The sequence below is a fragment of the Nomascus leucogenys genome, chromosome 20 (genome assembly GCF_006542625.1).
Source record: "Nomascus leucogenys isolate Asia chromosome 20, Asia_NLE_v1, whole genome shotgun sequence".
In the NCBI taxonomy this organism is placed as follows: domain Eukaryota; kingdom Metazoa; phylum Chordata; class Mammalia; order Primates; family Hylobatidae; genus Nomascus; species Nomascus leucogenys.
Genome location: NC_044400.1, coordinates 82,950,066 through 83,017,759, shown reverse-complemented (window position 1 = coordinate 83,017,759; position 67,694 = coordinate 82,950,066). Strand labels below are relative to the sequence as shown.

Genomic DNA, 67,694 nt, shown 5'->3' with positions numbered 1-67,694 from the left:
GCCCCGCCTGGCTCCCCTGTGCTTCTATTGCTTCCGTGCCGCCCTGTCCTCAGCAGCGTCACTTACAGCCCCACCAAGCTCTTCAGCTGGTTTGTGAATTACCTCATGGACTGGTTTTCGTGTGTGTCCAGGACTATAAATTTTATTTCTAAGATTGCCACCTGGTTGACTGAAACAGGCATTCACTGATGCGTTCACTCAACAAACTCCCATGAGGCCTCCTCTGCAGGGCACCTGCGGGCACTTCCGGCTCCCAGAGGGGCCTGGCGTCTGGAGGGAGAAACGGAAGGAGACTGAAGGGCGCCTGAGGTGGGCGGGCGGCACAGGCAGCAAGCGAGGGCGGCAATCTTTTTTTTTTTTTTTTTTTTTTTTTTTTTAGACAGAGTCTTGCTCTGTCCTCCAGGCTGGAGTGCAATGGCATGATCTTGGCTCACTGCAACCTCTGCCTCCCGGGTTCAAGCGATTCTCCTGCCTCAGCCTCCCGGGTAGCTGGGATTCCAGGTGCCCACCACCACGCCCGGCTAATTTTTTTTGTGTATTTAGTACAGACGGGGTTTCACCATGTTGGCCAGGCTGGTCTCAAACTCCTGACCTCAGGTGATCCGCCCGCTTTGGCCTCCCAAAGGGTTGGGATTATAGGCGTGAACCACTGGGCCCAGCCGGTTTTCAGCATCACCAAATATCTAATCAGTGTCCGTCACCACAATTGTTGCGTAATGTGCTTCGTTTTGTTTACAGTTTGCGTGACTCAGGATCCAAATCAAGCCATAGGTCTACAATTGCTTCCTCTCGATTGCTTCTCTCATTGTATCTTCTTCAATCCCCTGCACAGTTGGTTGTGGAAGAAACAGTTCCTAGTCCTGAGAGTTTCTGCTTACATTCCAAGGTGTCTCCCGCCTGTCCCCGAATCCTATAAATCAATGTGAGACCCGGAGGCCTAATCAGTGTCTTAGTGTGGGTCCCCAAGAAGCAGAGCCTGAGCTAAGGGGCTTGGGGTGGGTTGGGCTGGGACCTTTCCTCGGGTGACCACCTTAGGGGTCAGAAAAGGGGCAGAGGGTGCAAAATGGGAAGAAACAGCAATGCTAAGAAAAGGTGCATCCCAGGGCTGCCTGAGTCCCCGGGAGAGCTCCCCCTGCACTGTGGGCCCCAGCCAGAGAAGGCCTGGGACGGAGACCCACTGGGGGGCCTCCCAGGGAGCAGCCAGAGTGGGGAGCCTGGGTGGTGGGATGGAGTGCCTGCCGCGCCTGTATTCAGGGTGGATTTTAAAGCAAGATCTTCTTGTAGCCGTGTCGCTTTCCTACCAGGAGGTACATGACATCCAGCGTCTCTCTGGTAATGTTCACATCAATGACAGTTGTTACCTGTGTCATTATCTCACTGGGGCTGTGAAAGGGGGAGAGTTTATTCTATAATTTCTTCATTTACCGGCTGCAATGTTCCTAGAGAGAAGCGAGCACTCGCCAGGTCTTTGGCCGCCCCGAGGTGCCGTGTGCATAAGGGAAGATGAGAGGCTGGTTGACCCCCACCCTTCACCAGTTTTGTAAATAACAAGCTGGTGCCCCAGAGCCCATCCACAGCAGCTTTTTCAGTGGCATTATGCATTCGTGGTGTAAGCATCCTTGGTGTGCGTCAATCAGTGGCTTCAGTCGTGGCCGGCGCAGGTCTCTTTGGGTGGCCTCAGGTTCTGCGGTCCTCACAGCTCTCTTTCCTTGTCCATCTCCTGATCCACATCCAGGCACATTCAGCCCTCCTCTCGCTCCTGGAGCCTCTGAAACAGTGACAGCTGCTTCTATGCACAGGCCTCATTCTGCACCCGCGTGGTTTGCAGGCCGGCTTCCACTGATGGAGATTCTTCCTCGTCACGGGTTGAATTTTCCTCTTTGCATGTCTGATAACTTTCGATTAGATGCAGGCGTTGTTCACTTTCCCTGTTGAGTTCTGAGTATATTTGCATTCCCATTAAATATCCCTGTGCTTTGCTCTGGACAAAGTCAAGTTACTTGGAGACACATTGGTCCTCTCCAGCCTTCTGAGCTTTCGAGTCTGGACCAGTGCAGACTTCACTCCTGTCCCACAGCTGACCACCCTGCCTGGTGCCCCTGGGGCCATGAGGACATCCTGGGGCCGGTGGGGGTGCAAAGACTCCCAGCCCTGTTCCTCCAGCTTCTTTCCAGAGTCCTTCCTAGCTCCTGGCAGCTCCTGCATGCCTGCCCCATCCTGAAGCTCTGGCTGTGGGCAGTCCCTCCTCTCCGTCCTTGCCCTGTGGACTCTGGTATGTGGGCCTCCCTGATTCCCAGCTTTGCCTCCTCTGCCCAGCTCCTCTCCCTGAGTTGCAGCCAGGAGGCTTCCTTTAGGCTCGCCCCATTTGCTCCTCTCTCAGGCACCATGTCCCATGCTCCCTGATGCCCAGTGTCTGAAGATTGTTGGATGTATTTTGTCCACTGTTTCAGCTGCTTCGGGAAAGAGGGTAAACTCACGCCCTGCACACACATGCTGATGGCACGGAGATTGAGGCAGGCTTTGCCTCCACCTGGTGTGAAAATACATCATCTTCTGGCTTTGCAGTCAGCGCTATGCATCTCAGTTTTGATCTGCTTTGTAGTTTTATGTGTCTCATGAGGGAATTCAGGGAGATACAAAATTCTTGCTACTGCCACCATCTTCCCAGAATCCACAAGGACTTATTTATTTATTTAGAGACAGGGTCTTCCTCTGTCATCTGGGCTGGAGTGCAGCGGTGCAATCGCGGCTCACTGCAACTTCCACCTGCCAGGCTCAAGCAATCCTCCCACCTCACCCTCCCAAGGAGCTGGGGCCACAGATGCACACCACCACGCACCACCATGCCCAGATGCTTGTTGTTGTTGACTTTTAGTAGAAACAGGGTTTCACCATGTTGCTTAGGCTGGTCTTGAACTCCTGGGTTCAAGTGATCCACCAGTCTCAGCCTCTCAAAGTTCTGGGGTTATAGGCGTGAGCCACTGCACCCTGCCTATTTTTTTTTTTTTTTTTTTTTTTGAGACGGAGTCTTGCTCTGTCCCCCAGGCTGGAGTGCAGTGGCGCGATCTCGGCTCACTGCAAGCTCCGCCTCCCGGGGTTCACGCCATTCTCCTGCCTCAGCCTCCCGAGTAGCTGGGACTACAGGCGCCCGCAAACACGCCCGGCTAATTTTTTGTATTTTTAGTAGAGATGGGGTTTCACCTTGTTAGCCAGGATGGTCTCGATCTCCTGACCTGGTGATCTGCCCGCCTCGCATCCCAAAGTGCTGGGATTACAGGCGTGAGCCACCGTGCCTGGCCATTAATTTCTTATTTTTTTAAGAGACAGGGGCCAGGCATGGTGGCTCATGCCTGTAATCCCAGCACTTTGGGAGGCCGAGACAGGTGAATCACCTGAGGTCAGGAGTTTGAGACCAACCTGGCCAACATGCCAAGACTCCATCTCTACTAAAAATTCAAAAATTAGCCAGGCGTGGTGGCTTATGCCTGTAATCCCAGCTACTTGAGAGGCTGAGGCACGAGAACTGCTTGAACCCGGGAGGTGGAGGCTGCAGTGAGCCGAGATCGTGCCACTGCACTCCAGCCTAGGTGACAGTGTGAGACTCCGTATCAAAAAAAAAAGAAAGAAAGAAAAAAAGAGATGAGGTCTCACTATGTTATTCCAGGCTGGTCTCAAACTCCTGCACCCAAGCAATCCTCCCGCCTCAGCCTCCCAAATTGCTGGGACTGCAGGCGTGAGCTGCACTGGCCTCCACAAAGCATTTTTAGGGCAGGCAAATGGGTAGAATGTCCAATGGTAAACGGGTAGAACTTCAATGGTCCCTGCTCCGGGTAAATGGCAGCAACTGTGAGCTCTTTTCTCACCTCGCAGGACAGCATATCCTGGATACCGGAGGTCACTCTGTAAGTAAGAGCGTGTGGTGCCATCTGTCTCTTCTTTATCTGTCTTCTTTATCTCTTCTTTATTCACTATCCAAGGTGTGGAGGTTCAAGAGTGTATCCGATTAAGCGTGTGGATGGCCATGTTTTCAATTTTTCTGTTATACATTATGCTGCAATTAATAGCCTTGGTCATCCATCTTTTTTATTCCTGCCATTTATCTCTGGAATAAAGTCCTACTTGGGGGCCGCTGGGCTGAAGGGTAAGTGCCCATGTACTTTGCTGGATACTGTCAAACGCTCCTCTGCTCCCACCACTCATGTCCGAGAGCCCTGTTTCCTGACAGTCTTGCCAACAAGGTGAGTGAGTGTTAGGGAGGGCTCTGGGTAGAGTGAGCCTGGGGAAACAGGCAGAGGTGGGAGCAGGGTCCTCAGGACGTCCTTATCATCATGCGCTGGGCGGAGCGCTCCCACCTGGGTGTGACGGGACCCTCGGGTTGGCTGCTCTGTTCAGGATTGACTGGGGGTGGGGGGCCAGGGGCTGTGGCACCAGCTCCAGTAGGACAGGGCGGGTTTGGCCCACAGCAGCCTTGGAAAGCCATGGCTGGATGATGGGAAGTTTCCAAGACAGAGCTGGCAGGACTTTCTGACGAAAACAGAAGGGCGCAATTGGGAAGCAGTCCACATGTCTGTACCCCAGCAACAGAAAGGGTGGTGACAAAGGCAGTTGGATTTACCCCACAAAGTCCTGGAGCATTTGGTTGAGATATGGGGGTGGGCGCAGACGCCTGATGTGAACTCGGGGAGGGAAATTAGAGAAAGAGTTCCTGAAGAGTGGTGCTGTGAAGACAGCAGAGAAGCACAGGGTCCAGAGACCTCTTTCTGTTCTGCTCCATCCTCAAGGATGGGCAGACCCTCTGCCAGTTTGTGAGTGACCAGAATGATCCGCCAGAGAGGCACCCGATGGCGCTAGGAGGCCCTAGTAACTGGGTGGGCGGGGAGGGCGGACCAGCACCCTAGGGAAGGTTGGGGCACCCTCTAGAGGGGACAGGGGCCTCCCCTCTGCTCCAGTCTGCTTGTGCCATGATTTCTGCTTCCTTTCTTTACAGCTCTGCTAAGGAATACGTGACTGTATGTAACGTGTGCACACCCCTGAACTCACACCAGGACAACACACACTGCCGACACCCTAGGCTTCTTTGGCCCCGATGCCCCCACCCTCAGGCCTTGGCTGAGTGAGGTCTCGGGAGGGTGCAGGTGGGAGACCTGGCTGGCTGCCGATGGACCATGGATGGCCGGTTTGGGCACAAGAGGAAGAGGGTGCAGAGGACTCTGGGGTCTTGCCTCAGGATTGGCAGTGGGGGGTGGGGGGTGCTGGGGTACACAGCAGACTCAGGAGGGCCTGGGGAAGCCATCCTGCCATGTGGCGTTTAAGCTTCCTAATGACATTCAGCCGAAACAGAGCTGGACACAGGAGCCCAGGGCTCAGGGTCGAGGTCTGGGCACCACTGGCACCCACCCAGGTGGGTGGTGAGAGTAGTGGGCAGCCTAGAGGTAGGGTCTGCACCTCCTTGAGGAGGGGCCTGGGGCCTGGAGTGGGTTCTGAACTGCAGCTTACCCCTCTGCCTATTCATGGGGCCACCACACTCAGCCCAGGACTGTTCCTGGCCTGCTGGCCACCCCCCGCCCCTTGTACCCCAGCACCAATACCTTGCCCCTGCCCTCCTTCCGGGATGATCCTCCAGCCCTCCCCTCCACATCTGGGGCCTGCCTCCGCCAACTGAAAACGGCAGTCAGGGCTCTTGTGGAGGGCCAGCACCCCAGTACCCCAATCCCAGGCAGCACTCTCCAGTGGGCCCCTCCCCTGCACTGGGCCACCCCATGGCTCCACAGAGCCCTCCCTGCCTCTCCTCCCGCGGGGGCAGCAGTGGCCACATTTAGTCCCTCCCCTTCACAGCAGCACGCCTGGGAATGCTGTACTCATTCACATCTCTGCTCTCTGTCCTCCTCCCACCCCGATAACGTGTCCACCCGGTGCTGGAGGTCTCAGCAGGCCCCGAGCCCTTCTCAGGCCCCTCTCAGCAGCGGACTCAAGCCGCTTCCCCACGTGCTGCACCATACCTGGGCTCTGGACCCCCTGCCTGGTGGCTGCTCCCGGGGTCCAACTCTAGACTTCACGGGGACAGTCACAGGGTCACTCCCTCAGCCACCCCCTCTCCAAACGGGACAAGCTAACGACTCCCCACTCCTGCTCCACGCCTGCACCCCACAGCCTCGCAGCGGGTCACCCTGGGCCTACAGGGCCTCCCCTCTCCCCACGCACACTCCACACTGCCCGGTGCCTTTGCCGCCTGGAACCATTGTAGTCTCCCTTCCCACCCAAGACCCAACCTGCCCTCTCGTCCAGAGCCACCCGCCCAGAACCCGCAAACCCAACCTAACCCTAAACCCAACTCTAACCCTAAACCTAACCCCTGACCCTGACCCCATCCCTAATCCTGACCCTAATCGTAAAACCAACCCTACCCCTAACCCCTAATGCTGACCCTGGCCCTAAACCCAGTCCTAACCCTGACTCTAACCCCTAATCCTGACCCTAGCCATAAAACCCAACCCTAACCCCTAACCCTGACCCTAAACCTAAACCCAACCCTAACCCTGACTCTGACCCCTAACCCGACCCCTGACTCTAACCCCGACCCTTAACCCTGCCGGGAGGGCGCTCAGTCCCGGCTCCCAGAAAGAACAGCAGCACCCGTACTGGACGGCACCCCCGGAGGGACCCGGGCCTGAGGACTCTGCTGCTCCAGCGCCCCAGCTCGCGATCGTCCAGGACCCGGCGGGTCCCTCAGCGAAGCGCGGCCCGGTAGCTCTCCTGACCACGCCCCTCGTGGCCCCGCCCTATGCCCCGCCCCTGGCCCTCGCGCCCAGCGGGTCCCTCAGCCGAGTCCAGACCCGACGCGCCTGCGCCCTCTGACCACGCCCCTCCCCGCCCCTATCCCCGCCCCTTACGGCCCGGCCCCGCCCACGCCCCTGGCCGCGGGGTGGGAGCCCAGCCTCACACCGCGCATGCTCCGAGCGCGGCGCCCCCGACGCGGAGCTCGGCTCGGCTCGGGCATTTCCGCCTCTTTGTTTTAAACTCCGGACGGGCTTTTTTCTCCTCCTCTTGGGGGGGACCCAGAGGGAGCGGCGCCCCCTCCCCCCTCCGGCGCGGACCCCGCGTGCGCCTTGCTCGCCCGCAGCCCCGAGACCGCAGGTCAGTGAGTCCGTCCCGCCTGGCCTGGGCCCTTAGCGCCCGCTCCTCAGGCTGCGGCCTCGGCCGGTGTCCGGCCCGGGAGGCTCCGAACCCCGGGCCCGCGCTCCGTCGTCCCCGTCGGCCTGGCCGGGGAAGCCCTTGGCAGGCCCGGGGGAGGGCAGGAGCCCGGGAGGGCCGGCACCCCAGCCCAGGCAGGACCCCGGGAGGGCCGAGACCCCAGCCCGGGCAGGACCCCGGGAGGGCCAAGACCCCAACCCGGGCAGGACCCCGGGAGGGCTGGGTCCTCAGACCAGGCAGGACCTGAAGAGAGTTGGGCTCTGGGAATGCACAGGACCCCCAGAGTGCCAGGACACCATGACACGTCATCCAGGAGGGTCTGACCCTGGGACAGGTCACCGAGAAAGGCTGGGACCCCAAGATGGGTCACCAAGGATGGTCGGACCTGGCCACCTGGCAGGGCCCAGGGAGGGCTAGGACCCTGGGAAGAATCACGGAGGAGGGCCAGACCTAGGGACCAGGCAGAACCCAAAGAATGCCAGGACCCCAGAATAGGTCCACCAGGAAGGTCCTGCCTTAAAGTGGGTCACAGACGAGGGCCAGGACCCCATGACCGTAACTCAGGAGGACCTGACCCTGGAGCAGTGCTGTGAGTCCTGTGAGCACTGCTGGGACCCTGAGACCACCCCATCTCCCCCGGGACCCTGAGACCGCCCCGTCTCCCCCGGGACCCTGAGACAGCCCTGTTTTCACCCGGGGGCTGGGACCCTGAGACAGCCCTGTCCTCCCTGGGGGCTGGGACCCTGAGACAGCCCTGTCTTCCCCTGGGGGCTGGGACCCTGAGACAGCCCTGTCCTGCCCTGGGGGCTGGGACCCTGAGACAGCCCTGTCTTCCCCTGGGGGCTGGGACCCTGAGACAGCCCTGTTTTCCCCTGGGGGCTGGGACCCTGAGACAGCCCTGTTTTCACCCGGGGGCTGGGACCCTGAGACAGCCCTGTCTTCCCCCTGGGGCTGGGACCCTGAGACAGCCCTGTTTTCACCCGGGGGCTGGGACCCTGAGACAGCCCTGTTTTCACCTGGGGGCTGGGACCCTGAGACAGCCCTGTCCTGCCCTGGGGGCTGGGGGCTGGGACGCTGAGACAGCCCTGTTTCAGGGGCTGGGACGCTGAGACAGCCCTGTTTTCACCCGGGGGCTGGGACCCTGAGACAGCCCTGTCTTCCCCTGGGGGCTGGGACCCTGAGACTGGACAGTGAGAAGGGCTTGTGACATGGACAGGCTCCTAGATGACCAGGACCTCAGATGGGGTCACTTAGGGTCGGGACACTGGTGTGGACATGGAAGAAGGCTAGGCTCTCAAAGAGGACCTGATGAGAGCTGGAACTTCCAGACAGGTCCTCAGAGGGCTGGGACTCCTGAACAAGTCACTAGGGGCATGTAGGCCCCAAGACTAGACTGTAAGGTGTACTGGGACCCTCAGGGGGGAATCCAGCAGTGTCCTGAATCTGCCCAGCCCACTCAGCTGGTCACACCTGCTGTGAAGGCCAGGCATCTGGCATCCTGGTACCCAAGGCCCTTTCCGTGAGACCCTGGGCCAGCCCCACAGCCCCTGCACACGAACCGCTTAGGTGGTACCTGGGGTAGGTATGAGGCAGGAGCCTCAGGGTTCCAGGAACTCCCAGCCCACAGACTCCACACCTCAGGCTGGCACTGTGCCCTCCCCTCTCAGCCCCTCATCCAGGGCTGCTGTCCTGTCCTTGCCTTGGCCATGGTCTGTGTCCAGCATCTTCAACCCCTCCTACCCCCTCCCCATCTTCAAGGTCACGTGAGTGCCCCGCTTCCTCAGTGTAGAGGCGTTTACTGTGTCCGGGAGACTTGGAGGAGGGGTGGGGTCTGAGCTGGGATGTGGACTCCTGGGCATATTTTGGGGACAGTTGGTCCAAGTCAGGAAAGTTGCAGCAGGCAAGGCTGTTTCGCACTCCCTCTCCAGTAAGGGAAGGAATTAAAGGATCCTGGTGGTGGTTGGGGTGGGGGCGGGGGTTGGTTTATTTCTCTGAAACCTTTGAATCAGCCTTTCATCGAAAACTTGTGGGTGTTTTCCTTTAATTTGGAAGTGGTAATGAAAAAGTGGGGTACATGAGGTATTCAGAAGCGAGCGGTCTATGCTGTCCTTTGACTAGGGAAGGGTTGTCTAGTGAGATCTTTTCAGCGGGTGGTCATCCCAGGAACCCCGCTCCCAGAGGGTGCCGTGTGGCCACTCGGTGTGCTGCACATTTCCCAAAAGAGTGAATGATGCGGCCGGGCACAGTGGCTCACGCCTGTAATCCCAGCACTTTGGGAGGCAGAGGCGGGCGGATCACGAGGTCAGGAGATCAAGACCATCCTGGCTAACACAGTGAAACCCCATCTCTACTAAAAATACAAAAAATTAGCCGGGAGTGGTGGCAGGCGCCTGTAGTCCCAGCTACTCGGGAGGCTGAGGCAGGAGAATTATGTGAATCCGGGAGGCGGAGCTTGCAGTGAGCCGAGATCGTGCCACTGCACTCCAGCCTGGGCGACAGAGCCAGACTCCATCTCAAAAAAAAAAGGGTGAATGATGCATGAACAAATGAATGAAAGGCAAGAGTGAATGATGCATGAACAAATGAATGAAAGGCAAGAGTGAATGATCCATGAACAAATGAATGAAAGGCAAGAGTGAATGATCCATGAACAAATGAATGAAAGGCAAGAGTGAATGATGCATGAACAAATGAATGAAAGGCAAGAGTGAATGATCCATGAACAGATGGATGAAAGGCAAGAGTGAATGATCCATGAACAGATGAATGAAAGGCAAGAGTGAATGATCCATGAACAGATGGATGAAAGGCAAGAGTGAATGATCCATGAACAAATGAATGAAAGGCAGGGTCGCTCTTCAGAGACATCCCCTCGGATTAGGCGTGCGGGCTTGCCTGGAAGTTGGGCAGTACAATGAGGTGTAACCCTGAAACTGAGCTATCTAGACTCCCAAGAGAGACACTGAATTCGATGGTTCGGGATTTCATCTTTGCCACAGCTTCACTTCTTGGTTACTTAGGAGAAAACCGTGTTAGGTTTTCAGCTTAACTCAGTGTCAGCCACATTGTGTCCCCACATGGTCAGCCTGGACCTAGAAGCTTTTACTCGCCCAGTGTAACCGCCAGGGACCTTTTTACTCAACACTTCCTTCTGATTTGCTCTTTTGACATATCCTTTACTGTTTTTTAAACTTCATTTACTTTGTGAAGTTGTGGAAGAGGCTTGGGAAGCTGAGTGTTCAGGTTTGTTTGGCTCTGTGCTGTCTGGTTCCCAGGTTTTTAGAGGTGTGGCCGTGCTGAGTGGTTGTATTATTTATATATTGCTGTGTGGCAGAGTACCCCAGAACCCCTGCCTTAAACCAGCAGTCCGATAGTATCTTACTATTTCTGTGGGTCGGGAGTCCAGGTGGGCTCTGGCTCAGGGACCTCCCATCTGGGGTTGTGTCTCCTCTGAAGGCTGAACTGGGGAGGGTCTGCATCCAGGCTGCGTCACGTGACTGTGGGCTGGAGACCTCAGTTCCTTTCTCTATAGGGCAGCTCCGAGGGAGCCCAAGCCAAGCCAGAGAGGGACAGGAAGGACGTCCCAGTCTTTGTGGAGTGACATTCTACCACTTTTGCCAAGAGTCGTTCGGCCCCTACACACTTGAGGGGAGGGGACTCCAAAAATGGTGAGCATACGATGGGCAGGTGGGGTCACTGGAACACCTTAAAGCCTGCCCAGTGCAGTAGTGCTGTGAGCCTGGCACCTGTCAGGGCACTGGAGAGAATCCTGTAAGTAAATCAGCGATTGCATGTGGAGTGACGTGTTAAGATGAGGATGTGACCATTCAGCTGTCTCTAATTGGTGTGGGTTTCTCCGATGTCACCATCATGATTGAGATATTTGTGATATGTAAAAGAAGATAAATTACAGATAGAACAGATTCTTAGGAATTAACTTGCAATTTGGCATACCAGTAGGAAGCCATAAGACCCCCACAAATTAAATTACAAGGTGTGTGTCACTGATGTCAAATCCTTTCTGACAGCTTCAAGTGCAAGGATTTTTGCTGTTCTCAGAATCCCCTCATTTTTTTCCTGCCAGTGATTTTGCTCCAGAAATTATCAACCGACTTCTGTTAAGTTTTCCTAAACCATTTTAAATATATGGGGGAAATGTTTTTACCGGTTACGGTAGACCTTGCGCACGCAGTTATTTGTGACTTCATAAAAATGCTGTAGGAGACGTGAGACCCTGACCATGTTGGACATTTGACCTGTGTGAGGACTTAGCTCCAGGGTCCAGGCACTTCTGCGAGCCAGAGTCTCTGCTCCCAGCCCACACCCTCCGCTCCACAGGGAGCTGGACCCCATGCCTCCCTCCGGTTCTGGGCTGGAGCTAGGGCCGGGAAGGGGACCTGTCCTGGACTCTGGAGACCTCAGCCGCCCCTCCCACCACCCCGCTGTTTAGACCACAGCCACTCTGTGGCAAAATCGAGGAGCTGCAGGGTGCGGCAGGGGCCCATTGCCATGGGCTAGAATTGTTTACTTGGGTTTTTTGATTTGGATTATAAAGTGAGTCTTGTTTTGGTGTATGCTGTTACTCTTTATTAAATGGCAGGATTTATTTTGTTTGCAGCCTTATTTTTGGTTAATGGTTAGAATTTGAAAATGTAATTTTTCTACAGAATTAGGCAGGCGTGTGTAATTTTTCTACAAAAAATAGCCAGGCATGGTGGTGGGCACCTGTAATCCCAGCTACTCGGGAGGCTAAGGCAGGAGAATCGCTTGAACCCGGGAGGCGGAGCTTGCAGTGATCTAAGATCGCACCACTGCACTCCAGACTGGGCGACAGAGTGAGACTCTGTCTCGAAAAAAATAAAAAGTAAAAAAAAAAAGAAAATGTAATTTTTCTTTTACCATTGAAATATAGTGAGGTTTAGGGACAGTTTCCTATTGTTTATCTATTTTTTATTATGATATTTGCTGTTAATATTGCAAAAATATGGTACAAATCATTGTGCTTCAAACATTGAAATTATTTTTAATTTCATACATTGATAGTTTATCATGGAATTTTAAAAATGTGAGGCCTTAAGAAAAACAAAACTATCTTTCCAGATCTGCCATGTTTCTCCCCCAACAGAACTGAATTACGCAAATGCCAAAATGACAAAGAACAATAGTGAATGTTGCCGAGGTGCATTTTTGTAGAATTATCCACTAAGTTAAAACTCCGATTGATAGGAACTAATACTCTCTAGAAAACAGTCCTGCAACCTGTTGTTATATTGACTTGCTTTTTTTAAGATAAACTCTAATATTTTTGTTTGTTTGTTTTGAGATGGAGTTTAGCTCTTGCAGCCCAGACTGGAGTGCAGTGGCGCAATCTCGGCTCACTGCAACCTCCGCCTCCTGATTCAAGCGATGCTCCTGCCTCAGCTCCCTAAGTAGCTGGGATTACAGGCGCCCACCACCACGCCCAGCTAAGTTTTTGTATTTTTAGTAGAGATGGGGTTTTGCCGTGTTGGCCGGGCTGGTCTCAAACTTCTGACCTCATGATCCGCCCGCCTCAGCCTCCCAAAGTGCTGGGATTACAGGCGTGAGCCACGGCGCCCGGCCAATAAACGCTAATATTTAGATACATTTAGAGAGTGGATTTGTTGGCTTGGTTTTTTTTTTTTTTTTTTCCGAATTCATTGATATTTGCTGGGCTTTGCTACATTAATAGCAAATTCCAGGTGTTTAATAAGAAATAGATGCAAAGAGAGGAAATCTGTCTGCAGATCTCCTTGAAACTCCCTCTAATCCATGGGTCCTGTTGGCCTCGTGGGTCTTATGGGGGCTGTGGGCCTCGTGGGGGCTGTACGGCCTTGTTGGGGGCCTGTGGGCCTTGTGGGGGGCTGCGGGCCTCATGGGGGCTGTGTGGCTCAGGGGGCTGTGGCCTCGTGGGGCTGTGGGCCTCATAGGGGCTATACGGCCTTGTTGGGGGCCTGTGGGCCTCATGGGGGCTGTGGCCTGGTGGGGGCTGTGGCCTTGTGGGTCCTGTGTGGCCTGGGGGGCTGTGGCCTTGTGGGTCCTGTGTGGCCTGGTGGGGGCTGTGGCCTCGTGGGTCCTGTGTGCCTCATGGGCTCTGTGTGGCCTGGTGGGGGCTGTGGCCTGGTGGGTCCTGTGTGGCCTGGTGGGGGCTGTGGCCTCGTGGGTCCTATGTGGCCTCCTGGGGCCTGTGGCCTTGTGGATCCTATGTGCCTTGTGGGTCCTGTGTGGCCTGGTAGGGCCGTAGCCTTGTGGGTCCTGTGTGGCCTGGTGGGGGCTGTGGCCTCATGGATCCTATGTGGCCTCGTGGGAGGCTATGACTTTGTGGCTGCGTCTCCTGTCTGGGTCTTGTGAGCTGTTAGATTTCCAGGTTCTTGATCAGGGTGTGGCCCGTATTAGATGCTCAATAAACAGTAACCGGAAGCTGATGCTCACAGATGCTGTGTGGAGCTGTTCTGAGACGGCATGAGTATGAACTTGTTGGATTCCTGATGCTGCCCTGGAATCAGACCATAAAAGCTGTGCTTATTTCGCAGTGTGAGCCCGGCACGGCAGAGGGCGCACAGGGCAGTCACCATTGGAATGTGGGGGCCACGAGGGCTCACCTTAAAATTTTTTAAATGTTAAGTGATTTTAATTTACTTTTTTACCCAAATTTTTGTTAAGAAAAAAAGTCACAATACAGAAAAATGGAGAAAATTATACAGTGAGCACTTGCTGTGGTCCGAACGTCTGTGTCCCCCAGAATCCATGGGGTACCCTAACCCCCAAGGTGGTGGTGTCAGGCGTGGGGCCCTCGGGAGGCTCTGCCCTGATGACTGGGACCAGCGCCCTTTCTGTCGTCGAAGACACGAGGGAAGGCACTGCCTGTGAGGACTCTGACCCCACCAGCCCCCAAATTGGCCAGCGCCTTGATTCTGGACTCGCAGCCTGCAGAACTGAGAAGTGCGTTCTGTGGTTTGTCAGCTGCTCGGTATAGGGTGCTTCGGTCGCAGCCGCCTGAACAGACCAGGACAGCACCCTCTACCGCCCAGACCCACTTGTGGCCATTCGGCCGCGTTTGCTTCCTCTCCTTCTCTCAGTACGTCCTGGACTCACCTGTGAGCGGCTCCGGACAGGAGCCTTGCTGGGAAGGTGAGCCCCACCTGAGAGCAATAACTAGGGGAGGACCCCACACAGCTGCAGCCCCACTGTGAACCTAGGACGGTGGCGCCTACCTCACGGGGTTGCCTGATTTTCAGGCCGCCTTACCTCTTCCCAGCTGTCTTGAGAATGTCTCCATGTTTTCCTGAACCAGAGTCAGCCAGGGCCTGGCCTTGTCCTGGAGGTCCTGGCCCTTCTGACCATGCCAGGTGAGACCCCCGGGCGCTGGAGTTCCTGTCTCCCTGTCCTCGGACCAGGCTCTCGTCCTTCCCACCCCACTGCCTTCTGCCAGGCCAGCGGAGACATGGCCCCTGACGTCCTTTTCAGTCTCAGCTGGAGAAAGCTGCTCTGGAGGGACGCTTCTCACTAGGTCACGCACACCTGGGCACTCCCGATTTTCAGGTAGCTTATTTGGGACCTTAATTACAGCTTCAAAAGTCCCTTTTCAGCAGTCCGTGGGTCAGTATGTGAGTAACAGAACTGGGCGTCGGTGCTGGGACCCTGTAGGCACTGAGGGTGAGAACTGGGCGTCGGTGCTGGGACCCTGTAGGCACTGAGGGTGAGAACTGGGCGTCGGTGCTGGGACCCTGTAGGCACTGAGGGTGAGAACTGGGCGTCAGTGCTGCAACCCGTGGACACTGAATGTGAGAATTGGACGTTGGTGCTGGGACCCTGTAGACACTGAGGGTGAGAACTGGGCGTCGGTGCTGCGACCCGTGGACACTGAATGTGAGAATTGGACGTCGGTGCTGGGACCCTGTAGACACTGAGGGTGAGAACTGGGCCTCGGTGCTGGGACCCTGTAGACACTGAGGGTGAGAACTGGGCGTCGGTGCTGGGACCCTGTAGACACTGAGGGTGAGAACTGGGCGTCGGTGCTGGGACCCTGTGGACACTGAATGTGAGAATTGGACGTCGGTGCTGGGACGCTGTAGACACTGAGGGTGAGAACTGGGCGTCGGTGCTGGGACCCTGTAGACACTGAGGGTGAGAACTGGGCGTCGGTGCTGGGACCCTGTGGACACTGAGGGTGAGAACTGGGCATCGGTGCTGGGACCCTGTGGACACTGAATGTGAGAATTGGACGTCGGTGCTGGGACACTGTAGACATCGTTAGTTGCGTTCTGACCTTGCCTCTTCTTTCCCGGTGGTGTCGGGCTTTACCGTCTCCAGCTGTACCTCCTTGAGAGTCAGCTCACAGCCCCCACCCCCCTTGGCCTCTGTTCGTGTTCTCCTGTCTGAGGGCCTCGTTCTCCAGCCACCTCCTGGTGGTCCTTTGGGCCCCTGTTGTCGCCTCTGTCTCTGGCCCTCTCGCCTCTGTCTGGGGTTGCCTGCTGTCTTCGCAGCCTCACCCTCCTCGGCTGGGTCTCCCCGCACCGTCCGTCCCTCTTCTTCCTTGCCGTTTCTTCCTTGCCGTAGGTGTATTTTTCCTGAGTCATAACACCCTGGCCACTGTTGTGCTAGTCCCAGCTCAAGCCTGATTGCAGTGGGCAGTGGCCGAGCTGGACTGGTACCAGCGCCGCCAACACCGCCTGGTGCAGAAAGGTGTTCGGCAGGCATTTTCTGAGTGAACATTGGAACGCAGCCTTCCTGAGACCTCTGGAAACGCCTTCGCTTCTTTTCATCCTGAGTGGTCGAGTGGCTGGGCAGGGAATTCTGTGTGGAAGGTCATTTTCTTCAGAGCTCTGGAAGGATGGTGTCTTTGACGTGTAGAATTCAGTGTTGCCGTTGCGAAGCCGGACACTGAACCCCAGTCCTTTGTGGGGCTTCTGCCCTGGGGAGCTGCGGGCCCTCTGTGCCCTGAGGCCCGGTAGTCAGGGGTGGCTGTGTGCGGTGCTCTGTGGCCCTTCATTCCGGCGGGCCATGCTCGTGAGGGATTGTTTCAGCCTCTGAGGTGAAGACGGCCTGCCGCAGGCCTGGAGACTGATGGAGAATGATACAAGGCCTGTGTGCTGGTTACCCCGCTGAGGAAATAAAATTAAAGTATCATTCAAAGCTCCTTCTCTCACTTTTCTCTCTTCTTTCTACAAAACCTATTAATGGGATGTTGGAACTTTTCTCTCCCATGTCCTGTCTTTTTCTATTTTTTGGGAAGATTTTCTCAACTTCATCATCTAGTCCTTCTCCTGAATTTTAATATCGCCAGGCATAAGGCTGACATAGGGAGATGGGCAGGGAACAAAATAAGTCAGTAAATTGCAAGCTTAGAGCCCTGCTGTGCGTGCACACGTGGGCACATGTGCATGTTGCGCCTGTGTGTGCGTGTGCACGTGTGTGCATGCGTGGGTGTGTGTGCACGTGTGTGCATGCGTGGGTGTGTGTGCACGTGTGTGCATGTGTGGGTGCGTGTGCATGTGTGGGTGCGTGTGCATGCGTGGGTGTGTGTGCATGCGTGGGTGTGTGTGCACGTGTGTGCATGCGTGGGTGCGTGTGCACGTGTGTGCATGCGTGGGTGCGTGTGCACGTGTGTGCATGTGTGGGTGCGTGTGCACGTGTGTGCATGTGTGGGTGCGTGTGCACGTGTGTGCATGCGGGTGCGTGTGCATGCATGGGTGTGTGTGCACGTGTGTGCATGTGTGGGTGTGTGTGCACGTGTGTGCATGTGTGGGTGCGTGTGCATGCATGTATGGGGGTGTGCACGTGTGTGCATGTGTGGGTGTGCGTGCATGCATGGGTGTGTGTGCACGTGTGTGCATGTGTGGGTGCGTGTGCATGCATGGGTGTGTGTGCACGTGTGTGCGTGCGTGGGTGCGTGTGCACGTGTGTGCATGTGTGGGTGCGTGTGCATGCATGGGTGTGTGTGCACATGTGTGCATGCGTGGGTGTGTGTGCACGTGTGTGCATGTGTGGGTGCGTGTGCATGCATGTATGGGGGTGTGCACGTGTGTGCATGTGTGGGTGTGCGTGCATGCATGGGTGTGTGTGCACGTGTGTGCATGTGTGGGTGCGTGTGCATGCATGTATGGGGGTGTGCACGTGTGTGCATGTGTGGGTGTGTGCATGTATGGGGGTGTGCACGTGTGTGCATGTGTGGGTGCGTGTGGGTGTGTGCACGTGTGTGCATGTGTGGGTGCGTGTGCATGCGTGGGTGTGTGTGCATGCATGTATGGGGGTGTGCACGTGTGTGCATGTGTGGGTGCGTGTGCATGCGTGGGTGTGTGTGCACGTGTGTGCATGCGTGGGTGTGTGTGCATGCATGTATGGGGTGTGCACGTGTGTGCATGTGTGGGTGTGTGTGCACGTGTGTGCATGTGTGGGTGCGTGTGCATGCATGTATGGGGTGTGCACGTGTGTGCATGTGTGGGTGCGTGTGCATGCGTGGGTGTGTGTGCACGTGTGTGCATGCGTGGGTGTGCGTGCATGATGGGTGTGGTGCACGTGTGTGCATGCGTGGGTGCGTGTGCACGTGTGTGCATGTGTGGGTGCGTGTGCATGCATGTATGGGGGTGTGCACGTGTGTGCATGTGTGGGTGTGCGTGCATGCATGGGTGTGTGTGCACGTGTGTGCATGTGTGGGTGTGCGTGTATGTGTGGGTGCGTGTGCACGTGTGTGCATGTGTGGGTGTGCGTGCATGCGTGGGTGTGTGTGCACGTGTGTGCATGTGTGGGTGCGTGTGCATGCGTGGGTGTGTGTGCACGTGTGTGCATGTGTGGGTGCGTGTGCATGCATGTATGGGGGTGTGCACGTGTGTGCATGTGTGGGTGCGTGTGCATGCATGTATGGGGGTGTGCATGTGTGTGCTGTGTGTGCTTGGGCTTGCACATGTGTGCTTTTTTTTTCCCCACAGTTTTGCTTTGTCACTCAGGCTGGAGTGCAGTGGCGCAGTCTCGGCTCATTGCAACCTCCACCTCCTGGGTTCAAGTGATTCTCCCGTCTCAGCGTCCTGAGTAGCTGGGACTGCAGGTGCCTGCCACCACACCCAGCTAATTTTTGTATTTTTAGTAGTGACAGGGTTTCACTGTATTGGCCAAGCTGCTCTCGAGCTCCTGACCTCGGGATCTGCCCGCCTTGGCCTTCCAAAGTGCTGGGATTACAGGTGTGAGCCACTGCGCCCGGCTGTGTGTGCTTACTTTCACACAAGGTGGTCTCTGCAGCATCACTGAGATGACATTGAGAAGAGGCTTGATAAGGTGCAGGAGGGCGTGTTCTGGACACAGGGCGCCCTGAGCGGGAGGGCCGAGAACGTCCTGCGGTGAGTGAGGAGTCCACACGGCGGGGCAGAGGGAGGTGTGAGCTGATGGCCCGGCCAGGGCCTGACCTTGATGGCCCTGAGGAGCCTCTGCATCCACTCCGGCTTGTATGTTCGGGGACCCTGTGGGTGCTGCATTGAGGTCAGTGGGGCCTGGTATGGCAGAGGTGAGGGTGCTGTGTGGGTGCCGGGTGTCCTTCAAGGCACAGCAGATTGGTTTCTAGGGGGGCCCAGTGTGAGGGAGGCACGGGTGGCTCAGAGGTGTCTGGGGCTCCCTGGGGTGCAAGGCTGTCAGAGGAGGTCAGGGCAGGAAAGTCCCAATGGACATGGCCAGCCACCCACCAACGTGCAGCCGTCAGACGTCTGGATGGGAGTTCAAGGCAGCGTTGGGCTAGAGGTGCCTGGAGTGGAAACGTGGAGTCGGGGGGTCTGTGGGGTAGCCCTGGGGGCGGCGCTGGGGGCCGGACTGCTGAAGCGCCCCCGAGCTCCCCGGGTGTAACCTGCCTGGGCCTCCTGGACGGCTGCAGGCCTGCGGGGCCTGGGTTGAGGGGGATGTCACTGAGTTACACTCTGAGGCTGGTAGTGACTTTCATCTGGGGTCCCACCTTAGTGAATGTACCTCAGGTATGAACTCAAATATTTGTATAAACACTTAATTTAAAAAATGAGAGCTGGTGTGCGCCTGTAATCCCAGCTACTGAGAAATGTCAGCCCAGCAGTGAGGCCTGTCCGGTCTCAGCCCCGTCCGTGTGAGCGCTGTGCTCTGTGTGTGACCCCCACAGCGCCGCGGTCCACGGAGTTGGTGTCGGCTGCCTCTGGCTGGGAGTTGGGGGCCCAGCTGCTCTAATGCAGGCAACACCCTGAGCAGGGCTAGGAGTCAAGGACCAGGCTGGGGGCTCGATGTCACAGGCGTGGGCAGGAGCCCATGGCCCTCTGAGAGCTTTGTGGCCACGGTAGGGGCTGGGCCATGGGGGAAGCGACTTTACTGCCTGGGGTCAGTTCCTGGCTGGCCAGAGATGGAGCAGGGATGCTTACTGTCTTTCGAGTCACAGACCCTTTTGAGAATTAAATTCAAACAGCTGTCATGTTGTATCATTGTTTTTCATTTTCTTTTTTTCTCTTTTTTCTTTTTTTATTTGAGATAAAGTCTTGCGCTGTCACCCAGGCTGGAGTGCAATGGCATGATCTCGGCTCAATGCAACCTCTGCTATACAGGTTCAAGCAATTCTCCTGCCTCAGCCTCCTGAGTAGCTGGGACTACAGGCACGTGCCACCATGCCCGGCTATTTTTTGTATTTTTAGTAGAGATGGGGTTTCACCATGTTGGTCAGGATGGTCTCGAACTCCTGACCTTGTGATCTGCCTGCCTCGGCCTCCCAAAGTGCTGGGTTACAGGTGTGAGCCACCTCGCCCGGCTGTTTTTCATTTTCTTAAAAAAACTTCTAGGGTGACATAGCTGTGCAGAGAACCATGTAAAGTTCCCTTTTCCTCCTAATCTGGCTCGTCTGTAGCAGGAAGGAGCAGAGAGTGCTTGGTGTGGTTCTGTGTGTCCGCACGAGGTTGATGAGAATCCTCGGTGCCTGGACTGTCTTCTCGCCAGGCACAGCTCAGGGACATGGTGCGCCGGAGAGTGGTTTGTGTCTGTTCCTCCCTGGCTGCTGTGAGCCGCCTCCCCAGGTCCTGTGTCCTCTGCATGGGTTGGCGAGGGAGCTGTGTGTGTCTGTGGTGCAGCTGCAATGCGGGGTCCCGTCAGGGAACAGGAGCAAGGCGTTTACGCCATAGGGAGGTGGAGAAGGGACGGTGTGTGAGTTTGGCAGGTGCTGAGGGCTGCAGCGGAGCTGGAGGGGCAGGACGGTGCAGGGCGGTGCAGGCAGGGCGTTTGGGGTCAGGCCAGTCGTGGAAAGGCCACAAGTGAACCAGGTGCGGAGACACGGAGCTGGAGGCATCCAGTGGCCTGGCTGGGCCTTGTCTGTGTGCTGTCGCTGCTGCAGTGATGCCAAGGGCATGAAGGGACCCCAGCCCAGCTCCTCCCTTGGCAGTCGGAGCGTCGGGGCCGCATCACACAGGGAGGGACAATCCGGACGATGGGAACGAGAGTCCATCCGGGATTGTAGCTGTGGTGCAGTTCACAGTGTTGTGAACAGCTAGTGTTGGGTTGGGGGCATCTGTGGGGCCAGTTTCAGCAGTTTGGTCATTTTTGTGTGAAAATAAATGAAAACAGGTTTTGCAGAGCCCATCGGCGAAGGCAGGGGTGCCTCTGGCATCAACTGGATGGCCTTTCCCTCCTGAGTGATAGCCCTGGACGTGCTGTCCCCTCATGAGGATGCCGATGTGGCCCTGCTGCCAGAGTGTGCCGTGCTTGAGGGGGCCAGGCCGCACACAGAACCCACGTGTCACTGAGGAGGGTGACTGTGGGAGGAGCGCCCGCGCGCCGCTGGGGAGGGTGACTGCGGGAGGACAGAGTGCCACAAGGAAGGGCAGCAGAGTGGTTTCAGCTCCGGGAGGTGGGGCTGCCCGTCCAGAGAGGTGCAGGGTCTCTTGTCAGCTGGACAGGAGCTGGCCCATCCGTGAGTGGGTAGGGCCTCCTGCCAGGGAGCCTTGTGCATGGCTGGGAGGAAGGCAAGGCTGACGTGGACACAGCCCCAACATGAACAGGACCCCACGTGGACGGTCAATGACGTGCATGCGGACCCGGCGTGGATGGTCAATGACGTGCGTGTGGACCTGGCGTGGATGGTCAATGACGTGCGTGTGGACCTGGCGTGGACGGGCGCTGATGTGAGTGTGGACCCGGCGTGGATGGTCAATGACGTGCGTGTGGACCCGGCGTGGATGGTCAATGACGTGCGTGTGGACCTGGCGTGGACGGGCGCTGATGTGAGTGTGGACCCGGCGTGGATGGTCAATGACGTGCGTGTGGACCCGGCGTGGACGGGCGCTGATGTGAGTGTGGACCCGGCATGGACGCAGCCCCGACGTGAATGGATGTGGTTCCAATGTGACTGCACTGGCATGGGAAGCAGAGGGTGAGAGGCCCGGCTCTGCTGTCAGGAGGACATGTCAGATTTCTGTCTCTAAGATACTGCTCAGACTTGTCTGGAGGGTGAATTAGTGGGAGGGTGGCTTGGAGAAGGCTGTCCTGGGTGGGTTTCACCACTTGGATGGGAGCTCTGGCATGGTCCAGGGAGTGGCCGAGGACAGCAAGGAGGAGAGGATGACCCCATGGGCAGCAGGAGCTCAAACGGGAGGCGTGGAGCAGACGGGACTCCACGTGGCGCCATCCCTTCCACACGGGGCTGGGCACCCGCGAGGCTGAGGACACTGGGGAGGGAACACTGCCTGTCGGGCGGTGGTGACGATTTCATGGGTGTTTGTGAAACCAGCCTCACTGCCCCATTACAACAGTGCGGGCCCTGATTCTCAGGGTTCCCCAGTGAGGCTGTTCCATGCCGGCACAGGACAAGCCTGCAGCTCTGTGCCTGTGAATCTCAGGAGCTGTTTTCTGGAAAGTTCCATAACTCAGCAAAACTGACTCACAAACAACAGAAACTTCAAGGCTGTCCTAAGATGTGGGTGGCAGAAGAAAATGTGCCCCAGTCATGGGCTTGTGATGCCGGCTCTTCCTCCTGGCAGAGCCCTCCAGAGGAAGGCTGGGCTGGGCAGTCAGCCAGACGGGGCAGGGGGCTAAGGCGTCCAGGCTGCAGAGGGCGCCAGGGTGGAGAGCGGAGGAGAGAGGGAGTCGGTGCCCTAGGAGGCTGTGGGCCAGGCGGGGCGAGGGCAGAGTGCACTCACTGGGAGTCAGCCTGCCCCCCAGGACTCCCCTCACAGGACAGAGAAGCTCCCAGTGAGTGGGGCTGCTGAACGCAGGCCCCAGGGCCTGTAGGACCCTTAGGGAGATGGGTGGCTCTGCGTGTGGGCGTGGAGAGAGGCCCGCGGGAGACTGGTGGACGTGTGTTGCTGCGTGTGGGTGTGGGGAGAGGCCTGTGGGAGGTGGGTGGGTTGGGTGGCTCTGCGTGTGGACGTGGAGAGGCCCATGGCAGCTCCTTCGTTGCAGAAACTGCATCAGAGCACATCGCGTAGTGCAGGACGCACGGGGCGTGGGACGGCATCTGTGTGACAGCAGCATCTATGCGTATGCCGTGTTATCTAAGGACACACCCACAGACGCGGACACGTCCTTAGGCGGAGAACGGCCGCTGCCTCTGAGTGTTCAGGATGATAACATTTTTCCTTAATATCATCCTTCGCTTTGCACATCATAACTGAATACGTGTGTATGTGACTTTTACTGCAAAACAAAAAAGCAAAAGCCACTGTGTTACCCAGACGGCTGTGTGCTGCAGGCGCGACTCGGAACAGCAACTCCTCCCAGCGTCCGGCAGCTAAATGACAGGAGCCGGAGGCCGCCCCAGGCAGCCGCCTGGCTGGCGTGCGGGGTGTTTTGGGGGTGGCTGAGCTGGGTGGAGAGGAAGGCATATGCCACACTGAGGCATCAGAGACATTCTGAGGCATTCACGTCGGGGCTGCGTCTGTGCCGGGTCCACACTCACGTCATCGCCATCCACGCCGGGTCCACACTCAGTCATCGCCGCCCGCGCCGGGTCCACACCCAGTCATCGCCGCCCGCACCAGGTCCACACTCACGTCATCGCCGTCCACGCCGAGTCCACACTCACGTCATTGCTGTCCATGCTGGGATGTGTCTGAAAAGTGTGGTGAGAGCTATGTTCCCTGTGCATTTCTGAAGGCTCCTAGCCCTGCAGTTGCCGGGAGCCACGGAGCCACGTGACCTTGAGGTCCACCAGGGAGAGGAGGGTGCATTTCGGAGGCTAGAAGTGGCACCTGGAGGGGCTGGCCTTGGGTGTGATCACTGAGAGGAGGGAGGTGGAAAAAGATCTGGAAGATGCCCTCGGGAAGCAGAAGAAGGTGGGTGACCAGAGTGGGGTGCCCAGAGGGGTAGCCCAGGCAGACCAGAGGAGGGGGTGGGCTTCGCACCCCCCGGAAGGAGAGATGGGGCTCTGTGGAAGTGAGAGCTGTGTGGACATGGAGCTTGTGAGTCTGACCGGGAAAGACAGAGGGTTCCAGACGGTGCAGGGGCCCCTTCAGTCTGGTTGTGTGGGGCAGGGTCCTCAGCCCCAAGTGAGGGGGCCTTGTAGGGCAGATTCCTAGAAGACCCTCAGGACGCAGGAGCGGAGGCTGCTGGCTAGATGGGGATGGAGCTGAGACCTGAGCGGGCAGCCCAGGCCTGAAGGACAGCACAGGGGCCTGTGTGAGGCCAGGAGGGGCTGGAGTGCGATGCCCCCTGTGATCCAAGTCTGGTCTGTGACGCGTCAGGCCCCACGGCACCCCAGACTGGATGGCTCCCCAGAAGGCCTGTGGTCTCCATGGGGAGCCGGGGACAGGGCAGAGTGGAGTCAGCAGAGGGAGGAGGGGACAGGGCAGAGTGGAGTCAGCAGAGGGAGGAGGCGCGTGGGGCGTCCAGGGATCCAGGGGTCTCTGGGCCACGCTCCCCTCCCCAGCAGCTGTGAGGACGGTGGGGGCTGCTGTCTGCCCAGGACTGCAAGCGTCAGGCACAGCAGCTGCTGTTAACAGTCAAGGAATGTTCTGGTCAGTTTGAGAACTTCAGGGCCCAATGGCAGAGCCCCAGCAGACAGACTCAGGGCAGATGGTGGTTGTCAGCCGGGAGGGGGCGCGGAGCCCTGGGGGTGGTCAGGCCCATGTGGCCTTGGGACGAGAGTGAAGAGGTGGGATCAGCTGCGGGAGACAGGGAAGTGGGTGACCGAGGCTCAGGGGGCTACAGCAAAGGCACCGGAGGCTTTTCCACACCCGAGTCCGTCCTCGGCCACGCCGGCCAGGTCAGGGGCTCAGTCCTGCGGGCCACCACAGCCGGCCACACAGGCGGGGAAGGTGAAGCTCCACGGAACACCCTGGTGGACAGCGGTGCCGTGGGGGCCACGGACCAGAAGGCGGAACCCGTGCTCTGGGCTGGGTGGGGTGGCAGCTGCCAGTTCAAGGTCTGTCTTTTGTTTATTTACTTCATAAAATACTCCAGGTGTTTTGTTAGAAATTATTCTTGGCCGGCCGTGGTGGCTCACATCTGTAATCCCAGCGCTTTGGGAGGCCTTGGTGAGCAGATCCTGAGGTCAGGAGTTGAGACCAGCCTGGCCAACATGGTCAAACCCCCGTCTCTACTAAAAATACAAAAAATTAGCTGGGTACTCAGGAGGCTGAGGCAGTAGAATGGCGTGAACCCGGGAGGTGGAGCTTGCAGTGAGCCGAGATCGTGCCATTGCACTCCAGCCTGGGCAACAGAGCGAGACTCCGTCTCAAAAAAAAAAAAAAAAAATTAGCTGGGTGTGGTGGTGCACGCCTGTAGTCCCAGCTACATGGGAGGCTGAGGCAGAAGTGCTTGAATCCAGAAGGCAGAAGTTGCAGTGAGCTGAGATCACACCACTGCACTCCAGCCTAGTGACAGAGCAAGACTTTGTCTCAAAAAAAAAAGCAAAGAAAAGAAATTACTGTCTTAGTGTTGATAAATCTGCCTTTATACATACCAATAGTTGTGCACACTGAGAGAAGTAGGCAGTTTGGGATCTGAAACTGGCCTGGTGACACTGCGGGTGTGGCAGGCGGGCAGATGCGGGCACAGGCGGGCGCTTCCCACACTGTTGAGGCCACCAGAGCCTGCGCTTCTGTGGTTGGTTTTGATGAGGACTCGTATTTCAGCTCCTGTTTCTCCGCGTCAGAGGCTGTGTGAAGCGCGTATTGCGGACCGTTGGCCACGCTGTGAGGAGTGTACATGTGGAGCTGTGGCAATCATGGGAAGTTCTGTTTCCAGCTTTAAGCTTTCGTTTACATTTCTGCATATCAAGAAATGATAAATTAAGACCTAATGAGAAGTTGTGGACTAGACGTGGGGTGTGTAGGCTGCTGGGAGGAGGGGCAGCGGCCCTGAGGGGTTGTGGGGCCCATGGGACCATCTGACCCAGTGCATGGTGGAGCTGTGTCCATGTGAGGAGGGAGTAGGAACGGGCTCTGTGCCGTGGCTCCGTGGGCTGCCTAGGGCTGCTGTGGGTTCTGCGCTGTGGCTCCGTGGGCTGCATGGACTCTGTGCTGTGGCTCCGTGGGCTGCTGAGGGCTGCTGTGGGCTCTGCACTGTGGCTCTGTGGGCTGCTGAGGGCTGCTGTGGGTTTTGCGCTGTGGCTCTGTGGGCTGCTGTGGCTCTGCGCTGTGGCTCCGTGGGCTGCGTGGACTCCGTGCTGTGGCTCCGTGGGCTGCTGAGGGCTGCTGTGGGTTTTGCGCTGTGGCTCTGTGGGCTGCTGTGGGCTCTGCGCTGTGGCTCTGTGGGCTGCCGAGGGCTGCTGTGGGTTTTGCGCTGTGGCTCTGTGGGCTGCTGTGGGCTCTGCGCTGTGGCTCCATGGGCTGCTGTGGGCTCTGCGGGCTGCTGTGGGCTCTGCGCTGTGGCTCTGTGGGCTGCTGTGGGCTCTGCGTTGTGGCTCTGAGGGCTGCTGTGGGTTCTGCGCTGTGGCTCCGTGGGCTGCTGTGGGCTCTGCGCTGTGGCTCCATGGGCTGCTGTGGGCTCTGCGGGCTGCTGTGGGCTCTGCGCTGTGGCTCTGAGGGCTGCGTGGACTCCGTGCTGTGGCTCTGTGGGCTGCTGAGGGCTGCTGTGGGTTTTGCGCTGTGGCTCCGTGGGCTGCTGTGGGCTCTGCGCTGTGGCTCCGTGGGCTGCTGAGGGCTCTGCGCTGTGGCTCTGTGGGCTGCCGAGGGCTGCTGTGGGTTCTGCTCTTATTTGCCCGGGGGAAACCCAAGTCGCCGCCCCTCCTGTCCAGCCTCAGTGCTCGTCCCCAGGTCCCCCAGCACGTGACCACAGATGATGACGGAGCCTCCCGGAGCCACCTCAGTTTCCCCAGCCGGCCCCTCACTGGCCTCCCCATCTCAGGAGCCCTGGGGCCACTCTCCGCCAGGCTCTCTGTGGCTCCGATTAACCCTCAGGTCGTCCAGCCTCTTCCGAGCCATGGTTAGGATCAGCCCCGTCCACCGTGTGTCCATGGAAGTGAAACAGGCCACCAGCAGTGGGCAGCCGCGGGTGGGACGGGCTGTGGGACGGGCTGGCGGGCAGGAATGGTCTCGCGGGTGCGCACCTGGGCTGTGTGGCGCTGCGGCCATGGCTCCTGCACGCCGGGGTCAGCAGCCATCTCATCGGGTTTTTAATGTGCATTTTCCAGTTTACTGATACAGCTGAGCATTTAAAACATGCTTATTTGTAATTTCTCTTTTGTGAAGCTCTCTGTTGGCTGGAGTGGGGCTGGCAAACCCTGTGACGGAGCAGATGGTGAATATCATGCGGCCTCAGGCCTCCCGCCAACGAGCAGCGCTGTGTGCTGGGAGCAGGCCCTGCAAGGGGCTGGCAAGCCCGCTCCACAGCCCGCGGGGCACGGCCAGGCCATGGCGGCCAGGCCCTGGTCTAGGTTGCGGCCCTGGAGGCACTGCCGAAATTGCCCTCAGGCCTTGGCTTTTTTTCTCCATGGCGCTTTTGGATAACTCAGGGTGCTTGTCTTTGACTTTGCATTTCCTTCACAGTCAGTTTTGTTTTCTGTGTCGTAAATCTTTTCCTCATCCACGATCGTGACGATACCCTCCTTAGCAACCTCCAAAGGTTCACGGTCGCCTTTTCCAGTGTCCTCACCCACCCGGCCCTAGTTATTTTTGTGGTGGGATGGTGCAATACAAGCTGAGAATTTGGCTTTTTTTTTCTAATTTCACCACAGGAATGATGTTTGTGGTGTGTGTTTTTAATTGTAAGATACACACTAAAATTCACCAGTTTTATTGTGCAGTTTGGGGACTTTTCACCACCTGTCCAGTCTCATGGACTCACCAGCAGTGCTGGCCCAGAGCTTGGTCCCCGCAGGCCTCCCTCAGGCCCTTCTGTGGCCAGTCCATGCCCTGCCTGGACTGTGTGCGTCCCACCTGCGTCCTCCCATGAGACTTGCTGTTGTTCTGGAATTGCGTGGCGCGTGGGAACGTGTGTGCGCTCCTGCGTCTGCCCCTTTCCCCCGTGGGATCGTGGGCACCTGCGCTGTTCACTTTCACTGCCGAGCCGCGTCTGCGTGGGGAGGGGTTACGTTGTGTTTATCATCCGCCTTCTGATGGACTAGGTGGTTGTTTCCAGTTTGGGGCTGTTAGGAAAAGGGCTGCTTTGAACATTCTTGTGTAAGACTTTGAGAGGATGTGTGTGTTAGCGAGTGTCTTTTTTTTTTTTTTTTTTTTTGAGATGGAGTTTCACTCTTATTCCCCAGGTTGGAGTGCAAGGTGCGATCTCGACTCACTGCAATCTCCACCTCCCAGGTTCAAGCGATTCTCCTGTCTCAGCCTCCCGAGTAGCTGGGATTACAGGCATGTGTCACCATGTCCGGGTGGTTTTTGTATTTTTACTAGAGATGGGGTTTCTCTACGTTCGTCAGGCTGGTCTCGAACTCCCGACCTCAGGGGATCTGCCCGCCTCAGCCTCCCAAAGTGCTGGGATTATAGGCATGAGCCACTGCGCCCGGCCATGTCTTTTTTTTTTTTTTTTTTTTGAGATGGAGTCTCACTCTGTCACCCAGGCTGGAGTGCAGTGCCGTGACCTCAGCTCACTACAGCCTCCGCCTCCCAGGTTCAAGTGATTCTCCTGCCTCAGCCTCCTGAGTAGCTGGGACCACAGGCGCCTGCTACCACGCCCAGCTAATTTTTTGTAATTTTGGTAGAGACAGGGTTTCACCATGTTGGCCAGGCTGGTCTCGAACTCCTGATCTCATGTGATCCACCTGCCTTGGCCTCCCAAAGTGCTAGGATTATAGGCATGAGCCACTGCACACCCAGCTGAGTGTCTTCAACAGAAAATGTATTTGGTTAAAGGTATTTCCTTCTCTTCTTAATTTGCTAAGAGTTTTGTGTTTGTTTGTTTTTGAGACGGAGTCTCACTCTGTCGTCCAGGGTGGAGTGCAGTGGCGTGATCTTGGCTCACTGCAAGCTCCGCCTCCCAGGTTCAAGCGATTCTCCTGCCTCAGCCTCCCAAGTAGCTGGGACTACAGGCACCTGCCATTATACCCAGCTAATTTTTTGTATTTTTAGTAGAGACAGAGTTTCACCGTGTTAGCCAGAATGGTCTCCATCTCCTGACCTCATGATCTGCCAGCCTCGGCTTCTCAAAGTGCTGGGATTACAGGCATGAGCCACTATGCCTGGCTGATGAGCGAGACTCCATCTCAAAAAAAAAAAAATTGGGCTGCGCACGGTGGCTCACACCTGTAATCTCAGCACTTTGGGAGGCTGAGGTGGGAGGATCACTTGAGCCCAGGAGTTTGCAGCCAGCCTGGATAACAGACCGAGACCCTGTCTCTACTAAAAAGACAAAAATTAGCCAGGTGTGGTGGTGCATGCCTGTAATCCCAGCTACTCACGAGGCTGAGGTGGGAGGATTGCTCAGGCCCAGGAGGTCAGGGCTGCAGTGAGCCGAGATGGCACCACTGCACTCCAGCCTGGGTGGCAGAGCAAGATCCTGTCTCAAAAAAAAAAAAAGAAATAATAATAATTATAATGAGATCCTTCAGGCCCACAAGCCACAGTTCAGGTGCTCCACGCCACGTGTGGTCAGCAGCCGTGCTGTTGAGCAGGGAGATGCGGAAGCCCCCAGTGTTGCAGAATATTCTGGAAGCCTGGCTTTGAGCCTGGCTTCATTCTCTTCATCTTGTTTCTCTTCTCCCTAACTCAAGTGCCTCAGAAACGCCTGCTGATCTCCCCTTATATTTGCCTGGGAAGACTATACTCTTTCCCTTCTTCCTCCCTTTTTATATAAAAGTTAACTAAGCTTCAAAGATTAGTTAATAAAAAGTGCAGTTATGGGAAACCGGAAGAGTAGAAATGATACAAATGGGGTAGAAAATGAAGAGCATGAAAGTATTTAATCTCTATCACTAAAGCCACAGACACTGTACGTCATCCCAGGCCCCCACTTTCCCCAGTCTGACTCCAGCCACCCTTTTCCCCAACTCAGACAGGAACGTGGGGGAGGCCACCGAGGTTCCCGGGGAAGCACTCCCAGCATGGCAGTCACCCTGATGCCCTGTCCCAGACGCAGGGTCCCTAGGTGGTCTCCTGGTCCCAGGTGGGGACCGTGTCCCTCCCCTGCCCCTCCCTGCCTGTCTGGGGCCCCAGGTGCCCTCCCTGTCCTCATCCCCACAGAGCCCAACACCAGGCTCAGTGCCCACACCGGGACCCTTGGTGCACATCTGCGAGGTGCAGGCAGATCTGTGACTGGGAGAGAACACGGTGCCCTGTGCACAGCAGCAAAATTGCGGGCATCTTGTGGCTGCGTCGCGCGGCCGGCCGTCACTGCATTGCCTCTGAGGCCCTGCATTTCCCCAGATCACCCCTGAAATTCACCCCTCCTCCGGGGGGCTTCCACAGACCCACATCCTGCCTTCTTGGGCCCAAAACAGCATGATGGGGCCCCAAGGTGCCCCCCCCCCCCGTGGGCCGCGTGCCCACGCCTGCTGTCTCCGATGCCTTGGGTCTGGGCCTCAGAGACGCCCGACAGGCACCGAGAGCAGCCCGTGTCTCCCGGGTAGAGCCTGTTCTTCACGGTCCCTGAAGAACTTTTGGTTATTTTAAGCACGGAACAGACCAGTGTAACCGAGCCAGGCTTGGCACCGCGGGTGGGGTGGGGGTCGTCCGCCTGCGGCCGACGGGTAACCCTGTTGTGCTTTTTCTCCGCAGGCATCACAATGTAGCAGGGACCCCAGGCGTGGTGCTCAGGTAAGCGCGCGCAGGCCGACTGCCCTTCTCGTTCCGCGCCTGTGAACTGCCGGACTCCGCCGGGACCATGCTTTGTGCATGTGATCGCCGTTCCTTGCAGTGCCTCTAAAACGCAGGCTCTGAGGACAGGCTGGAGCCGTGCGTGGGTCCTTAGCTTTACTCCCGGTCAGTACTTCTGATTGACCCCATTCCGCCGTTTGCTCGGTAGGCCTTGGTTGCAAGTTCTAGTAGGAATGGCGAAGTTGTGGCAGTCACACATCCATGACGCGAAGTGAACTAACAGGTGCCGTTTCTGTGCTAGAAAATGGAAAAAGAGCCAGGGCCAGAAGGAGGGTGCAGAAGCGAGCCCGCGTGCGGAGCCAGGAGGCAGCGTCGCGTGGAAGTGCTGGCCTGAAGCCTCCATGCCCCGGCAGAGGGACGGACACGTGGACGTCTAGCGGAGGTGAGGCCCACGCCCCCCGAGGGGGTCCTGCTGACTCCTTGCCCTGCCCTGTTGCTGGTTGTGGGGAGGGCCGGCGATCATGAGTAGCTGGCTGGTCAGGACACGATGCAGCGTTCACGGTTCACTGCCGAGTTTTCCTGGCCCCTCCCGTGAGAGTCCAAAGTCCAGCCAGCTATGGGGGGCCCAGGCCTCCATGGCAGTGCGGGGTGCAGAGGGCTGGTCTCCTTCTGTCACTGGTTCACTTGGGTGACGGCGTGTTGCGGAGGAGCAGTGCTGCATGGGGGCCGAGGCTGGGGCCTCAGCCCAGTGAGTTGTGAGGCAGTCGACTAGCACCCAGCAGGGAGGTCCTCAGGGCCGCAGGGCAGGGCTCTCTCTCCCATCCCGGGTGCTCTTTCCCCTCCCAGGTGGGCGTGGTCCTCAGGGTCATAGGGCGGGGCTCCCCTCCCCCCCGGTGGGCGTGGTCCTCGGGCATAGGGTGGAGCTCCCCCTCCCCTCCCCTGCCCTCCCCTCCCCTCCCCTGCCCTCCCCTCCCCTCCCCTGCCCTCCCCTCCCCTGCCCTGCCCTCCCCTCCCCTCCGCTGCCCTCCCCTCCCGTCACCTGCCCTCCCCTCCCCTCCCCTGCCCTCCCCTCCCCTGCCCTCCCCTCCCCTCCCCTGCCCTCCCCTCCCCTCCCCTCCCTCCCCTCCCCTCCCCTCCCCTCCCCTCCCCTGCCCTCCCCTCCCCTCCCCTGCCCTCCCTCTCCCTTCTTGGGCAGGCTCCCGTGTCCTCAGTACGCATCAGGTCTCCCGAATCTCACAGCCCTACAGGGAGGAGGAAGGGAGGATTTGACTTTGGAAGTCTCTGTGACCAGGTGAGGACCCTAGGTGTGAAGGTGGTGGCAGAGTGGTCGGGGACAGGCCTCACCCGCAAACATGTGGCCCCTGGATGAGCCCAGCTCTCAGCTGCTTCGTGGGACGGCAGCTGGACGCCCAGGCCCGTGCCTGCAGCAGGCGATGTGGGGCTCGGCAGAGAGCTCCAGGCTGGGCCTCTTGGTGGCGGTGATGACAGAAGTGGTGTCACCCATGCAGCAGTTTGGGTTGGCAGCTTTCTGTCCCCACTGAGGGAAACTCGTTCCTGCTGCTGCCCTGGTGAAAGGTGTGGGGAGCGAACTCCTAGTAGTGGGGTGAACCCTGGCCACCCCGAGTCCCCGCCAGCCTCCACACGCGGAGCGACCCTGCTCTCTTGCCTCAAGCACAGAAGCAAATCACCAGGCTCTGCTGGCCGTCGTGCGGTGACATCGGGGGTCACCTCCCTGAAGGCGCAGGTCTGGTGGGCGAGCAGAGCGGCTGCAGCAGCTCTCAAGGCAAGGCCTCTGCCAGCCACTGTGGCCTGGCATTGTGCCCATCCCGTGAGGGTAGGGTGGGGCCCCTGCCGCGTGCTGCCTCCGCCGCTGCCCCGTGCTCCCTCAGGCTCTGGGAGACACAGCCTCAGGAGACACTGTGGAAGCTGCGCCGGCCCGGAAGTGAATGGGGAGGAGGGGGTATGAGCACACAGCCCAGACTCTAAACTGGGCCCAAGGGACGCGCTGTGAGCCGCAGAGGGTCCAGGTGCCCAGAGCCTGCCCATCCTCATCCCATCCGGCAGCTCTGCCTTCGCGGGCTCCTCCTGCTCCCTCCGCTTTCACAGAAGACAGACGGCCCGGGGATCCTGCCTCTGCAGCTTTATGGACCCTCCTCAGTCCTCACTTCGGGAGGAGAGGAGGGGGTGTTGAGCACAGAGAGAAGCCAGTGCTGGGGGAGCCGGGGGCTTTTGAAAAGGTGGGCTTGTCCCAGACACTGGATTGCTGACTGTGCCCTGCACATGGGAGCCTGGGACCCCGTGAGCCCAAGAGGCTCCTGCCGCCCAGGCTTCAGGGCCTGAGCTGTTCTCCCTGGGGGCGGCCGTCAGAGCTCAGCCAAGGATGAAAGGCATGGAAGAGTTTCAGATGTTAATCGCGTTTTCTCTTGCAGAAGCCAAAGATGTTGACCAGGAAGATCAAGCTGTGGGACATCAACGCCCACATCACCTGCCGCCTGTGCAGCGGGTACCTCATCGACGCCACCACGGTGACCGAGTGTCTGCACACCTGTACGTGCCCCGCCCGCGCCACCCAGGGAGGGCGCGCCCTTCCCAGCTCTGTGCTCTTCACAACCTTGGCTTTTGTGTTACCACACGCTTTTAGCTCAAGCCCAGACAAAAGCAGGACCCAGGACCGGGGCAGAGACGATCTTGAAGATAAGTCAGAAAAGACATTTCACACTAAAGGTCCTGTGGGTGGTTTCAGAGCAGATGAGGCCTCACTTAGGAGAGCGAAACACAGGAGAGACCCCACGTTCCTCCTGCCGAGCAGCAAGGCCAGTAGCCGCTGTAACACAGCGCTCACTGCCGGCAGTTTCCAGATCTCCAAAGGAGTTCCTTAAATCCTTCGAAGGGGAACCTGCCAGTGTGTTCCTCACACTTGATGTGCGTCCTCACACCTGATGAGTCTGTGCTTTGATGTTAGAGGACTCACGACTGGGGCTGGACCTGAGTGTTTCTCTAAGTGTGGCTACAGCTGACGGGCAGGTGCCATCCGTCAGGCTGAGGCTTGGCTCTTATGCTAACATGAGGCCCCATGGCTGGTGGCCCTGCTGGTATGGAGAACCACTGTGTGCGTCTCTTGATGGCTGAGGAGCATTTTGTTTAAACAGGATCTTTAAAATGAAGTATATACTTAGAACACAAGTGATGCTTGTGTATTTCTCACTTTAGAAAATAAAATATTTGCCAATTTGATAGAATTTTGACTTTAACTTTAATCGTATTTTTAGATATTGGTTAGCATATTTTATGTTAGGTTATTTTCATTTGATTTTATCTAGTTGTACGTAGAAGACACTCTCATCTTTTAGGACAAAGTGTTGTAAAATTCTGTTTTAGCCCATGTTCTGATGACCCACAGCTCTCTCACCTTTGAGCATCATATAAGTTTTTCTTCCCACTTAATTCCTAACCCTGCCTCTTTGAGGAGGCCCATTGACGGGGCAGTTAAAACCGTCTCATTGCTTCTGAGACCAGAATGGCAAGATGTTTCCTTTCAGAAGCCAAGAGCCACAAGGAGGACAGCAGTGAGCATCTGCACAAAAATGAGCTCAGAGATGCCTGTGTTCAGTGGAGCACACGGGTGGGGTGGGCGCCCTGGCTCTAGACTCTCTCCTAACACACCTGTGCTTTGATGACAGTCTGCAGGAGCTGCCTGGTGAAGTACCTGGAGGAGAACAACACCTGCCCCACCTGCAGGATCGTGATCCACCAGAGCCACCCCCTGCAGTACATCGGGTGAGTGTGGGCCTTCCCAGGCCACAGTACGTGGGGTGAGTGCCCCAGGCGTCTCTGTGAGTGTGGGTGTTCCCAGGCCACAGTACATGGGGTGAGTGCCCCTGGGTGTCTCTGTGAGTGTGGGTGTTCCCAGGCCATAGTACGTGGGGTGAGTGCCCCCGGGCGTCCCTGTGAGTGTGGGTGTTCTCAGGCCATAGCGCTGTACCCCCATCCTGCCTTGGCAGCAGCCTCTCCTGACCAAGGGCACGCCAGGAGCTGCACATGAAGAACCTGGGTCCAGCGCTCACCAGGCCATCTTGCCAGGCCTGCCCAGGCTGTGCCTGCAGATACATTTCCATCAATACTTAGGTAGGCTGGGCTCAGTGGCTCACGCCTGTAATCCCAGCACTTTGGGAGGCCGAGGCAGGCGTATCACCTGAGGTCAGGAGTTTGAGACCAGCCTGACCAACATGGAGAAGCCCCATCTCTACTAAAAGTACAAAATTAGCCGGGTATGGTGGTGCATGCCTGTAATCCCAGCTACTTGGGAGGCTGAGGCAGGAGAATCGCTTGAACCCAGGAGGCCGAGGTTGCAGTAAGTGGAGATTGCGCCATTGTACTCCCGACAGAGCGAGACTCTGTCTCAAAAAAAAAAAAAAAAAAAATTCTTAGTCAAGTTAAATTGTTGGAGAGCCCTCAAGACCAAGTTGAATCTCATGAGTTTTACACAGAATTTGCTGAAGTTAAATTTGATGTGAGGTGGATACACCTTTCACCTTTCTGCCATGGAGCAGGTGGTCCTGGGGCCCTGGCCCTGCTGCCTCTGACACATGGCCGAGGTCTTTCTCCCTGTGCTGTGCTCTTCTGTCCAGGGTCACAGAGAGCCTGGACTCACCCCTGGGCCAGCCACCATTTCTGGAGAAGGCAACTCTTGCCTGGGCGTCAGCAGGAGGCCAAGGGGCCAGCCAGGTGGAGCGTGTGGTTCTCACAAAGATTTGGGAGGTCGTTCAGATTTGGGGGGTTGCTCCAAAGGAAGGGAAGTGCTCCCTGTACCACAAGAGGGTAGTAGAGATAATTCTGAAGACACATTTTGAAGGAGGAAAGGCAGATGTGTTTGTTTTTCCGTTTTTTATTATTATTATTTTTTAAATTTTATTTATTTTTCTTGAGATGGAGTCTTGCTCTGTCGCCAGGCTGGAGTACAATAGCGCCATCTCAGCTCACCGCAACCTCCGCCTTCTGGGTTCAAGGGATTCTCCTGTCTCAGCCTCCCGAGTAGCTGGAATTACAGGCGCCTGCCACTACGCCCGGCTAATTTTTGTATTTTTAGTAGAGATAGGGTTTCACCATGTTGGCCAGGCTGGTTTCGAACTCCTGACCTCAGGTCATCTGCCCTCCTTGGTCTCCCAAAATGCTAGGATTACAGGTGTGAGCCACCACACCCGGCCCTTACAGACTTTTCTTTACGTTATTTGGAAACATTCTAGAAAAGCCTCTGTTCAGTGGAAATCCCACAAAGACCAGGAGACCCCAGGAAGCACTTGGTGGGAGGGGCAGGGACGGTGTCCCCTGAGCGCGCGGGACGCTGGGAACCTGGGGTGTCCGCGGGGACGGTGTCCCCTGAGCGCGCGGGACGCAGGGAACCCGGGGTGTCCGCGGGGACGGTGTCCCCTGAGCGTGCGGGACGCGGGGAACCCGGGGTGTCCGCGGGGACAGTGTCCCCTGAGCGCGCGGGACGCGGGGAACCTGGGGTGTCCGGCAGACAGAAGCACGGGTTCCCAGAATAACCTTATCTGTCATTAGGCCGGGCACAGTGGCTCACGCCTGTAATCCCAGCACTTTGGGAGGCCGAGGCAGGTGGATCACGAGGTCAGGAGATCAAGACCATCCTGGGTAACACTCTGAAACCCTGTCTCTACTAAAAATACAAAAAAACTAAATTAGCCAGGCATGGTGGCGGGCACCTGTAGTCCCAGCTACTTGGAGGCTAAGGCGGGAGAATGGCGTGAACCTGGGAGGCGGAGCTTGCAGTGAGCCAAGGTTGCGCCACTGCACTCCAGCCTGGGCGACAGAGCGACGCTCCGTCTTAAAAAAAAAAAAAAAGAAAGAAATCTTAAACCTTATCTGTCATTATTTGAAATGTTTATAAGCAGCCAGAGCCCAAATTAAATGATGCATTAATTCAACTCATACATAGCTTTTGGTGACACAAACATTTTTTCATTTGTAAACTGGGAGTAAAATTCCAACAAAACTCCAGACTGGTGATTCCGAACTTTGATATTGTTAAATGGAAAATGTACAGGAATTATAGAATTAACATTTCTAGCTAACCCCACCTTTCTGTTCTTTTGCCAGTCATGACAGAACCATGCAAGATATTGTTTACAAATTGGTACCAGGCCTCCAAGAAGGTGAGTGTCCGACTGTCTCACTGATCCCTGAGGTCCCAGCCCGGCCTCTGCAGCCCCTGCTCTCCTGGAAGTTTGGTTCTCGGATGGGAGGCCCCTTTCCTTTTGGCTGAATCACCGTCTTCTCATCCCTGCTCTCAGCCCATCTTCATCTCCTTGGCTGGTCTCTTTTTTTGTCTGTCTAAGATGCGTAGAAATCTTTCTACCCCTTCTCTGTATTCATTCAGCAAGTATGGATCACATGTTTAGTGCGTGGGACCCCCAGGGGTCAACGCAGCTCCTGCCCCTCCTGGGACCCTGCCTTCTTCCTGGGTCCCACCTCCTGTCCCAGGCTTGCCTCCCCCCATCCCACAGCGCCAGCCTCCCCATAACGGAGGAGCAGCACGTTGGCAGAGCGGGTAGCTAGTGTTTCTAGAAAAACTTCACCATAAAGTCAAATTTCATTTAGAATTAAAAGAAATACCAAGTAGTACAAATACCCTGAAAGTGGAAATCGGTTGCTTGGGGATTGCTCAGCAGAAAGCTCCCCGGCTCCCGACACTCACGGTGGTGGTGGCCCTCCGCTGGCGACCGGCAAGGAGGCCAAGGAGGGGCCAGATCAGCGCCAGGTGGGCTGTCTTGGCATTCTGCTCATCAGACCTTTCAAAGGCAGATAGAGAAGCTGAGAATTCACTTGGGCTGGTTCTCACTGTATCTCAGAAGAGGGTTGGAATTCAAAACACAGCTGAATATGCCAGATCCATAGAAACCGTATCTCGCCTTTAATGCGTGACCCAGAGAATTATACTGTTGGAGGCTTCTTTCCCTACTCACAGAGTTCATTCATGCAGGAAGAATTTAGATTTCCTGAGTAAACGTAGATAGAAACAATTAGTCTTTTAATATCTGAAAGTTTTTTAGTCCTGGGAAAAGGCAAAGGATACATTTGAGTTAAATGCTGACACCTTAAGAAACGTTTGGGCCGGACGCGGTGGCTCACGCCTGTAATCCCAGTACTTCGGGAGGCCGAGGCGGGCGGATCACGAGGTCAGGAGATAAAGACCATCCTGGCGCACACAGTGAAACCCCGTCTCTACTAAAAATACAAAAAATTAGCCAGGCGTGGTGGCGGGCGCCTGTAGTCCCAGCTACTCAGGAGGCTGAGGCAGGAGAATGGCGTGAACCCGGGAGGCGGAGCTTGCAGTGAGCCGAGATCGCGCCACTGCACTCCAGCCTGGGAGACGGAGCAAGACTCCGTCTCGAAAAAAAAAAAAGAAACTTTTGCACCGAGTGTTTCAGATGCGTAGCAGTGGGCGGGATCACGGCGGGACCACAAGTTTTGTGACCCCCGCCAGTGCTGACACTTTAAGAAACGTTTGTGGCCAGGCGCAGTGGCTCACACCTGTAATCCCAGCACTTTGGGAGGCTGAGGCGGGTGGATCATCAGGTCAAGGGTTTGAGACCAGCCGGACCAATGTAGTGAAACCCTGTCTCTACTAAAAATACAAAAAAAAAAAAAAATTAGGCATGGTGGCGGGTGCCTATAATCCCAGCTACTCAGGAGGCTGAGGCAGGAGAATCACTTGAACCCGGGAGGCAGAGGTTGCAGTGAGCTGAGATCACGCCACCGCACTCCAGGCTGGGCGACAGAGCAAGACTCCGTCTCAAAAAAAAAAAAAAAAAAGTTTGCACTGGAGCGTTTCAAACGCGTAGCAGTGGGCGGGATCGCGGCAGGAACCTCGAGTTTTGTGACCCCCACCCCCCGCCAGCAGTTTCCAGGCAGGCGTGGCCGGCCTTGCTGCACGTGCTGCTCCCTCAGCCTCGCCCCGTGGCCTTTGATCTGTAAAGGCTGCAGTACGTATCCCCGAAAGATAAGGGTTCTCCTTTTTTTTTTTTTTTTTTTTTAAGAACTCCAGCCCAGGCTGGAGTGCAGTGGCGCGATCTCGGCTCACTGCAAGCTCCGCCTCCCAGGTTCACGCCATTCTCCTGCCTCAGCCTCCCGAGTAGCTGGGACTACAGACGCCCGCCACCACGCCCGGCTAATTTTTTTTTGTATTTTTAGTAGAGACAGGGTTTCACCGTGGTCTCGATCTCCTGACCTCGTGATCCACCCGCCTCGGCCTCCCAAAGTGCTGGGATTACAGGCGTGAGCCACCGCGCCCGGCCAAGGGTTCTTCTTAAAGCTCATAACCACAATACCTTGATAACGTTTGGGAAAATAGTGGAGATTCCTTAATGCCAAGTAGCCACTCAGCACTGACATTTCTAGTTGTCTCATAAATGCTGTGCTTTTTGGTTGTTGTTTATTTATTTATTTATTTATTTTGAGACCTGGTCTCTGCTGCCCAGGCTGGAGTGCAGTGGTGCTATCACAGCTCACTGTAGCCTCAACCTCCCGGGCTCCAGTGATTCTCCCACCTCAGCCTGCCGGGTAGCTGGAACTACAGGCAAGCACCTCCATGCCTGGCTAATTTTTTTTAGGGATAGGGTTTTGCTGTGTTGCCCAGGCTGGTCTTGAACTCCTGGGCTCAAGCAGTCCTCCTGCCTTGGCCTCCCAAAGTGCTGGGATTACAGGTGTGAGCCCCCACACCCAGCCTGTTTTTGTTTATTCCAATCAGGATCCAGAGAATGCCACTGACTCATGGGCCTCCTTCTGGTTCCCTCCTGCCTCTGACTTCCCATTGTCCTGGGTTGTCCTGCGGCAGTGGACCTGGGTCACGTTCCAGCCGTGTTTTTGGCAAGCCCGCTTCTGGGTGTCCATCAGGGCAGGTGTTGTCCACGTGCTGAACAGGGTGGCACTGAGATCTGCATACCACCTCTGTTCCATCGCTCGTCTTCGCGTGTTAGTTGAGTGTGTGTCCAGCCTGGAACAAGTTGTATGTTCTCGTACACCTCAGCACGCTCTTGTCTGGTGTGGACGCTGCGAACTCCACTCTACATTGAAGAAGTCGAGAGTCTAGAGGTTCCGGAGTGCTCTAGATTGACACCCCCAGGGCACGGTGGCCCCGAGCTGTCTCCCTGACGAGCTCCTGTCTCTGGCCACCATGTTTTCCGTTGAGTCAATATTCTTTTTGTTGTTGTTTGTCAAGCTTTCAGTCATTTGTGGCTCTTCAGCAGGAGGATTCTAACTTTAAAACTATTAGCAGTGTAACTGTTTTCTTGATGGAGGCTACTTGCAATTTATTTAGTTTTATCTGTGGTGCAGACAATTGCAAACCTGATTTCTCCGACCAGAGGCCTCTTCCTGAAACGCGCGTTAGCTGCAAGGATGCAGTGGTGAGGCGAGGCGTCAGCCCTCGAGGGTCCAGGTGCCTGTTTTGGAGGAGATGCCAACAGGGTCCTGCTGCACCCCCACTTGGCGGGGGCTTGCTGGAAGAGAGTTCCCTGCTAGATCAGAGGTGGGGTTAGGTTTTTAGTGGTTTGTTGTTTTTGTTTTTATAAATTTTTTTAGAAACCTGTCTTCGTAGAGGCAACATGTTTAAGACATTTATCAAAGTGTCCATTCTCAGTCTCTGCCCACTCTGGGCTCTTTCACTCGGTGGGCGTGTCGTGGTCTTTGGTGTGCCAGGCTCCTCTCTGTTCCTGGTGAGGGCCGCGGGGCTCACGTGCTCACCAGTCCTCTTTCCACAGATCCTGAACATGCCTGTCACCTCTTGCTTTAGAAACGTAGGGGCCAGACACAGTGTCTCATGCCTGTAACCCTAGCACTGTGGGAGGCCGAGGCAAGAGGATCCCATGAGCTAAGAATGTTTCTTTACATTTTTAAATAGTTGGAAAAAATCAAAAGCATCGTATTTTATGACGTGGTAATTTAAGAATTGAAATTTCATGGTGCGTAGCCTGGTTGGAACCGGCCCCACTGGCTCAGCTGTGGTCGCCTTCACCCGTAAGCCCATCTGTGGTGCAGCTGAGTGTGCGCCAGGCGTGTGCTGCCTGCCTGCCACTGGCTTTGAGCAGCCCTCTGCACCGTGGCTGGAACTCATCGTCACTGCGTGGGGACGTTTTCATGACCACTGCACGGCCTTCACGTCAGAACAAGGAAAGGAGAAAAGGGGACTTCCAGGGCTGTGCTTCGAAGCCACAGTGAACTCTGGATTATTTTGTTGTTGAACTGTCATTGTTGATGGCAAAGCACTGACTTTCTCATCCGTGATACTGTAGCTACGCTGAGAGCAAACAGCCGACGATGGAGTCACCAACCCAACACCAGCAATATCCCCACTCACAGGAAAGCAGTATTTACAAAATGCTGAAAATTTAAAATGGAATGTCTCATCACAGCAGAATTTCTTCTCAGAAGTGAAAATGAAGATACGGCTATTGTCAGAGTAAGCTTCTGATTGGCTGATTTGTTAGCCTTGTGCCAACAGTGAGCCCATCAGATCAGGCTGGACTGCCGCAGCTCAAGAGCCATGTCCGGAGACAGTGAGCTCTTATGTATTTATTTATTTATTTATCCAATATTTTTGAGACGGAGTTCCGCTTTTGTTGCCCAGGCTGAGTGCAGTGGCACAATCTCAGCTCACTGCAACCTCCACCTCCCAGGTTCACACAGTTCTCCTGTCTCAGCCTCCTGAGTAGCTGGGATGACAGGCGTGAGCCACCACACCCGGCTAATTTTTTGTATTTTGGTAGACACGGGGTTTCACCGTGTTGGCCAGGCTGGTCTCGAACTCCTGACCTCAGGTGATCCACCCACCTCGGCCTCCCACAGTGCCGGGATTACAGGCGTGAGCCACCACGCCCAGCCCCAATAAATGTTTCAGTGCCTGTGTACACCTGACACTGAGTGCTACTATTTTTAATCCTTCTTTATTCTTATAGGTGAAAATTAAAGAAATGGGAATTAAAGCCAAGGGTCTGAAGCTGAGTTGCTTTCCACTGTGTCCATGGAGCTCTCTCCTTTGCAGGGACCCATGTGGCCTTTCTGTCATTCCCATCACGGCTCTTCTGCAGACTGATGGGAACAGCCTTCTGCTGTCAGCCTCCATCTTCCAGGCCTCCATTCTGGCTGCTGGGATGCGATTATTTAAGGGAAACATTTTCTTTCAAGCTGCTCTCAGATTCTCCAGGCTAATCTTTGAGCATTTCCCTTGTGAGGCTCCAGCACTCCATCCGCCCGCGGCCGGCCCCACCTATCCCCTTGGCTCTTGGGGTCCCCTCATCTCTCTAGCCAGGCTCTCGGGGTCCCCTCCTCTCTCTGTACCCAGGCTCTCGGGGTCCCCTCCTCTCTCTGTACCCAGGCTCTCGGGGTCCCCTCCTCTCTCTCTGCCCAGGCTCACGGGGCATCCTCCTCTGTGTCCAAGCTCGTTGCCTCAGGTGGGCATTGGTCCCTGCACGGTTAGTGTTTGTGAGGCAGCTGTGTAGGTTGGGATATGCCCAGAGCGTTTGCCTGGCCTGGCCGTGCTCATGGGATGTAGGGAGAACAAACGTGGATAAAAAGCTTGGTGAAGAATTCCTTGGTCACGTAACACATACGTTACTTTTCAGAGTGATGTCTGGGTTGTGGTTTGAGCAGCTTTGTTCTAACCTTTCTTTGCTGCGTGTTCCTGAGCAGTGACCCACGTTGTCCACTGTGTCGCCTGGGTGTGAACTTATTAAGGTCACACTTAGGGGGCCTTTGCCGAGAGTCCGTTTGCTTTTCCCTGGAACCTGCACGGTTCTGGCCTGCTCTTGCTGGCCATCCCTGGAGGGTCAGGCCTCCTGGTCCGGCCAGAGGTGACCCAATGGCAGGTGTGGGTGAGGATGCTGCGGCCCGTCTGCAGCCCGGCAGTCTCCTCCCTGGAATTTGTGCCTGTGGCTGTGGCTACAGACAGCAGGGGGCGCTCTTAACCCACTGCCAGGCGACATGGCGCCAGAGCCCATAGCTGTGAGCAGCTCTCCTGCAGGCTGTGGACTCAGGCACCCGAGACGCATGGTCCCCGGGGCTCTCGGGCCCTCGAGGGCTCTCTTGGGGTTCCTCAATGGTGGCCTTGGGGCGCCTGTGAGCCGGCAGGATCTGCCACTGCGCAGGAGCATGGGGGGAGCCCAGTGGCAGGTTCATCTCTGAGCTGTGGGCGTCCAGGCCGTCCACTGGTTCCGTGAGGTCAGCGATGTCTGACGCGGCACCGATGTGGCCGCAGTGTTTATCAAGCTCCTTGTGGTGGTTGGTTCTGTGCCATTGGACGCTCATAGGCAGTGGCTGAGGTGGGGATGGCAGTCCCGCACCTGGGCTTCCTGGGCCCCGTGCCTGTCCTAGGCCTGGAGCAGCCGGCCTGCGACTCAGCGTCCCGCGTGGGCTGGTGGGGCAGGTGCCCGGGGGGTGCGCTTCCCGCTGTGCTGAGCCCCCAAAACATCTCAGTCTTAATTTGCTGCTTTCTTATTAAGAAACTTCAAACTTCATAATGCAAATCCCTAATTTTCTTTACGTGATGTTTATGAACAGAAGTTTAATATAACCCACTGCCTGTGAGATGAAAGACTGTGTGTTGGTTTTCCGTAGCGGAAATGAGAAAGCAGAGGGAGTTCTATCACAAACTGGGCATGGAGGTGCCGGGAGACATCAAGGGGGAGACCTGCTCTGCAAAACAGCACTTAGATTCCCATCGGAATGGTGAGTGCCCTGCGTGCCCATCCAGAAGCCCCAGGAAGCCCCTGCACGAGGCCTTTTCTTAAAGAGCCGGCGCTGTCTGCCAGGCCCTCCCACACGTGCTCACGGGAGAAAGTGAGGGAACCCGAGGGTGTGGGGAGGTTAGGGTTCGAGGTGTTCCTCCTCAGTCCTGGTACCAGTGGGAATGTGGGCAGATGGGAGAAGCGGGGGTCCTGGAGGGGTGAGGCCAGCAGGGGAGAGCAGGAGGGCCCCCCGAGAGTGCCTGGGGGGCAGAGGTCAGGGGTTGGAGGGCCTGTGGAAAAAGTAGTGGAAGGTGAACTTCCTGAGACTTAATTTGGCTTGCTTTACTGTAAAATGGCAAAGTAATGGTTTGGTTTCTGTGTAAAGGGAATGGTATGTTCAAATCTGACCGTATCACAACAAACGTTCATGTCTTGAGGACATTTTATTTTCCTAATGGACCACACAAACTCTTAAGAAATGTTTAGGCTCCTCTGTGCGTCTGTGACAGTTGGAGGGGTGAGAGGGGCCTGGCTCTGTCACTCCCACGGCTTTGCGGGTCCCAGGAAGCACAGCCATGAGGGGCGGTTAGGAAGCGTGTCTGGGAACCAAGCAGTCCTGTCAGAACCGTTGTACCTGAGAGGAAGTTTTCATTTTAAAAGCAGTGTTAGAACAGTGTATTTTTAGGAGAAGGCTTTCAGATTGAGGGTCTGATGTGGTCAGCACTGAGCAGCTCTGGGCGGGCCTGGCCGTGTGGCCGATGCTGAGCGTGTCTGTGTCCCACACTGGCTCCGGCTGCCCCGTCTCTGTCTCCTGTGCTCCCCACGCCTGCACCCACAGGCCCACACGCCCGTTCCGCATCCTGGGGCGACCCCTGCAGACGCTTTGCAGTCGGCTTTCCTTTGACTCTTACTCCGCTCCGGGGGGTCCAGAGTCTCTTAATGGAGTGAATTTTTGATGGCATTTGGAGTACAGTGTAGTTTTTTAAATGGCTTGACAGTTTGGATTTCATGGTGCACCATGTTCTGTTTGTGCTAAAAGGTGAAACCAAAGCAGATGACAGTTCAAACAAAGAGGCGGCGGAGGAGAAGCCGGAGGAGGACAACGATTACCACCGCAGCGACGAGCAGGTGGGCGGGGCCCGGGGGTCGCTGCAGTGTTAGTGCTCACCCCCCCCAGGGAGCCTGAGCAGGTGGGCGGGGCCCTGGGACTTCCGGACACTCCTGTATTTGGAACCCTGAGCAGGTGGGCGGGGCCCCGGGGCTGCTGTATTAGTGCCGCCCCGTAGGGAGCCTGAGCAGGTGGGCGGGGCCCTGGGACTTCCGGATGCGCCTGTATTTGGAACCCTGAGCAGGTGGGCGGGGCCCTGGGACTTCCGGATGCGCCTGTATTTGGAACCCTGAGCAGGTGGGCGGGCCCCCGGGGCTTCTGTATTAGTGCTGCCCCGTAGGGAGCCTGAGCAGGTGCGCGGGGCCCTGGGACTTCCGGATGCGCCTGTATTTGGAACCCTGAGCAGGTGGGCGGGCCCCCGGGGCTTCTGTATTAGTGCTGCCCCGTAGGGAGCCTGAGCAGGTGGGCGGGGCCCCAGGCCTCCGGGAGGCTCCTGTATTAGTGCCCCTGTAATAGTGCAGTGCTGGGAGCATGGAGGGAGGGCTCACACCAGAAACGTTCCCTCCGGATGAAGGGAAGCACTGACGCTCAGCACCCAAGGGCTGCTGTTTTCTTCCCCCCGACTTCATTTTTCTTTCTTTCTTTTTTTTTTTTTTTTTAAATTACCAGAGGAACATGTGCTTAGGGTAAAGCATGGCAGATATAAAACATGGCAGGTCAGCGGCCGGCTCTGGCCTCAGCCCCATGGCCCGAGTTTTGTGCCTTTTCCTCCGGGCGTGTCTTTGTGCTCTGTGAATGTTATGTGAAAGAAAGCAAAGCCTGGCAGTGTGTTGAAAGTGAGAGTGAATGTTGAGGGCCATTTACTGTATTACCAGATGAAGACAGAAAAACTACACGGTCACAGAGATGCAGTAAAATAATTTGATGAAATTCCATACCCACGTCTAGAGAACTTTTTTTTTATTTTTGAGGTGGAGTTTTGCTCTTGTCTGCCAGGCTGGAGTGCAGTGGTGCCATCTCGGCTCACTCAGCCTCTGCCTCCTGGGTTCAAGCGATTCTCCTGCCTCAGCCTCCTGAGTAGCTGGGACTACAGGCACCTGCCACCACGCCTGGCTAACTTTTGTATTTTTAGTAGTGACAGGGTTTCACCACGTTGGCCAGGCTGGTCTCGAACTTCTGGCCCACCTCAGCCTCCCAAAGTGCTGGGATTACAGGCGTGAGCCACCATGCCCAGCCAAGTAATGGAACCTTAACTTTTTAATTTACACTTACGCGTCGTTTAAAAGGTTCAGTGAGCATTAGAGAAATAGACACGTGTGTCCAACGTGGGATGTGATGGCGTTGCCTTTTGGGTCAGTAGAGAAGAGCGGCCAGTTCAGAGAAGGGGTCCAGAGGAAAAGGAAGAGAGGAAATCACCTTCTTCTTTCATGACCCCGGTTTCACTGCCATGCTTGGTTTCTGATGTTGAAGTGCCTGATGCTTCCTCTGTTGGTGGCGTGGAGGCTCTCCTGGAATCACACTGTTCTCTCTCTGGCATTGGTCTCGTCTGCGCGGAGGCCCCTGGGTCTTTCCTGGTTGCCTTTGTTAGTTACTTGTCCTTAGAGCAGTTCCCCAGTGGTGAGGAACCCCCTGGGACCTCTTGGAAATGCGGTTCTGGGGTCTGCTGGGTGGGCTGGTGTTCCAGAGGGGTGCAGGCTGCTGCTCCCCTTCCTCTGGTGTGGTTTTCCATGGATCGACGTAAAGCTGTGTGTGGTGTCCTCCTCCAGTTTAGTCTCTTGTTTGGCAGTTTTAAGTTTATATCAGTGTTTACTTGTACTAATATTTACCTTTTCTTTTGATCCTTGACGTGCTGAAGATATATTTGTTGCTTTCAAAAGAGCCAATTTTTTTAATTGATCAAATATTTCTTTTTTTCTTTTTTGAGATGAAGTTTTGCTCTTGTTGCCCAGGCTGGAGTGCAATGGCGCGATCTCAGCTCACTGCAACCCCTGCCTCCCATGCTCAAGCGATTCTCCTTCCTCAGCCTCCCGAGTAGCTGAGATTACAGGCATGTGCCATCACGCCTGGCTAATTTTGTGTTTTTAGTAGAGACAGGATTTCTCCATGTTGCTCAGGCTGATCTTGAACTCCCGACCTCAGGTGATCTGCCCACCTCAGCCTCCCAAAGTTCTAGAATTACAGGCATGAGCCACCGTGCCCTGCTGAATTTTTTTTTTTTTTTTTTTTGAGATAGTCTCACTTTGTTGCCAGGCTAGAGTGCGATGGCACAATCTTGGCTCACTGCAACCTCTGCCTCCTGGGTTCAAGTGATTCTCCTGCTTCAGCCTCCCAAGTAGCTGGGATTACAGGCATGCCCCACCACGCCCGGCTAATTTTTATATTTTTAGTAGAGATGGGGTTTCACCATGTTGGCCAGGCTGGTCTTGAACTCCTGACCTCACAAACTCCTTGAACTCCTGAACTGCACCTGCTTCGGCCTCCCAAAGTGCTGGGATTACAGGCGTGAGCCACCGCGCCCAGCCTCGCTGAATTTTCGTAAAACATTTTTTTTTTCCTGACATCTTGAGTTAAAAGTTTTTTGTTGTTCTTTGAGACGGGATCTGGCTCTCTCACCGAGCCTGCAGTGCAATGGTGCAATCACAGCTCCCTGCACCCTCTGCCTCCTGGGGTCCTGCCCAAGCCTCCAGAGTAGCAGACACTGTTGGCACATCACACCAGTTAACTTTTTAAATTTTTTGTAGAGATGGAGGCTTGCTGTGTTGCCTAGGCCGGTCTGAACTCCTGGGCTCAAGCAGCCCGCCTGCCTCAGTCTCCCAAAGTGCCAGGATTCCAGGCGCCCGCCCAGTCTTTTTGTAAGCGCATTTCCGGCTGTGTGTCCTGTGTGCTCCTGGCTGCTCCCTGCAGACTTTGATGAGTAATATTTTCACCGGCATTCATTTCTAAAGAAGCTGTAATTTCATCAGAGTTCCTTTTTAATCGAGAAGTTTGTTCGGAAATACTTGAGTAACGTGGCCTTTTTGGGCTCCATCCACCCCCCTTCTGGTCTCCTTCCCGAGTGGTCGGGAGTGTTGTCTGCACGGATCTCTGCCTTGGGGGATTGAGATCTTTCTTGTTCACTTGGGTGCAGATTTTCCAGGGGTCCTGGGGTGATTTTCCTTTGGCTGAGTTTGCTGGTTGGTGTGGCGAGTAAACAAGCAGACCCGGGGGCCAGTTGCCCACGTCCTACTGTGCCTTTAGCCAGGGCGTGGCCTACCTCTGCTTCAGTTTCTCTGTCTGTGGCGTGAGGTGGTGATGAGATTGCCTCGAGGTTTTTATGAAGATTAAATGGTTTCCTATTTGTGAGGCACCTTGAGGTGTTAAGTTGAATGAATGAGAAGCAAGCAGGCAGCCTGGGAGATTGTGAACTCCAACATTCAAGTCTGGCCATTTTTCTTGTTGATTCTTGTTTTCTCTGTTGCTCTATAACCTCGCAATGGTGCTTAGGAGCCGAGCTGCTGGGTGTGCAGGCTGATGGTTCTTTTTTTTTTTTTATATGCTTTTATTTTTCCGTGATTACAAACACAACTGAATATCAAATGCACAAAGTAAGAATTATACGGGGAAAAAAAAAATCAGTTACGTTCATATATGTATCACCTTTTCAAGGCTATTTGCATCCAGAATAACCTTGGTTTGCCAGGGCCAATAGAAAGAAGTCACAAAATCGCCTTTAGTCAAATTTGTGTTTGCTTTCTTCTATAATTCCAATACCTCCACCATCAATGACTTGAGATAGCTGCCAAGGTGTTATATAATCAGTGCCAGTGTCTTCATTCATTCTACAATGAAGGCTGTCACTTCACACTTGGAAGGTTGCACAGCGGCCAGGCAGAGGCGCTCCTCACTTCCCAGACAGGGCAGCCTGGCAGAGATGCTCCTCACTTCCCAGACGGGGCGGCCGGGCAGAGGCGCTCCTCACTTCCCAGACCATGGGTGGCCAGGCAGAGGCGCTCCTCACTTCCTAGATGGGGTGGCGGCTGGGCAGAGGCGCTCCTCACTTTCCAGACCATGGGTGGCCAGGCAGAGGTGCTCCTCACTTCCCAGACGGGGCAGCCTGGCAGAGGTGCTCCTCACTTCCCAGATGGGGCAGCCTGGCAGAGGTGCTCCTCACTTCCCAGATGGGGTGGCGGCCGGGCAGAGGCTGTAATCTTAGCACTTTGGGAGGCCAAGGCAGGCAGCTGGGAGGTGGAGGTGATAGCGAGCCGAGATCACGCCACTGTATTCCAGCCTGGGCAACATTGAGCACTGAGTGAGCGAGACTCCGTCTGTAATCCCAGCACTTCGGGAGGCCGAGGTGGGCAGATCACTCGAGGTCAGGAGTTGGAGACCAGCCTGGCCAACACGGCGAAACCCCGTCTCCACCAAAAATACAAAAAGCAGCCAGGCGTGGTGGTGTGCGCCTGCAGTCCCAGGTATTCGGCAGGCCGAGGCAGGAGAATCACGGGAGCCCGAGGGAGGGAGGTTGCAGAGAGCCGAGATCATGCCGCTGCACTCCAGCCTGGGCAACAGAGGGAGACCATCTCAAAGAGAGAGAGAGAGAAAGGAAGGAAGCAGGTGATGGTTCTTACGTAGTTTTGATGACTTGCACTGTGGATTCTTTTTTTTTTCTTTTGTCCTGTTCAGTGTGTTTTCGCTGTAACCCCCGATTCTCTTGTACTAACATCACTACTGCTGCTGTTGGTCTCTGCTTCCACCCTCCCTGTCGTTTGTTTCAGCTGTGTTATGGAGGCCTTTGCTTTGCTTTTTTACACCCATCTCAGGTTCTGTTTGATAGGAGAGTTTAACCCGTTGTCTTTGTTATGAGAAAACATTTTCTTCCCCTCTCCCCATGAGGGCTTGGATCCGGTTTTGGTGTCTATATTCTCTGCTCTAATGATTTGGAAATTTTGCATTCTTTTTCTGTTCTTCTTGTGGCTGCTCTTAAACTTGGATTCCGTGTCCGTTTGTTGGATTATCTGCGTCTATAACTTTGTGATGAGTTCCTGATCTCCATCTTCCGAAACTTGGGAAGTCATCCGAGGGTTTGTTCCAGATTGTTTTGGGTAATTTTAAAATTTTATTTCACACTAATTTTATTCTAGGAATCGCTTCTTCTCAAGTTGTGATGTGACGTTATAGTTATTTAGGCTTAACAGGAGGTTGCATGGGTTTTGTGGGCATTTCTGGTGTCTTCCTGGCGTGTGTTTGCATTTGTGCTTCGCCATGTCCGCACGTCACTTCCAAGCCCAGCACGGTGGCCCCTAAGCTCCTGCTGGTCACGGGCTCTGTGTCGTCCCCTTTACACCAGAGACAGTCATTTCTTCTCTTAACTCTTAAACCCTCCTCAGTCGCTCGGATGAACTGATTAAATTATGTACTTTTAATACTAAGCATTAAAAAAAAAAAGATGAGGGAAGCACCTGCCACCCAGGCCCATGTCTCTGCTCTCAGCCTTGTGCCCTCCCCTGGTGGCCCCTCCGAAGGGCATGAAGGTGTGGATGCTTTGCCTGTGCCTGGAGGCTCTGGCCCCTCCGACCCCTGGCTGGGCTCCAGCTGTAGGTTTGTTCACAGCCAACTCAGAGCAGCCAAGGCTCAGGGTGGCATCAGGCGGCCGTGCTGGCTTCACAGCAGACCTCTTCTCCATCATCTGACGGGTGCAGGCCCCCTCGCTCCCACCCACCACTGGTGGGCTCTCAGCCTCAAGGCACAGGCCTCCTGGGACTGGTGGCCCCTCCAAATCTTCCCGAGAGAGGCAAGTTTAGTCATCGCTGAGCAACGCAAAAGCGTGTCTGGTTTATTTACTCGCAACGATGTCTTCTAAACCAAAAATACTTGACGAGGCCTTTCTTTCTGTTTTCTGAGGGAGGGGATGGGGATCCTCCTGGAAGACGGCGCCTCCTGCACAGGTGAATGGCGTTTCCCACACTTGACCTTGGGAGTTTGGACATTGGCGGAAGCCGCCTCTTCCGCTGCTCTTGCTGTTCCCTCCTGAGGTCCCTGGTCGTTCTTTCTCCTCTCAGTTCTGCCTCCTGCAGTCCCTGCATCTGCCACCTTCTCTGTGTGACCCCATTCCTTTCACAGCCGGAAGCCTCTTGGTTAGCCTCAGGTGACTCATTTGCTTTACAGCTGTTTTTCGCTCCCATCTTTTTTTAAGTATAAGCCATCGGTCTGTTTAATTCCAGAACTCTCCTTTCTGGAGCCTGACTTCTTTGGGAGCAGCCGGCGGGTTTCATGGATGCGCGGCCACAGCTGTTCCGCTCTTTTCCCCCGGCTGCCGCTTCCAGAGCTTCGCGTGGGCGTCCTGAGGCCTCAGGACTGGGCGGGCAAGGGTGGGGTTTGTGGATAAGGAGTGAGGTGGGGGGCGGGCCTGCTGCCCTAAGCTGGGGTCCTGAGTGTCTGCCAGGACTTGGGGGTGGGGTGTGATGCAGTCTTGGGGGTACAGGGGTTCTACATGGACTTTGGCCCGTGTGTGCAGCCTCCTCCTCCGGTTCCAGGCCCCCAGGGGTCTTTCCACCAGACTGCAGCTGGGCAGACAGGAGAGGCCTGCACGTGGCCGTGACCCCGCCAAGGCAACCCCAGAGATTCCCACCCCATTCAGGCCTCTGTCAGATCCACACGCCCGGCCTCCGCCCATCTTCATTTTCAGAACCTCGGGATTGCCAGTCCCCTCCTGCTGCCCGTCTGTCCCGGGCTCTTCTGCACACGTCCCTGATGAAGCTCTTCTCACTTCAGTAGGTTTTGTCCTCTGTTGAACCACGAAGGTTTGTGTTTGAGATTAGCTCAGTTACCCGGATAGTGGGAGACAGATCAGCCCTCACTGGAGGCCCCCTGGGCCCTGATGGCTCACGCACCTGAGCTGCCAGGTGAGGGCATGGGCAGCTTCTCTCCCAGAGCTGACAAGCCCCGGAGAAAATGGTAAGGAAATTACAACACAACATTAAAGTTTTTTTATTTTTCTGAGACAGGATCTCACTTTCTTGCCTAGGCTGGAGTATAGTGGTGCAGTCTCAGCTCCCTGCAGCCTCGACCTCCTGGGCTAAGGTGATTCTCCCACCTCAGCCTCCCGAGTAGGGACCACAGGTGTGAGCCACTGTACCTGGCCTAGAACTTTTTTTTTTTTTTTTTCCCCGTTTTCTTTTTCTGGAGAACGGGGTCTCGCTATATTATATTGCCCAAGCTGGTCTCCAACTCCTGGGCTCAAGCTATCCTCCCGCCTCTTGCCTCCCTGAGAGCTGGAATTACAGGCGTGAGCCACCGCGCCCAGCCTAGAACTTAATGTTTAAGAAGACTCTTGGCCGGGCACGGTGGCTCACGTCTGTAATCCCAGCACATTGGGAGGCCAAGGTGGGCGGATCACGAGGTCAGGAGATCAAGACCATCCTGGCTAGCACAGTGAAACCCCGTCTCTACTAAAAATACAAAAAATTAGCCAGGCGTGGTGGCAGGCACCTGTACTCGGAGGCCAAGGCAGGAGAATGGCGTAAACCTGGGAGGCAGAGTTTGCAGTGAGCCAAGATCACACCACTGCACTCCAGCCTGGGCAACAGAGCGGGAGTCCGGTCTCAAAAAAAAAAAGAAGACTCTGGGCCAGGCACAGTGGCTCACGCGTGTAATCCCAGTACTTTGGGAGGCCGAGGCGGGCAGATTGCCCAAGCTCAGGAGTTTGAGACCAGCCTGGGCAACAAGGTGAAACCCTGTCTCTACTAAAATACAAAAAATTAGCTGGGCGTGGTGGCGGGCCCCTGTAATCCGGGCTACTCGGGAGGCTGAGGCAGTAGAATCGCTTGAACCTGGGAGGCGGAGCTTGCAGTGAGCTGAGATCCTGCCATTGCACTCCAGCCTGGGCGACAAGAGCGAGACTCTGACCTCCTACGAACCCTACATTCAGCTTCCCTTGGAACGAGCAGCTGCCCAGTGGACTTCAGGGGCGTTCTGGGTCCTGGGAGGAGTCGCTTCCGTCTTTGGTGGGCCTGGCACCCACAGACCCAGTGGGGCTGCAGGGCTGGTGTGGTCTCTGCTTGTCTTCGCTCGTGCGGAGTTAGGAAACCCTTACCGGGCCTGTGACTTGGTGGGTGTGGTGTCCCAGCACCAGAAACAGGGGAAATGGTTCCTTTACCCTGAGCAGGCCGGGGGGCCTGGTGTGGGGTCCCTCCCGCCCCCCAGAGGCTCCAGTGGCTCCTGTGTGTGGAGCTGGAAATGTGGTTTGTTTTCACTCCTCCGAGTTCTGCCTCCCTGGCCCGCCGGCTCCCGTCCACACCCTCGGGTGTGCGCTGTGCTCCTGGGACTTCACACCCGAGAGCCGGACACCTGCTCCTGCTGCACGCCTGCTGGAAGTGGGCTCTGCCTACAAGGACCTTGCAGCTGGCGTGGTGAGGGTTGGCTGGTGGGGAGCGGAGAGCCCACCCATCCAGGCCAGACTTCCTGGAGGTGGAAGGGGCAGAGGGTGGAAAGAGCCTCTCCTGGACTGCAGAGGTGAGGCAGGGGGTAGTGAGCTGGGACCTGGTGCCAGGCTGCCCCACGTGTCATGGGTGGTGAGTCCAGGGCAGAGTGAATGGGTAAGGCTGGAGGTGAGACTGGGGACCTTGGGGGCCCATGGTGAGAACTTGCTGTCACTCAGAGGAGGGAGATGAGGCAGATGGGATGTGAGGTCAGGGTGTGCTGTGGGATGCAGCCTGGAGTGGCTTTATCCCCAGAGGGTTGCCGCTTAGCGCAGCTGCTGTGCAGGGAGCGGCCTGCGCGGCCAGGGTGGCCATGCGGAGACCAGGCAGGCACGGTGCGGGTGCAGCACTGGGTTTGGGGCATATTTAAAAGGGAGGGAGCCTGCAGGACTCGCTGGTGACCCAGATGCAGATGCCAGAACTTGGGCTCTTTTTCACTTCCAGGTGGACAAGGAGCTCAGTGTTCCCAGGCAGGCCGATGTGTAGTCATAGAAAGCGACAGGTCTTTCTGCAGTGCCCTCTTTACAATCAAAGTTGCATTTCGAGGTGTGTAATGTAACTGCTTCATGGTGACTGCCGTGTGCACACGGGCGTGGTGTCGCAGAGCCTGCGGCATTATGTGCACGGTGTGTGCGTGGCGCATGTTGTTACGCTGTGACTTTTTTACACTTAATTTCCCATCTGTTCTAATATTGGAGACTTTTAGGTGGTGACCAGCCCATCACTCTTCTAAGACATTGCACTTGTCCCCCTGGGGCAGGTGTGTTCCACGGTATCTGTGTTATTTCTGATTCCAGTCTCCTGTGTGGGGTGTCCAGCGGCTCATCACACGTCTCTGGGCTTCTCTGCGTGTGAGTTGCTTACTTGTTCTTTGCCCGTCTCTGTCCTGAGCAGCCTGACTTTTCCTTACGTGAGCTGGAGGGCTGCCTCCTCCCTTGCCGCCCCGCACTCACTCCAGGGATTGTCTTTCCTTCTGCGGCTGTCGGCTTTCTTCGACCTATCATCATCCACAGTTTTAAAATTTGACATAAATGTGTCGGTATTTTCTTCTGTATCTTAAAAATGTTTCCCCATTCTAAGGTCATAAATACATTCTCCTACATTGTCTTGTAAAATATTTTAAGGTTTGCTTTTTCCAGTTGGGTCATAAGCCCCTGCAGTTGACGATGTGTGTAGAATGGACAAGGTGGAGTTCAGCTTTGCCAAGTTTCCACACTCTCAGGTCCCCCCGGCCTCTCTGCTCTGTTCCGCTGGTCTCTTGTCTCCCATTGTGCCAAAACAACAAGGAACTTACTGAATTGCAATGATTTATTTTACCATTAAGTTGTGGTCTTCTGGGAGAGTACGTACCCCTCATTTTTCTTCTTCAGAATTGTCTTTTTTTTTTTTTTGGAGATGGAGTTTCACTCTTGTTGCCTAGGCTGCAGTGCAAGGTGCGATCTCGGCTCACCGCAACCTCCACTTCCCAGGTTCAAGCGATTCTACTGTCTCAGCCTTACAGAGTAGCTGGGATTACAGGCATGCGCCACCACACCCGGCTAATTTTTTGTATTTTCAGTAGAGACAGGGTTTCTCCATGTTGATCAGGCTGGTCTTGAACTCTCAACCTCAAGTGTTCCACCCGCCTCAGCCTCCCAAAATGCTGGGATTACAGGCGTGAGCCACCCCTGCACTTGGCCCTTTTTTTTTTTTTTTTTTTGGAGATGAAGTCTTATTCTGTCGCCCAGGCTAGAGTGCGGGGGTGCAATCCTGGCTTACTGCAACCTCTGCCTCCCCAGTTCAAGCGAGTCTCCCACCTCCACCTCCTGAGTAGCTGGGATTACAGGCATGTGCCACCATGCCCGGCTAATTTTATTTTTAGTACAGATGGGGTTTCACTATGTTGGCCTGGCTGGTCTCGAACTCCTGACCTCAAATGATCCACCTACCTCAGCCTCCCAAAGTGCTGGGATTAGAGGTGTGAGCCACTGCACCCGGCTCTTTCCTAAACTCTAGAGTTGAACATTCCTTTAGTTTCCAGCTTTATAATGTGGTTATTGAAATAATTTTAAAATTTTCACGTTTTTTAAACCAGCTTTCTAAATTGTGTTAAATGCATATAAAATATGCCATTTTAACCATTTTCAGGTGTGTGGTTCAGTGGCCTTGGGTACAGACCCAGTGTTGTACCATCGTCTCCAGAGCCTTTTTATCTTCCCAAACTGAAGCTCTGCCCCCATTGAACACTCACTCCCCAGCCCGCTCCCCCAGCAGGGTCAGATCGCAGAGGGGCCTGCTGGGGGTTCTGAGGTGATGGAAACCATCCGAGACTGCCATGGCGATCATCGAGAAAGTCTGCGAATTTACGGAAAGTTATTGCATTATGTCCATAAAAGAGGTGTGTGTAAACTGTGCCATAATAAAGCCTGAAAATTAGAAGGGAGCTTGAAACTTAGTGCGTTTAAATAGGTAATACATTCGTTTAGTCCTAAGATTAATATTATAGAAAAGGTTTAATTTTGTTCTCATCTCTTGTCACTGTCTGTAGTGACCTGTAGAGAACCACTGTGAGTACCTCCTGTATGTATGCAAATCTGAGCAAACGTAAACATATTTTCTTCTTGTTTTCCTTCCACAATCCCCCCCCACCCCCGCCCCCGCCCGTGTGTGTCTGCGTTTTCCCGCAGGTGCATGCAGGCCCGCGTTCATCTGTGCAGCCCCTTCCTGCTGCCCTGCGAGCCCCATACACTGCAGACCCCGCTGCCTCAGACCTGTGCATGCGTGGCTGGCACGCCTGTTCCCTGAGCCTAAGACGGCGGCTGCCTGTTGAGGGCAGGGCGCGTCTGCTGCTTATAGAGACCTGAAGCCCACCATGGCCATTCTGTTGGCGTGCGTTTGTCACCAGCTGTGTTCCCGTATAGAAATGTTTCTCGTCTTTAGGGGGCTTCTTCCTCAGTAAGCTCTATTTCTTAAGTCTCGTGACTAATACGAATCCAGCTATGCCAGCTTTCTGTTGGTTAATGCTTGTGTGATACTTCTGTTCTTAAAATGTCTTAAATGGGACACTGTTTACAACGTAGAGCTAGGTTTTTTAAAAAAATTAGAAACTTTTTTAGCTGGCACATTACCTTACACATTCCACAATTTTCCGTGGAGGATCTGAGTTGGTTCCTGCTTTATTTTTTTATTTTGCTCTTTTCGTCAGTTTTTTCCTATGCTTCCTCCCTCCCTGTTGTCGAGTGAATTACTTTCTTTAATCTCTTTCTTTCTTCCCCTGGTTTGCAAGGTATAAGCTCTACTTCTCTTATACTAGTGGTTACAAAATGTATAAACTATTTACATTTTTAAAAATCCAAAGTTGGCCGGGCGCGGTGGTTATAATCCTAGCACTTTGGGAAGCCGAGGCGGGCAGATCACGAGGTCAGGAGATCAAGACCATTCTGGCCAACATGGTGAAACCCCGTCTCTACTAAAATACAAAAAAAATAGCCGGGCATGGTGGTGCGCGCCTGTAGTCCCAGCTACTCGGGAGGCTGAGGGAGGGGAATCGCTTAAATGCAGGAGGCGGAGGTTGCAGTGAGCCGAGATCGTGCCACTGCATCCAGCCTGGCTACAGAGGGAGACTCTGTCTCAAAAAAAAAAAAGTCCAAAGTTACTGTAAGTCTGTGCCCCTCCCCGCACAAGCACCCCCACCGCGGCTCTCACCGGGCACCCCCTTTCTCCCTGCTTCTCACTTCCGCCAAACTCCAGGTCTTTCTCCCCTCGCTGCCCCTCTCCCGAGTTCTCCCTCCAGACTCCGGGTCTTTCTTCCCGCGTGGCCGCTCTTCCCCGAGTTCTTCTTTCTCCGGACTCCAGGTCTTTCTCCCCGCGCAGCTCCTCTCCTGAGTTCTTCTCCTTCCAGACTCCGGGTCTTTCTCCCTGCACGGCCCCTCTCCCGAGTTCTTCTCTCTCCAGACTCCCGGGTCTTCCCCCCACGCCCCCCGCACTGTCCCTCTCCCGTGATGCTTGCAGGCGGCCTCGCTCCATCCCACCCCGGAGCAAGGATCTCTCTTGCTCTTTGCACGGAATCCACTTATCTTCTCAGTGGCTCTTGCGGGGCCTATAATGGGCTGTGCTCAGTCACCGCACCCTGTCGGAGTGTGTATTTCTTTTATTTTGGATTCTTTTCCTTCCTGAATCTGAGGATCTGCCCTTCACTGTTGTGGGAGATCCTTAGTCACTGTTTCTTAACACTTCGTTTCCTTTCTGTTCTTCCCTCTGGGGTTCCCCGTCTTCTACCCTTTCTTTTTTTTTTTTTTTTTTTTTTTTTTAGTAGAGACGGGGTTTCACCGTGTTAGCCAGGATGGTCTCGATCTCGTGACCTCGTGATCCGCCCGTCTCGGCCTCCCAAAGTGCTGGGATTACAGGCGTGAGCCACCGCGCCCGGCCGTCTCCCCTTTCTCTTAGCCTTCCTTTTATTGTTTTAATTGGTGTGTTTGTCTCTACTTCTTATGGGTAACTTCCTCAAGTGAATTTTTTTTTTTAGGACATTAATCTGTCCTCGGCTGAGATGAATCTGTGGTTCAGCCATCCACTGAGATGTTAGTTTCCGTCAGTGTTTTTATTTTTAGAAATTGTATCTGATTACCTTCAATACCTGCCCATCTGTACCCCTGGTGTCCTCCCTTTTGTATCTTTTGTGATTTTAGACATACATATTTCAGTTAATCCCCTGTCCATCCTTCCACTGCATTGTTAGGGCCTAACTGCCGTTTGTTGCGGCTCCACCTGTAGAAGCGTTTGCCGTGAGCGTCGCCCTTCCTTGTCAGGCACATCCCGGGGGCCAAGCCGGCCGGGCCCTCGGGTGAAGCCTGGTCCTGGGCAGATTCCTTTTCACACCGGCTGGGAGCCCGTGGCTGCTGGGACTCCACAGTCCCCTTCACTCACTTTTTATCCTGCGGGTCCCCCGCCAAACTGCTGGTCACCTGGAAGGCAGCTGTGACCTTCTGCCTGTGGCTCTGCTCAAGGCTTCTCCCTGCTGTCTTCCTGCAGTCGCTGCTGTCTCCCCGAGTGCATTCGCAGACACAGGGCCGCCCACTCCTCTTTGCGCCGTGTTTGTCCGGACAGGCTTAGCTGGAGACCAAGAACTCAGTGCCTGCGATGGGATTAATTCTCAAATATTATGTTAATAACACCCAGAATTAACAGGGTGAGGTTATAGTTCACAAAATGGCAAGCAGACGATAAACAGGTTTTCAGATAAGGTATGTAAAATTCTTTTTCTGCAGTGTTGAAGTCAAAGCAGATGTCTGATCTCAAAAAGGTCAGCAGTCCTAGACTGAGGTATTAGTGAAATATGTCTAAGGAAGCCTCCAGAACCGTCCGGGGGAGCCCTCCTGCTGCGCTCTCACCAGTGTCCTTTCCTGCAGGTGAGCATCTGCCTGGAGTGTAACAGCAGCAAACTGCGGGGGCTGAAGCGGAAGTGGATCCGCTGCTCAGCCCAGGCCACCGTCTTGCATCTAAAGAAGTTCATCGCCAAAAAACTCAACCTTTCGTCCTTTAACGAGGTAACAGTTGATCCCTAAGTAGAAGCCATAACAAGTCCTCTCTCATTTGTAAAAGCGACACTTCTAAGATTCTTTGCTTAGTTTTAACAACTTTGGAGATTTTAACCAGAAAAAAATCAGTTTTGCCTGCTCCACCAGGGAGCGGGATAGGAGACAGCCCTAAGGGTTGTAGGATGCCCAAAGACAGGGAACGTGGAACGCCACTGTGAGTGGAAGAGAGAACTAGGGCGGGGGTGATGAGATTGTTTTAAAATAGGTTTTCCTCAAAACGAGAAATTCTGTGCTTTAATTTCACAAGGGGAGACATGGGCGGATGCAGAGAGGGAGGACCCTTCCAGGCTGTGGTGTGTAAGGAGACGAAGGAGTGCTGGTGTGAGGCGGCCTTGGCAGCGGGCATACCACGAACATGCCAGCGTGGGTCCCTGTGAGCCCCCAAGGCAGTGATACCATGGAGATGCAGGCGCCAGCAGGGCCCAGCTCTGCATGGAGAGAGAAGGCGCTGGCGGCTGTGGGCAGGAGCATGGGTCTGAGGTGTTGTTTTTGAAAATCGCTCAGGCTGTGCAGAAACGGACGCAGGAGAGGAGGACTGTGGTGGGGGTGGTCAGGGTGGAGGAGTGGACAGACTTGAGATGCCCTTTGGAACAGCAGTGGCTCAGTGGTGGCCCCAGAAGATAAGCCACGTCGTCACCCCCAGAGCCTGCAAATGGGACCTTACTTGGAAAAGGATCTTTGTAGATATAATTAAAGGATTTGGGGATGAAATAATCGTGGAATATCTGGGTGGAGCCTAAATCCCATGACACAAGTGAGGCAGAGGAAGACTCAAGACGCGACAGGAGGCCCTGGTGAGGACAGAGCAGAGAACGGACTGGAGGCTGGAGGCTGGAGGGAGGCAGCCTTGAGATGAGCCAGGGAGCGCCTGGGCCACCAGCAGCTGGAAGCCAGGGCAGGCTGCCCCGCTGTGGTCCGAAGGCGTCTCCCAGATTCATATGTTGGAAATTCCATCCCCAGCGAGGCAGTGCTGGGCGTTAGGGCCTGGGGGAGGTGCTCAGGCCGAGGGCCCTGCCCCATGCACGGATTGATGCTGCTGTGAAAGGACTGGCCAGCATGGGTTCTCACTTCTGATCTTCCCCAACGTGAGGACGCAGCAGAAGGCCTTCACAGGTGGCAACGTGGTGACCTTGAATGCCCCAGCTCCCAGAACTGTGCAGAAATCAATTTGTTCTTCATAAATCACCCAGTGTGTGGCGTTCTGTGGCAGCAGCACGGAATGGACTGTGCTTCTCCCTGGGAGCCTGCAGAGGGAGCGTGCCTCTTATGGACTCTGGAACTGAGTACATTTCTATTGTTTGAAGACACCACCTCGTGATAATTTCCGCGGCAGCCGCAGGAGACTAATTCAGAGAAAGCCACAATAAGTTGCTGATGTATTTGGGTGGTGATGCAGAGAAAAGGAAGGGGTCAGGAATGACTACAGGCCTGGGGCTGCTCGGTTTGGGGTGGGAGGTGGCGTCTCAGGACAGGCTGGCGTAGCTGCTGTGGTGACACAGAGCAGAGGCTGTGTCAGGTCGTGGGGGGCCAATGGCAGCCTTGAGTATCCCACAGGTTGGCCGGGGATACGGACAGCACACCGGGGTTGGGGAGACTCAGCGAGCACGGGCTGCCTGGAGATCCATCAGGACACGGGGGGAAGGGAGAGGAGGAAATGGGGCAAGGCTTTTTGCTAAGTTTCTATCGTTTTGTTTGCTTTTCTGTGTAGCGAAGCAGAAAAGATGGGTGGTAGCTGGGGACGGAGCAGGCCGAGGAAGTCCTTGGATTTTCATGTGGAGGCGCAGCGGGAAGCCGCGGCGCGGTGGGGTGCAGGGGGCGGGGAAGAGGTTGGCCATTTCCCAGCGCGAGGCCGGTTCCTCCAGGGAAGTGTGAGGTTTTCGCTGTTGCTGCGGTGACCGTGCCTCTCAGAGCCCCCCAACCCCGCCACTCAGGCAGATGGGGCTGCTTCACGTCTTCCCCAGGGAGGAATCTGAAGAACTGTCTACATCATCAAGGAAACGCAAGTAAAACCCGCGTGGCCCCACGCGCACCCCGTAGAAGGGCCATAATCCCAAGCACTGACAACACGTTCGGGAAACGCCGGGGGCGCAGGTGCATTCCTGTGGGAAGCAGAACCGCAGTCCCTGCGGAGAACAGCTTGGCAGCTGCTGACAACACGAAACATACTCTTGGCGAACCACCCAGCAGCCACGCCCCCCAGGCATTTACCCAGAAATCTGCCCACACAAAAACCTGCACCCGGATGTCGATAGCAGCTTTCTTCATGATTACCACAACCTGGAAGCGACCGAGATGCCCTTCAGTAGATGAGTGGGTAAATAAACTGTGGTGCATCCGTACTGGAATATTACCCAGTACTGAAAAGGAATGAGCAGTCGGGCCAGGAGCAGGCACGGGGGAGAAAAATCAAGTCCCTGTTACTAAGTAGAGAAGGCCCTCTGGAAAGGCTGCAGGCCGTGCGACTCCAGCTCTGCAGCATGGCGCACTGGAAAAGGCAGAACCATCAGGAGGGGGCAGGGGCTTGGGGAGGGTAGTAGGAGCGGGCGGTCACAAGGCTCCTGGGCAGCGATGCTGCTGTTTGTCCACCTGTGGCTGTGCCACCAGGGCGACCTGACATCAGCTCTGGACTCGGTGGAGGTGACGTCAGTGCAGGTTCCTGGGTGGTGACTAACGTGCCCCCATGAAGGGTGTTGGTGGCCCGGGGTGGGGGGGGGGGCAAGGGGGATGGGAACTCCCTGTACCTTCCTCTCAATTTTGCTGTAAACCTTAAATTGTTCTTTAAAAAGTCTGTTTAATTTTTTTAAAAGACTGGGGAGCCCAGTGCATTTTTCCACTATGGTGAGAGGGAGGGACAGCCTGGACCGGAGGTAGGGCCTGGGGGGAGAGGGTGCCCCTGGAGGCTGCAGCCGTGGGAGGGGGCTGGTGTGGACCGGGCCTGGGTGGGATGGGGAGGGAAACGCTTCGGCCCTGTGGGCCTCTCAGGCGCCTGTGCCACCTGGGGAACCAGGGTGCCCGATTCCGGAGCTGTCAGGGCCGCTCATGGGGCTGCAAACCACCTCTTCCCGTTTCTCAGTATGGCAGGTGTAGTAGATAGGGTGTGATGGGGCCTGCCAAAACAAGAAGGGTTCAGGGGAGCCGCAGGCCAGATAGGGGCAAGATGGGAGCCCACCACCGCAAGGAGCTTGTGCCTGTGCCTGCACCCCCTGCAGAAATGTCATCCCCCTAACTGGCACGGGCCTGCCCTATAATATCTTATATGCTGCATTGGGTTTCCGTTTAGCTGTGAGGTAGGGACCACACCCCATGTCTAGGTTGCGAGGTAGGGATGGAGGAATAGTGAACCAGCCCCATCTCCCCAACTCCCCACCACCCCCATCTCTAGGCACGTTCTCGCATGATTGGGGGCGGGGGGGCCTGCAGATTTCACACCAGCATCAAGGTGGCCATGTCAGCGTGGGTTGGGCACCTCTCCGCTGCTAATCAGACCTCCTTATCCCCCAGCTGGACATTTTATGCAACGAGGAGATCCTGGGCAAGGACCACACACTCAAGTTCGTGGTTGTCACGAGGTGGAGATTCAAGGTGAGACACGTGATTTGATTTTCAGAGTCTGCTCTGAATGGCGGTGACTTTGCTGTGCATCTCTCATCTAAAATCTTAAATGACTCCGGCTGGGCACAGTGGCTCACGCCTGTAATCCTAGCACTTTGGGAGGCCAAGGTGGGTGGATCACAAGGTCAGGAGATCAAGAACATCCTGGCTAACACAGTGAAATCCCGTCTCTACTAAAAATAACAAAAAATTAGCCGGGCGTAGCGGTGGGTGCCTTTAGTCCCAGCTACTCAGGAGGCTGAGGCAAGAGAATGGCGTGAACCTGGGATGTGGAGCTTGCAGTGAGCCGAGATCGTGCCACTGCACTCCAGCCTGGGCGACAGAGCGAGACTCCGTCTCAAAAAAAAAAAAAAAAGTGATGACTCAGCTACAGAGATTGCTGTGAAACACAGTTCTGGTCTTTCTGAAATCATCAACCCCAGAGCCAGCTTGGAAGGTGCCAGCTGAGCTCCGAGGGGCCCAGGCCCTGGTGGGAAAGTGCTGAGGCCATGAGCAGAGGGTCCCCTGGGGCCTTTGGGCCCCTCTGAAGCAGGAAACCAATGGTGGAACCCTCCCACCTCAGCTGGTGCTGCTGCCTGGGGAGAGGGGGTGAGGAGCCAAGGCTGGCCTGGGGTTGGGCCAGAGGGTTTGAGGGAGAAAGGGGCAGGGGAATGGTGGCCAGGGCCACATCAGTTACAGGTGGCCACGGTGTGCACAGTGGTCACTGGGTCACCTGGGGCCAGGGGGGTGGGCACATGTCTTCCCAGCCCGTCTTCCCCCAGCAACTTGACGTTGCTCAGAACAGAAGGGTCTCTGTGTAGCCCGGCGTGTGGACTGTGTCTCATGGGACGCGATTCCTCAGTACCCTTCCGGATGAGGTAGGTCCGTCTCCTCGCCTCCACCCCTGCTAAGCAGGCACTGTGTGTTCTGTGTCTTCCAGAAGGCGCCGCTCCTGCTGCACTACAGACCCAAGATGGACTTGCTGTGAATGGCGCCACACAGCGCCCACAGACTGGGCCCTCGCACCCTTGGGTGCTCCCGGCTGCCGCGCTTAAGAAAGTTGCCTCTGGGTGTCATGTGGGCCAGACTTCTGAATAGAGAATATTTATAACTTTTGTATGAGAGAGAATTCACTCAACAAGACACTACCAGCACCACGTTTACAGAGGATGAAAACACTTCACAGTCTCCCAGAGCCGATCGTCCTCTCCCCACCCCAACCCGTGCTTCAGCCTCGCAGGGAGAGTGATGCTCCAGGCAACACGGTTCTGAGTCACCTTCTGACACGAGCTCCCTCTGCTTGCTTTCCACGTCTTGCAAATCTGAATTCACTTCAGTTTAGTTTATGAATTAGGTTTCATGATAAGCCTCAAGTGTAGTTGGACTTTTATTGAATCCTTCTTAAGTTATTGAAAAAATGTCTTTTCATGGTGAATGACAATATTTATGTTGCCTTTAGCTTCTTGAAGATTTAGAAGTTATATAAAAAATTAATTTAAAAGCAAACCAAAAGAGGTTTCCATTAACATTATGATTTAACCATTGTATTTAATTTCCCACCTTACGAAACACAACAGCAGCTCCCTGACTGGTTCGCCTTTCGTTGTGTGAGGTCGGCACTTGGACCCACTCGGAACTGCCACTCACCTGGGGCCGACACACCCAGCCCTGGAAACGGGGCCCCCAGACTCCACCAGGATGCAATTTCTGACACGCTCAGCAGGTAAACCAGAGGCCGTGTGACCAGCTCGGTGCTGGTTTACAGAACAATTCTTACTTCTAAAAATCACTTGTTCCCCCAAATTGTTGAGTGCCGCCATTTGGTTTCCTACATTTTCTTTCCCCGTTTTGATTTTGCTGGAGAGGCGGTGGTGGTTGGGATCCGAGCTCTCCTGGCGTCCGTGGGGAGGATTTGCTGGTGGTGGCTTCGGGCTCCTGCCCAGATGCACTCACTGCCCCCTCTGTCCACGGCCTCCCCTTCCCCTTCGCTGGTGGGAGGAGCTCGTGTGCTCCTTGGCCCCTTCCTGGAAGGGCGTTTTTCAGAGCTGCAGTGACAGGGTGAGCAGCTGAAGGGCTCGGAGGGAAGGCGGCCCCCGCGCTGCAGAAGCTGCATTTCAGCGGCAGCTGTGTTTCAGCCTAGGTTGGTTGCACCGTTAGCCCCTCTCCTCCCAGATGGTCATGTTTTTGTCACATTAGAGAATAAACTGCCACACACACATTTTTTTTTCCTTTAAAACAGTAACTTGGAAGTGTGGAAAGGCCAGAAGGAGCAGCAAGGGCTGTTTTCTGGAGCGGTTGAGGTGTTGTCCTGCAGTTGTCATTGTCTTCTTCACCGGGCTGTTCCCATTTATTTCCTGTGGAACTGAATCCCTCCTCCCTCCACGCCTTGGGAGCCCAGGTGGTCCCTGGCCACCATTCAGGCTTTCCAAGAAGCCAACCACCTTGGAGATTTTTTTTTCTTGAATTTTGCTCTGTTTTCTTCTGCTTCCTTTAGATAAAAAGCAGCTCAAGAGACCTCATCTTAGGGATGAGGAAAACATGCATATTAATTCCATCTGAGTGATTGTCAGTGTAAGGCCTTTTAAAACAAAAGCGAGTTCTTTGTTAGGAATTGGTCAAAATTCACCTCTTTCTTTAAGCCCGTCAACTCCCAGGACGGTTTGAGTTACTCAGTTACCTAAGCCTGCTATTCGTCCAAATCATTTTCTAGGGTCACTGTATAAGGGTCTATGAGTAGCTGTGTATGAATAAATATTACCTGTCTACCTCAAAATACACATACTGCTGAAGCATTCTGTGCAGCCGCGTGTTATCACAATGCAGTTTTCAGTGTAACGTTAGAACTTAGGCATTTTCCTGTGTGGCGGAATAAGAAAGGATTAAACAGTTAAAAGCCTCCAAATTCAAGTAAAATTAAATCACAGTTAAGATTAAACTGAATATCATTGTAATAATCTCATAATATATATTTGTAACTTTGTAGCTATCTTTGAAATCACTTGACTTTGCTATGGTGCTAAGCTGATATATTTAAATACACAGAGAGACGGGTGAGTGTGGTGTTGTCCCCAGCTGGTGGTGACCCTGCTTTTGTAACCGCGTTAACCTGACAAAACCTCAGCAGCAGAAGTCCCTATTTTTCTAGGAGTTCATCGTGCAGACAGTCTTCACTACAGGACTCGGCCCTGGGGCCTCTGCCTCTCGTCTGACCTTGCAGCCTTAGTCATCGGAGGCTGGAGGGCAATGGCCCCACCATCTGTGGAGCCTCTGGGCAGGCTTCTTTCCTTTCTGTCAAGCTCTCATTTCACAGAAAAAGGCTGAGTTTCATTTCTTCCAGCATGAAAGCCAGGATCGGTTAATGGTTGGATTCTATTAAGTTTTTTTTTTTTTTTAAACAGATGGAGTTACTGTGAAGAAGTTTTCACAACTATTTATGCTGGTAAAACAAATGCTGTTAAATCACCTTATGCGTCGTTTTCAACAGCAGTGGGGCTAATTACCCGGAATACGGTCTCACCGATGCAGTTTTCATGGAAATAGAAAATTCAAATAGAATATATAATATTGAATTTAAGATTTGGGGGGTTAAAAAAAGAAAACTTAACTTTATAAAATTATTTATTCTATTTTAAGCCTTCTATCATATTTTCCCATCCAATTGTTTGGTTTCAGTGGTCCAGCTTTATTTACAGGCATATAAAATGAGATTGTGAGATGTTTTGCAAGCTTCTTTTTACTTTGAGTAGCTTTTAATTTGTATGTTTTTGTTTTATGTGGATGAAGAGCATTTTTATGCTTTTGTGCAATAGGTTCCAACACGCATTTATTAGACATCTGTTTAAATCGTAATGTAGCATTTATTCTGCTAAATTGAAAGGGAACATAGATGGAATTCCAAAATATGTACATTCAGCTGTTTGGTTTTTCTTTTTTCATTGTTATTATTGTGAGAATGCTGTTATTGGGGTTGTGTGTGAGTGCCTGTCAGCCAGTGATGCCTCGGGCCGCACTGTGGGGACACCTCGGTCCTGCCTGGGTCCTGGTGCCTTGGAACCCACATGCTTGTGGCCAGGCCGCCCCGGGGCGGGGCCACGTGGCCTCAGACCATGAAAGCGAAGCTGCCCTGGCCCAAGCACTGCAGCTGCCTACACCCCCGGGCTTCACAGCCTTGCCTGTTTTCTCTGAACGGCAACAAAACGGCGTTCACAGCGATTCAAAGGGTGGCATTTGGGTTGGACGTTCTGGGTACCAGCCAACCTATTCCCACATTGTACGTGAATGTTTAATGTGCTCTCAAAACATGGAAAATAAGTTTAGTGCACATAGCTAAATCACAAAACATCCAATTTCTCTGTTTCCTCAGGAAGTCATTACTGCGCCACCACATCAGATGACCTTAACATGATCAATGTATTTCTCTGCCTTGACATTTAAATAAATTGAGATAAGTAGATTAGAAAATCATTCAAATGATACCATAATCTGTACAAATATTGTGTCCCCTGCCAGGCAGGGGACAGGGTGCGGGCAATGGCCACGTGGCCAAGGCCCCGCAGGAACGCGCCGAGGTCTCCCTCACCCTCCAGGTGTCCTTCGCACCCAACAGTGTGTCTGAGGAACGAACTGCAGTTTGAGCGTCTCCTGAGATGTGCGTAGCCTCCGTATAAATGTCCACCCCCATGGCTTAATTGCCTATCAGACACGTTTTCCCAGACGAAAGCAATGTTGGGTTAGGGGAAGACAGTGCAGCCACCCAGCCTTTACCAGCAGCGTACGGCAGACCAAGGCAGTCGAGGTGTGGAGGTGATCACGCAGATACATGTGTTTGACTGTTTAATTTGAAAGTTTACATTTTTTATGCTTTGTGTTGGTGTGTAATTTTTGTACTCTTGGTGGCTAGTTTTTGTCAAATCTTTTTTGGAATATTGCTTAAATGTTTTGATTTTATGATAGTGAAGCTTGTATTCAGTGTTTTGCCAATTAATATTATATGCTTGTAATAAAAGCAAAAGAAAAGCTTAAGTGAAAGTGTTTGTGGCTGGAAATGTATTACATGAATCATTTGTACAAGCATGAGAGATGACTTGCTCATGGGATGAGCAATGCTGTGGTTATTGGACGGACCACTCAGGCAGCCTGGCCGCACACACACTGGCCACACACGCATGCATGCTACATATGTGTGCGCTCAGACCACATGCCTGCACATATGTCCACATACCAGCCCACAGCTCCGTTCCTCACCCCAGGCCTCCCCACCCCCAGGTTAACCAGTGTCTCGATTTGCTCCAGGCAGCATTTGTAAACTGTCACCCTGGTTGCAAACCCTCATTTAAATTGGTCCACTATTTGCTACCAGAGTTTGGCCCAGAAACTTTGTAAAGCTCATTCAGTTTGTCTCCTTGCAGAAAGAGGTTGCTGCAGTTTGGAGCTGGTTATGCCAAGGAAAATACGGCTAAAAAAGAACTTACTGATTCCCGTAGGTGTGTCAACTGACAAATGAACCATCTCCCTACGACAATTTGCCACCCCTCCCCAAAAAAAGCACTATGGCCAAAATTTCAGTTTTTAAAGGTTAAATAATATTCAACAATTTTGAAACTCTTAAGAAAACTAGAATTGGAAGGAAAGGAGAATATGGCCAAAATTATATTCTCACAACCTAAAGCAGTAAACTTTAAAAACAGGTTCAGTCTTAGACTTCACTGACTTAGGCTGGGTGTAATGGCTCACACCTGTAATTCCAGCACTGTAGGAGGCCAAGGCAGGCTGATCACCTGAGGTCGGGAGTTCGAGACCAGCCTGGCTAATACGGTGAAATCCCGTCTCTACTAAAAAATATATAAATTAGCCGGGTGTGGTGGCAGGGGCCTGTAGTCCCAGCTACTCAG

At 54.8% G+C, this 67,694-nt stretch overlaps 1 protein-coding gene across 1 annotated transcript; it reads left to right on the top strand.

Moving 5' to 3' along the window:
* Positions 1-6,965: 6,965 nt before the first annotated feature.
* Positions 6,966-66,825, top strand: PCGF3 (polycomb group ring finger 3). The gene is given in 12 exon segments (XM_030801471.1): positions 6,966-7,134; positions 30,297-30,335; positions 30,637-30,777; positions 31,531-31,626; positions 32,765-32,882; positions 34,016-34,112; positions 36,450-36,505; positions 42,963-43,073; positions 44,112-44,200; positions 58,024-58,161; positions 61,714-61,794; positions 62,744-66,825. Coding segments are annotated over 10 exon segments (972 nt in total). The 5' UTR covers positions 6,966-7,134; positions 30,297-30,335; positions 30,637-30,639; the 3' UTR covers positions 62,792-66,825.
* Positions 66,826-67,694: the final 869 nt, after the last annotated feature.